The sequence below is a fragment of the Abramis brama genome (genome assembly GCF_963993115.1).
Source record: "Abramis brama genome assembly, chromosome: 2".
Classification (NCBI taxonomy): Eukaryota; Metazoa; Chordata; class Actinopteri; order Cypriniformes; family Leuciscidae; genus Abramis; species Abramis brama.
The window spans coordinates 24952128-25004610 of NC_139964.1; the positions used below are offsets into that span (position 1 = coordinate 24952128).

The 52483-nt window shown below is 38.6% G+C and overlaps 2 protein-coding genes across 5 annotated transcripts in view; one reads left to right on the forward strand and one right to left on the reverse strand.

The window, feature by feature from the left end:
• Positions 1 to 274: 274 nt before the first annotated feature.
• LOC311077899 (uncharacterized protein) lies at positions 275 to 32392 on the reverse strand. 2 transcript variants are annotated; one of them, XM_084106546.1, is made up of 13 exons: positions 32354 to 32392; positions 31817 to 31884; positions 31636 to 31674; positions 29991 to 30047; positions 25872 to 26234; positions 25752 to 25787; positions 22376 to 22750; positions 22235 to 22291; positions 20190 to 20573; positions 20058 to 20105; positions 1689 to 1799; positions 1507 to 1574; positions 275 to 1398 (listed from the first exon to the last, which is right to left on the reverse strand). In XM_084106546.1, the coding sequence occupies exons 2-12, from the start codon at positions 31833 to 31835 to the stop codon at positions 1549 to 1551; spliced, it is 1515 nt and encodes a 504-aa protein (XP_083962672.1). In that variant the 5' UTR covers positions 31836 to 31884; positions 32354 to 32392; the 3' UTR covers positions 275 to 1398; positions 1507 to 1548. The 2 variants fall into 2 exon arrangements, with proteins under 2 accessions (XP_083962672.1, XP_083962673.1); XM_084106547.1 differs by having other exon boundaries at positions 1695 to 1799; positions 32354 to 32391.
• Positions 32393 to 52163: 19771 nt separating this feature from the next.
• The window catches only part of LOC311078237 (uncharacterized protein), a 25778-nt gene continuing 25458 nt past the window's right edge, over positions 52164 to 52483 (forward strand). The window contains exon 1 of one of the 3 annotated variants that reach the window (XM_084106978.1): positions 52164 to 52245. The gene's annotated coding sequence lies outside the window, so the exon portion shown is untranslated. The remainder of the gene's footprint in view (positions 52246 to 52483) is intronic. The other 2 variants (XM_084106976.1, XM_084106977.1) reach the window with 2 other exon arrangements.

Here is a 52483-nt window from a genome sequence, read left to right on the forward strand (position 1 = left end):
CAAAGCCTGAGTTGACAGAGAAAGTTGATGAGCTGCATCATGGTACCAATAAAGCCTGACTGCATCGGTTTGGTTTTGTCAATTCAAAACTAATCCTGTAACCCCGAGTTTGTTCAGCTACCTTCATGGTACAGGCCCCCGGTTTTACCTGGTATTGACTACACAACAAGAAGTTGCTTTATTGCCAAGACATGAGGGAAAAGAGAGAGAGAGAGTGGGGAGACGAGGCTCAGCTCGGGAAGAAGAGATAAGAATGAGCCAGATGGATTAGATTCAGATTAGCAAGCTTTACTGTTTTATTACAGATTAGGATTCTCAAATTCAGTCTTAGTGGAAATACATCCTTACAATTTCAGTGGCACACTGGCAATGTTTGCATATTGATAGAGGTTGAACTGATGTCTAGTAGTGACATTGTCCAAGATATAAGAAAAAGTATTTTAAAATAGCCATGCAAAATATGATTATACAAACTATAGCTAAACAAAAAGCTAGGAAAATTAATATAAAAGGAGATAAACAAAATCCAACCTGGCACCCCTTGTGGTCATATGAGGAAGTTACAGATAGTTGTCACTTTTGATCTTATACATATCAGGTTTTCACTGGTTGTTTAATATCCTTGCTTAAAGGGGTCATGAATTAAGAAATCTAATTTTCCATAATCTTTTGACATAAAATAGGTTATTAAAAACATCCTGTACATTTTTATTGAAACCAAGCTCAGAAAACAAACCGTTTTGGAATTTGTGACATTATGATGTAATAGTGTGATGAAAGACCGCCTCTGCAGAGGAAAATCAACTCCTACTTCTACATCATTGCCTCTTTAGCCCCGCCCACTGATTCACACATGTCATGCAGTAAATACGAGAGTTAACACAGGATTACTCCGGCAACAAAACCAGAGACGCCTCTGAGGTTTACAAGACATCTTTGCATTGCCATCCTTGTGATCCTACAATTAAGTAAGCGTAAATTAACTTTATTTTTAATATTTGTAGTATTTACACATTTAGTGGGGATTTTGAAAAATATTTTAATATGCAAAACTGTTACCCAATCATAGCAGTGGGCGTTTACTTCCAAGTCTTGACTGTGGCGTGCCTATAAAAAAGTGCTTCAAAGAGAAGGTCAAAAACAGAATAAAAAATAGATTATACTTCTATTAGGATGTTTTGTGGTGTTAAAATCTTGATAACATTACGAGTGAACTTCAGAGAACATTAAAAATACACCCTTTAATATTCATGACCCCTTTAATAATAGGATCAGAGATTTTCACAGTGACTGGTCCATGTTGAGCTGTACATTCCCATAGATTGCATGTACTTGGCTCTTTGGGACTTCAGGTCTGTTGATAGGTTTCACTTTAGTGCTCTTGTCGTACACATTCTCCTGCATCAAGAAAACAAAAGTGCACTAGTAATATGTCTGCTGGGTCATTGCATACAGAATAATAAGTTGGGTTTTTAAGTTATTTTTTAAGGTCAGAAAGCGACTTACAGAATCTCTGGCATCACTCTTCTGTTCATCTCTGCCTTTGTTTTACTTGTTGACAGGCGTCATACTGCCTATGGAAATATCAAAAAAGAAAAAAGAGAAAAGAATGGTTTTAAAAATACATTGGTCAAATCTTTCTATTGTTTTAATTATGCTGATAGTAGACATGGCTTGTTTATTTATACTTGTACTTGCTGATGTCTTGCGAACAGCGATCAATCCAACTACAAGTATGATCACCACTATGACCAGACCACCGACAGCATATAGTATGTATACTGTAGTGTTCGAGAATGCTGAGGAAGAGATAGAAAGATATTTTTGTATCATTAAAGTCATTCAATTAGTCATTATCTGCATTATTTCCTCCAATTAAAGGAGCATTGACTTGTTGATGTACCTAAAAGATCACCAGGAATTAAAAGGATCAAAGAGTATTATTATTTTACAATAAATGAATGTAAGCACTGTAAGAAATTACATTGTTTAATTGATTTGTAATTGGATTTACCATAATGGTGATTGTTTATTCATATTCATATTTGTGATCTAGTCAGAAGAGTGACAAATGAAAACATTTGTTAAAATAATGACAAGCTAAAATATGAAATAAGCTAATGGGATGATTATAAGTTTGTCTTATTTCAAATTCATAATTGTTTGGAGATGGATGTTTTAACAGATACTAACATTCATCTTTGAAAGATGAGACATGACTAAAACAAATCTTTGCAAGAAGCTGCCGTCAGCAAGATTTTTTTAATCATATTCACTGAAACCGACACTATGCTCCGACAGAACAACATAAATCAGCCGGTTTTAGAAAAAAACCCTGCGCTTCTACCTCCACCTAGAGCCTGTTATTTGTTTTGCAAAAATCCACCGCTCCCAGTTCTTCAAGTCCAATCAGCGCAGGGCTGTGTGCGATCTGACTGTCAATCACAGTTCGTGCACACGCCACAGATCCCCCCTCCCCTCTCGCGCACGTTGCAATATCACATGCACACGCCTGAAGTTCGCAGGTGTGTTGGATTGTACGAAGCTTGATGGCGGAGAGAAAATCTACTAACAAGCTTCCAATTCCTCGGAAAACAACCAAGGAAAAGAAAATGATGCTCTGATGCTGAAGAGACGGGTGCGTTCACAGAAAATCTGGTGCACACGCACTGACGAACACAAACCCAATGGGAGGGTGCTCAGTGGCAGTGGGGGAGGGGCATGAGAGTTGTAAACATTCAAAATTTGGGCTAAGTCCCCTCAATCTGCCAGACTTGCCGACTGCAGCTTTAAGATTTTTTTCTTCCATCAGCTAATGATGCACAGACATCAATACTCTACATACAAAACACAAAAATGGTGACAAACACTCAACAAATAATAATAATAATAAAGACAAATTCTGAACATTAAAAAAATAATCAAACAACACAAACACAAAGAGAATGTATCCAGGTGATGTTGGTTTGATATTAATAATAATAACAACATAATCATAATAATGCATGCAGTTTTTGCTGTATGTTATTTATTTTATATTTTGAATTATAATAGTCCTGTGATTAGACATTATGAGATCCAGCACTGTTATGATCATTTATGGAGGATTTTGAATGCATAATAAGACACAAACATTTGAACTACTATATCATTTAGACACAAAGAGAGACCAAGAATCAGCGTATGAATCTCAACAATGGTGACGATCATGCTGCAATGCATGCTGGGTATCTAGTCTCTGTGTGCAATTTGACCTCACATTGGGTCTCATTCATGAAACACGAGCAGAACGAATTTTTGTGTAAATCGTGTGTAAAGTGGTTCTGGCGTAAATTTTCGGATTCATTAAAATGTTCGTATTTCCCAAATGTTAGTAGGTACGAAAGAAATCTACACCTGCTCCCAGCCACGCGTAAATAGTACGTTTAACATCCGAACGTTTTGCTCATTAATAAACTGCATTTTAATTCAACGTAATCGGGTACATATTTACACAGCATTTTGAAAAAGTATTATATATAGTAATTACATACGGTTTTTCTTTTTACTTGTATTACGAGAGCCAGTAATAGCATCTGCAAAAGGAACACAAGTCCACAAGTTTTTTTTATTTTTTTTATATTCAAGCTGTTTTTTTTTTTTGTTTTTTTTTTTACAAGTCCGCAAGTTACAAGTGTTGCAGTCAAGCTTCATGTCGAACCATTTTCTTTTCACTTCTGGGACTGTTCGATTAAAAGATGAAACTCCATTAACTGCATCTGTAATATGCTGCCAAGCATTTTTACCTAAAGCATGTAGCCTATTACCTAAAAAAATCCTTTTTTTTTAGGACCTGATACGCCACTATGTACGCTTGAAAATAAAATGTGGCGTTTTGAATGAACTTCTGATAATAAAACTTCAATTTCTGCATCTGAGAAATTTCTCTTCTTCATTCGCTTTTTTTTTTTTTTTCTTCCAAAATTATACATTTAATAATACAATAGCATTCGCTTTTGAGAAGACATGTTGAAATCCTTCGTTTCGTGTCATAATATGATGCCCATATATAGCTGTCAGTCGGTTTTAATTGGCGGGATTTATGGTAATTGAGAATGAGCGTGCACGCGCGTCCCATTTACGAGTGATTGGAATTCATTAACCCACACACACATTTCACTATCAAATCTGACGTTTACGAAGTATTTGTGAATCAGGAGAAGAATTTTCGGGAATGTCTCTTTACGCGCAAATCACTCACATATTTACTCGTATATTTACGAATGTTTCATGAATGAGACCCATTGTGACCATAGTATGAGCACACAGTGAGAGCGCCTCAGATTTTAGTGACCTCAGATTGTGACCACATCATGAGTATCCTGTGAGCTCATGGTGAGATCACTGAGAGATCTAATTGTTGACTGGGTTTCATATTGAATTACTTTTCAAGAGAAAAGAAATCGCAGACAACTCTGTCTGGTCTGCAAACTACGTTTCACAACCAAACATGCGAGAAGTGATAAGAAAATACTGCAAGATCACAAGTGCGTGAGACCGAAATTATTATAAAAAATGATAGCCCACAGTAAGCTTATGATCCAAATTGTGTGTGCGCTGATTTGTAGCGAAAAGGAGAAAAAGAAAAAAAAACATATGTAGGAGGAATGTAGTTTTCAGTCAAAACACATTCACACAGCAGCATTTTGAGTCATCAATTCTCTCAGTTCGCGTCTTTGATAATTCACATGGCGTGATTGTCACTCGCGTGAAAGAGCACCGATTTGGCTATGATTTCGGGAATTTGTCAGCAATTTCACAAAACAGTGTTCAATTATCATTGTCATTTTGCTGTGTATCATTTTCATTAATCTTTTGTTTAATCTGGTGTAGTCGGATGCAGAAATGGTACATTCAGTCTTAGAATTAATTTACCAGGTTAGCTATATGATCGTTTACCTACAATAATTAAGAAAATATTTAAGGATGGCGCATGTAAGAGATCGCCAGGTAGGCTGTGCTTTACATACATGTTCATTTTATATTTTAGTTGTTGTTGTTATTCTCATACTGTACTCTGAACTGTACCACAAACGTGTTGTATTTGTCTTGTACTTTTTGCACTGTAGCCCTTGTCTATAATGGAACTAAATATACATATATAAATGTATAAAAAGGTAGGCTGGGCATAGCGGTGACAGGCCAAAGTCCTAAAGTCTTCAGACGGGTACAATGGCAGTTTTAAACTTATTTTTGTAAAGAAAATGTAACGTTTCAAAACTGCAGGGAGTTTCACAGCAGCCTTAGCATGTTAACATCATGAGCCAAATAATATTAACACCAATTACCAGTGTTCACTTAAAAATTCTCATGTATCTAAAAAAAGAGGAATATAAGTATTTGTATTAGGGCTGCACGATTTGGGGAAAATGTCATATTGCGCTTATTTAGGTCAATAATGCGATTGTGATATAATAAACAAATGGTTTCATGATTCAACTTGTTTACTTCTCAAGGAAAATGCACACACAGATTTTGTATTTCTCAACTCCGTGTTTGCAAATTAAAATAATATTTTTTTACTAAATTTAATAATGAGATCTTTGCATTACTGCAAACTTGTTATTGTCTCAATAGTACAATAGTATAAAATAAATAGAACAATAAATAAGAACATTTGTATGCTCATGAAAATAAGATAATTTGAACATTCTGTCCAGACAAACAGGGACATTTAAGCAGGATGTGTATTGTGATTGTCAAAACATTTGGTAACTAAACAGAATTTTGTTAAGTTTAGTGACAGTATGTACAATGACTGGTAGACTACTAGTTTTATTATTGCTTGATCTTGTGATTTGATTCCGATATTGATTCAATATGGATTCATTTGGATAAATATTAGGTACCAAATATTGATACATGTTGATTTTTCTCAACAAAAAAACACAAAACAAAAAAAAAACTCATGTAATGCTGTAAAAATAGAGAGCAGCTGGTATTATTATTAAAGGTTAAAAATAACAGCTCAAATTAAATATAATTTGTTTTTTACTAGGCTATAATAATAACGTTACAATATTTTAATGATATTAACAATATAATAAATATTTAATATAGTGCACATATTTAGCAAAATACTCTCTATATATAATTTGCCTAGCCAACTAATGTGCTGTCAAATAGCTTTCCTGAGGTAAAGGTAACGTTATGTGACATAGCCTATTGCTCTCCAGCTGTTTTATTGACCTCTTTCTGCGGTTGAAAAACACTGATTGATCGATATTATGTATGAAGCATAAACATTTTGGTAAGTTGTACTGTATCTTTCAACACACCTATTGTTCATTCATGTTTATTTACTATTAAAGCTCCAATATGTAACAATTTTGTAATAAAATTTCCGAAAATAACTTGCACAGTGTGATATATTTCCTCCAGTTGTGTACTTACAATATCTCAAAAGTCTCCAAAGATTTTTTATTTCAGAGAAATTCCGATTTTAAATAACTGTCCGTCCTGGAAAAGAAATGTCGCCTCTCAGTGACGCAATGTCCGCACTATCCTTTTTTTTCCGGTGTGGACCTTGTGATATTCCACCACACCGGAATATCACATGGTCAAATGCGGAAGTGGTGGTTATAGCGTTATAGCCATAGACTGTATGGTTATAGCTGTTATGGATCACGATTACTCTTTGGCAAGTATTGAAGTGCCAACAAAACGAAAGCATCCATATTCAGACACACGCAGACTGTGTGACAAACGGAGGAATAAAACCCGGATAAATAACGGCCAGGCGAGTGTATTGATAGACAGGTAAGCAAATCGATTTTTTTTTATTGTACAAGTAACGTAATAGTTACAGTAAAGATGATTCTCTTACGAGAGGTTCTCTCGTATTGCGTAAGCTTGCTTACGCTGCGGGAAAGTCTTCTTTTCTCGAGATACTGAAGCCAAAAATTATCCTTAATTTCATATTTTGTCAACGCAGTGTAGCTGCGGGCAGCTGAGCTAGAGCGGCATACTGCACGCTCATTGGCTGCCGCGCGGCAACTGCTTAAGCCTACCAGTGAGCCTGGCGTGACATCACGCCCAATGAGGGCGCGCGCGCCCTCGCGCGTCACAGCCCGCCAGAATGGGCGGCGTCAGAGCGTATATAAGGAAGGCTCGTAGGCTATATTCTCTGATTTCTGTCTTTTCAGCGAAGCACTCGGACGAATCTTCGCCGCCTTCAGCCTGCCGTGCCAGCTCAGCTATCCGGCGATATCCTTTTCAAAGCTCTTTCTGTGTGTTTTGCTTCCGCAGCACTATCTAAAAGAGCGGAGGCGTTGTTGCAAATGCCTCGCACCACGTGCGGCTCATGCCGCTCTACACTCAGCGACAGAGACCGCCATCTTCTGCGCTCTCTGCCTGGGCCGGGACCACGCAGCCGTCGCGCTTTCCACGGGCGGCTGCACCTTCTGTGAAGAGCTGCCGATGTCGACCCTGCGGGCTCGACTCGCCCTCTTCACAGAGCCTGCTCCAACCGTCGTTGGGCCGCGAAAGAAGAAACGCCGCTCTCAACGACCACCGGAGCCCGAGACTCGAGCCAGGGCCTCGCCGGAGCCTCTCCCGCGAGCCTCGCTCTCTCCTTCTCCGCCCCCGCTTCCCGACGCGCAGCCGACGGCTCTCGCCCTCGATGCCGTCGCCTCAGGGGATGATGCGGATGACAACGCGCTACTGGACACGTGCTCGTTAATGGCATCGGACAGCGAGGGATGGTCCGGTTCTGTCCGCTCCGCCTCTTCCACCAGAGCGTCCAGCAGGACTCACGCCAGTGTGGACGCCGAGCTTCTCCGCCTCCTCACTTTGGCAGTCGAGCACCTGGGCCTCGAATGGTCTCCGCCAGCGGTGTCCCCGCCCAACAGGCTCGACGGATGCTTCCTGCCCGCCAGTCGACAAGCTCCAGCGTCCAGACCAGCGCCTTTTCTACCGGAGCTTCACGAGGAGCTTGCTAAATCGTGGAATGCTCCAGTTTCGGCCAGACTCCGCTCTCCGGCCTCATCAGCTCTTTCCCGCGTGGATGGAGCCACGGAGAAGGGGTATGACCGGATCCCACCGGTCGAACAGGCGGTTGCAGCGCATCTTTGCCCCCCATCCGCTAGATGGCGTTCAAAGACTGCCCTCCCGTCTAAGGCCTGCAGGACTACTTCGGCGTTTGTCAGCCGTGCTTTCTCCGCCGCTGGGCAAGCCGCCTCAGCCCTGCACACAATGGCGGTCCTTCAAGTTCTCCAAGCCGAATAAGTCTGCCTTGACCGACCTGCGCAGTGCGACGGATCTCTCCCTTCGCACGACGAAGACAGCGGCCCAAGCTATCGGACGTTCCATGGCTTCGCTGACCGTCATAGAGCGCCACCTCTGGCTAACGCTAGCCGACATGGGGGAACAAGAGCGGTCCGTGTTTCTCAACGCCCCGCTCTCACCCACCGGTCTCTTCGGCCCTGCGGTGGGTGGCCTCGTGGACCGCTTCTCTGAAGTACAGAAGGCGTCACAGGCCATGAACCTCTTTCTGCCCCGCCGCTCGAGCTCCGCTGTAGGCCGCTCTAACACTCAGCCTCCTGCACGCAGCTCCACGCAGCGCCCGTCTCGACCTCCAGCTTCGCAGCAGCGCCAGCGCGGCCGACCCAGGTCCCGCTCCACCAGCCAGCACAGGCCGCTACCCCCGCGGGGTCCCCGGCCTAGAGTTTCGCTGAAACCCGAGCCTGCGAAGTCCTCCTAGCACTCGTCGAGAGGAAAAGACGGTTGAGTCCCGCCGCGGCCGGACCGCCGTCAAAGCTAACTTGTATACCTCTGCCAGTCCCCTTGATAAAGGCTACTGCAGTAGTGTCCACCGCAGCCAACGAGCCAGTTTCTCAACTCTCTCGCCTGCACACAAACGCCGTTTTTACGGCGACCCAGATAAATCAAATAAAGAGTGTAAAATCTGGTCATTCGGCTCACGCCGTCAGTGTTATGAGTGTAGTAAACATGCCCACGTCCCAGTGTTCATTGCTACACACAAGCACAATCTCCCCTGTGTACCCCACAGAGCGCACTCACATAAAGCGCGCTACGGCCGCTCGAGTGTTAGTTGTAGGTCACGTGCCCACGCCCCAGTGCTCACACCTACACAGTGCTCGCTCTGTCTCACACATTCGGGGTCCAGAGCAATCCGTCACCGGCTGTGTGTTAATAAAGAGCCCTGTGCCCGCTACACAGCACGCACACTCTCATGTGAACACTCACGAGCCCGCCCCGCTTCTGCGCCGCGAGCCGTCACACACAACGCTCTCTCACAGCGTCACTCAGCTGGCCGCTGCTATAAGCGAGCCCCCGTCTCCCCTCACTGCCACTGCGCGACTCGCGCACATACCACCACAGGCTCCTTGTCCCGCGCTGTGCAGCGGGCGGGAACCGGAGGCGATTCGACCCCTAGCTATGAGTGCGAATGCATGGAAAGCTATTCCGGGAGTGTCGAAGTGGGTACTAAACACAGTGATAAAGGGCTATTCGCTTCAATTCGTTCGCCGCCCCCCGCGCTTTCGCGCCCGGGTCGAGACTCAGGTGAAGGCGGATGCAGCTCATCTGCTTCACGCAGAAATAGCGAATTTGCTGCACAAAGGGGCGATAGAACGAGTTCACCCACCGGTTACCGAGGCAGGCTTATACAGCCGTTTTTTCCTCGTACCCAAGAAAGGCGGAGCACTCAGACCTATATTAGATCTGAGATATTTGAACAAAGCGCTCATGAAACGACCGTTCAAAATGCTCGCGCAGATTCGCCCGGGGGACTGGTTCATCTCTCTCGATCTGAAAGACGCGTATTTTCAGATTCAGATTATACCCCGTCACAGGCCATTCTTGAGATTCGCCTTCGACGGTCAGGTATATCAGTACACCGTCCTGCCGTTCGGCCTGTCCCTGGCACCCCGTACATTTACGAAGTGCATGGATGCGGCCCTCGCACCCCTGAGATCGAAGGGAATGCGAATTCTGAACTATCTGGACGATTGGCTCATTATAGCGCACTCAACAGAGGAACTAGTTTCTCACAAGACAGCGCTTCTCGGTCATTTGGAAAGCCTGGGTCTTTCCGTGAACTGGGACAAGAGCTCTCTAACCCCCAGCCAGTCTATCACTTTTCTGGGTATAGATCTGGATTCGGCGGCGATGACGGCCAGATTGTCAACACAGCGCGCACGCTGTGTTCGACACCTCGCCGCTTCCATTCAAGTGGGGAAAGTTTTTCCCCTGAAAACCTTTCAGAGGCTTTTGGGCCATATGGCGTCAGCCGCAGCAGTCCTGCAGCTGGGTTTACTTCGAATGCGCCCGCTTCAATGCTGGCTAAAGTCGGAAGTGCCCCGCAATGCATGGTTTTCGGGCCGCGCACCAGTCAGAGTGACTCAGCGCTGTGTCTCAGCCCTGCAGCCCTGGCTGGCGGCCGAATGGTATCAGCGGGGAGTGACGATGGGGGTCATCGCACACCGCAAAGTGGTCTCGACAGACGCGTCCAACATGGGTTGGGGAGCGACTCACGAGGGCAGTCCGATTTGCGGCCCATGGTCGAATACGGAGAAAAGCCTTCACATAAACTGTCTAGAGATGCTGGTGGTCGAGAAAGTGCTGAAGCATTTTCTACCGCTTCTACGGGGACACCATGTGCTAGTTCGCTCGGACAACATGTCAGTGGTGTCTTACGTGAACCGCCAGGGCGGAATCAGATCCAGAACCCTGCGCGCTCTCACAGAGCGCCTCCTATCCTGGGCTCAGGGACCGCTGCGCTCCCTAAGGGCAGCTCATGTACCCGGTCGTCTGAACGACGGCCCGGACAGACTGTCCAGGGACAACGTTCCCCCAGGGGAATGGTCTCTACACCGCCAGACGTCCAATCGCTTTGGCGTCGTTTCGGCGAAGCGGAGATCGACCTCTTCGCCGCGAGCGAGAACGCTCAGTGCCAGAGGTTTTTCTCAAAACACGAGGACGCATTGCTCACAGATGGCCCAGCGTTCCGCTGTATGCGTTCCCACCGATCTCGATGCTGCCTCAAGTGCTAGCGAGGATCAGGGAGGCGGACTGCGCAGTGCTCCTCATAGCTCCGCGCTGGGAAAACCTACCGTGGTTCCCCGAGCTAATGAGGCTGGCAGACACAGCCCCATGGCCGATTCCGGTGAGGAGAGATCTTCTCTCTCAAGCCCGAGGATCGATTCTGCATCCCCATCCAGAGCACTGGTCTCTGCATGCGTGGGAAATCAACGGATATTCGTTGATCTGCCAGAAGGGGTAATTAACACGATCACGCAGTCCAGAGCCCCCTCGACGAGGCGGCTCTATGCGTCTAAATGGTCGGTGTTTAGCAAATGGTGTGTGGAAAAGGGTTCTAATGCTCAGTCCTGTGGAGTTCCACAGGTATTAAACTTTCTCCAAGAGATGTTGGACGCGGGCAGGTCCCCCTCCACGCTCAAAGTGTACGTCGTGGCTATAGCAGCGTTCGCCGATTCGGCGCGCGGCCGCTCGCTGGGCAGGAACGAACTCATTACCCGCTTTCTGCGCGGGGCCAGGAGGATGAACCCTCCTCGGCCCCCTCAGTCCCTATTTGGGACCTGTCTCTGGTCCTAGAGTCCCTAAAAGTGCATCCCTTCGAGCCTTTGGACTCTGTGGAGTTGAAATACTTGACGCTTAAAACCGTTTTTCTGCTAGCTCTGGCTTCAGTCAAACGAGTGGGTGATTTGCATGCGCTGTCTGTCAGCGCGTCGTGCCTCGAGTTTGGACCTAACGACTCGTTAGCCATTCTCAAACCGAAGCACGGTTATGTCCCCAAAGTGTTAGGTACTCCCTTTAGGGCTCAAGTCATTACCCTATCGGCCCTGCCGTCATCCGGCAGCGAGGAGGGTGTTAACCGCCTTTGCCCGGTCAGGGCGTTAAGGTGTTATGTCATGCGCTCTGCAGCCTTCAGGCTCTCAGAGCAGCTTTTCGTCTCGTTTGGAGGGCGCGCTAAGGGTCACGCCGCCTCGAAACAGACGCTATCCAGATGGATAGTGGATGCTATTGCAGCAGCATATGCGTCAAAAGACCTGCAATGCCCGTTGGGCATACGGGCTCATTCCACCAGAGGCATGGCCTCATCGTGGGCATGGTCCAGCGGGATTTCCATTCATGACATTTGTATGGCGGCGGGCTGGGCGTCCCCCTCTACATTTGTTAGGTTTTATAACCTGGAAGTTCCCGCCCTGCAGGCTAAACTTCTGTCAGTCTAGTCGTGTTCATGTCCTGCTCATGTGCGCAGGCTGTATTATCGATTAGCTTGTCTGTTGAGCTGCACGCTCAGGGTATCAGTATGCATAGACCGGCCGTACCGTTCTTGTGTTCCCTGGGTGTGCTTATGAACATGTGTTGGCCCGCACCGCTGGCCACCTGTCATTTCACCTCTATGCTTTTCATAAAGAGTCATATGTGATCGTTAGGCGCGCACGGCGTGGACAAGGGGTTCCCGCAGCGTAAGCAAGCTTACGCAATACGAGAGAACCTCTGGTAAGAGAACGATACTTGGTTACTCACGTAACCTCGGTTCTCTCTAGAGAGGGAACGAGTATTGCGTTCCCTGCCGTGCTTAAAGCCTATAGCTTGTGTCGCTTCATTCGACAGAAAACAGAGAATATAGCCTACGAGCCTTCCTTATATACGCTCTGACGCCGCCCATTCTGGCGGGCTGTGACGCGCGAGGGCGCGCCGTCACGCCAGGCTCACTGGTAGGCTTAAGCAGTTGCCGCGCGGCAGCCAATGAGCGTGCAGTATGCCGCTCTAGCTCAGCTGCCCGCAGCTACACTGCGTTGACAAAATATGAAATTAAGGATAATTTTTGGCTTCAGTATCTCGAGAAAAGAAGACTTTCCCGCAGCGTAAGCAAGCTTACGCAATACTCGTTCCCTCTCTAGAGAGAACCGAGGTTACGTGAGTAACCAAGTATCATTTTAATAGATGTGAATTAATGACAAATAGCTGTAAGTTGTAACAGGATAATATAGCATAACATTTCACGTTCCTTGCAGTTCATTAATTATGATGACATAAAATAATACGATCAGACATAGGCTACAGGTAATACAAAAACGAATAAATTACCTCATCCGTGATCATGATTCAATAATTCCATTTAGATACATCGCTAGATGGTGAAAACCAGTGAAAACGCATTAAAAACGACATCTCCCATCGTCACCTCCTTCATAGCGTCATCAAGCTTCGCCTTTGTTATTGTTGGAAACTGCGCCCTCTTGTGTTCAAATTTGTTTAAATATTGGAGCTTTAACTAGTAGTAAAGAGGCTAAGAGATGGTCGGTTCACAACCCCGATCTGTCACGTCACATTTATAAGCGCCAAAATGTTATTGTTTGAATTTTGTAATAAAATTGACAGAATCTGAGAGCTGACGATTTGTTTCATATCAAAAGTAACCTGCTCTGTCTTGTCTGTTGGTGTCAGTGTTTTCTTTGCTTCGCAATTTTTCTCTGCATAAGAAAATGGATGTGTGGCATGAGAGCGTGTGTGAAAAGTGTGAATTGCGTGAGTCTCGCACTGAATAAGTGAGAGTTGGCAGCCCTGCTCTTTCTGCTCAGTGTCGGTTATCTTATAGCCAAAATATCGCCATATAACAGAGGTAGAGGTTTTCTGGCCACCAGATCAGTGTCTGTCTGCTCGGCATCCATCTTCACCTGTTCTCCACGCTGCACACCGGAAAAAGTGTGCCACACGTGCCACTGCCTAAACTGAAACTGACTGGTCTTTTTATTAGCGGTGTAGAAAATGGGCAAACAGCTCTCAGAGAGAATGGGTTGTCACGTCCACACACATTTATTTATTTCATAAAATTGCAGCATATAATCGCATAGGCTTTACATCGCGATTGCGCTATGATTATGATTAATCGTGCAGCACTAATTTGTATATATCCAGAGTTCAGATAGCTTTACTGCTTGAAAGTCCCTTTAAAGTTTCAAATTAAATTGTTGTCTTCCCCTGTGTGAGTGAACATCCACCATGAGTCGCATTGGAGTGACGTCTACTCCCCTCGTCGATTGATTGGCTAGAGGAGGAGCTGGCAATCTAGAACTAGTGGACCAATGCTTAAGCCCACCCTAATTTACATGAAACTCCACCTGCAACAATTTGAAAAGCAAGCGCAGAACATGGAAAAAGAGCGAAGAGAAAAACGCCACAAGCGTACAAAAGAGTAAAATATGAGTAGAAAATGTAAAAGATCACAAAGTACTAAAGTATTACAACCAAGAAAAACATAATTTTTAAGAAAACATGAACATAATTTTAAGTTTTGTACAATTTAATGTTTTTATGTTTAAAGTTTTTATTCATGCTTATTATTTCTTGATTCACCCTTATTATATTTTGATCCATGAGCACGTTGTTTGCTATTCTGATAATTTTGCATTATTTTTTTCAGTTTGTGTAATAGCACAGAGTCCTGACCTTGCACTGTAAAAAAGAATACATTGATTTTATTAATATCTAATTAATAAAAATGAGGCAACAGATTACAAGCAATATTATTAATTAAATTTAACAAATTAGAATTGAGTAATAATTAATCAGATGAATTCCTTAAAAGTTAACCATTTAAAATGAGTAAAATGTACAAAATATCTTTTATTGCCAACATTGAAGACACCTGGTGTTAACAAGCAGAATCACTGAAGGAGAAAACCATAATTAAAGTCACCATTGTGGAGATCAGTGTGTGTTTTAGTTGGGCTCTTGAACCTTAACTCATTTACTTTAAGTTTTGTTCGGCTGCTGTACATGAGTTATAACAGCCAGATGAACAAAAAGGAAAGGTGATCTGATGGTGTTGGTTGTGTTTTAACATAATCATTATTTCACAATCATTAGACCTGAATCACTGAACCTCATATAGAGTCCAATTTATGAGTTAAGTTAACTTTATTAATTACAGCAGTATAATATTTTTAGCCTTTTCAATGAAATCCAAATGATCAAATCAATAATAAAAAATAAATATTTTATTATTTTTTTTTATTTTTATTTTTTAGGCACAAACACACATCAAGATTTTGCGTATGAATCTCAGCAATGGTGACGAACAGATCACCTCTGAACATAAGCTCATTATTTATTCATGCAGCAATGCATGATGGGAGCCATGAATGAGTTTTGATTGGTGGAACCCAGAATGCACTGCAACATGCTTTATAAATGTCACCATTGTTGAGATTCACAGGCTGATTATTGATGTCTGTGTGTCTCCTTTTTATGTAAGAGAAACTTTTTAGAAATGATTTGCCTTACATTGTAAAAGTTAAAAAAATATTATGCCGTACAAGGCCAGTGCTGCTATAATTAATAAAGTAAACCTAATTCATAAATTGGACTCTATGAGTTCAGTGATTCAGGTCAAATGATTGTGAAATAATGATTATGTTAAAACACAACCAACACCATTACATCACCTTTTCTCTTTGTTCATCTGGCTGTTATGACTCATGTACAGCAGCCAAATGAAACTTAAAGTTAATCATTTAAGGTCAAGAGCCAAACTAAAACACACACTGATCTCCACAATGGTGACTTTAATTATGGTTTTCTCCTTCAGTGATTCTGCTTGTTAACACCAGGTGTCTTCAATGTTGGCAATAAAAGATATTTTGTAAATTTTACTCATTTTAAATGGTTAACTTTTAAGGAATTCATTTGATTAAATATTACTCAATTCTAATTTGTTAAATTTAATTAATAATATTGCTTGTAATCTGTTGCCTCATTTGTATTAATTAGATATCAATAAAATCAATGTATTCTTTTTTACAGTGTGTGAGGTCAGGCACTGATGTTGGACAAGAAGGCCTGGCTCACAGTCTCCACTCTAATTCATCCCAAAGCTGTTCTATCGGGTTGAAGTCAGGACTCTGTGCAGGCCAGTCAAGTTCCTCCACACCAAACTCGCTTATCTATGTCTTTATGGACCTGTGCGCAGTCATGTTGGAACAGGAAGGGTTCATCCCCAAAATGTTCCCACAAAGTTGGGAGCATGAAATTGTCAAAAATGTCTTGGTATGCTGAAGCATTAAGAGTTCCTTTCACTGGAACTAAAGGGCCGAGCCCAACACCTGAAAAACAACCCCACACCATTATCCCCCCTCCACCAAACTTGGCACAATGCAGTCAGGCAAATACCATTCTCTAATAAATGATCCTGAAATATTTAGTAGTGATGAAATTTCACGAATGGACTTACTGCACAGGTGGCAAACTATCACGGTACCACGCTTGAATTCACTGAGCTCCTGAGAACGACCCATTCAGTCTGCATGCCTAGGTGCTTGATTTTATACAATTGGGGCCATGGACATGATTGGAACACCTGAATTTAATGATTTGGAGGGGTGTCTCAATACTTTTGGCAATTAAGTGTATATTATATATTATAAATTAATTATATATATTATAAATATATTATGAAAACACCAGTCATTGTCTCAATATAAATATATACAGTATATATATATATATATATATATATATATATATATATATATATATATATATATAATTTCCTAATGCATAACCTAATTGATATTCACAAAATGTTATTCCCTAAAGCAAGACGTGGTCACAATAAAAAAAAAAAAAGATTTTACATTTCCTGCATTTGCAAGTTGTCACATATTTGTAAATCACCCTGAATTTGTGTGTAAATATTTTACCAAGTCAACACGTTGATCTCACAGTGATTTCTCCATATGACCACAATGTGAGTTCACAATGAGCTTAAAGTGTAACCTCACAGCGCACTCACTGTGTGCTCATTATGGCCACAATGTGACTCACCCCAGCTAAAAAAAAAATATTGGACATGGACTCCAACATCACTCAGACGTCAAATTTTGGTTTAAAATAAAAATCGGGTTGACGTGTAAACATTGGATGTCAGACTCCAACTTCATTAAACAACTCCACAAACAGCATTACCAGCTTCACTTATTACTAACCAGACTTTATTTCTGTCATTTGTGTACAAAAGTCCTATTAACTGAGGTTTAGATGTTGATGATTTATTAAAAATTTATAGTTTGGTTTGATGTCTCCATTATGGTGATCGGTGTTTGCTTTAGTTCGGCAGTTTGACCCTTGATGTTTTAATGTTAGTTTTTCTCTGGCTGCTGTAACTGTTTGTCATGACAATAACAGTAAGACATTTTTTTAATCAGATGATGTCAGCTACTTGATGACAATAATGATATAATCATCATGTAGTGCTGATATGATCATCATCATGTAATTTCTTATAGACAATTATGTTTTTTATTAATTACATATAATTGTTTATAGTAATGTTTCTACAGCTTGACATCCAATTGTTTTATGATACGAAAATCTGTAATAATAATATAATATAATATAATATAATATAATATAATATAATATAATATAATATAATAATAATAATGTATAAATCATATTCTTGATGTTATTGAGATTCACGTGCTGATTCTTGATGTGTGTGTGTGTGTATATATATATATATGTGCCCAGAATACATTGTGGCATGAAGCACGTCACCGTTATTGAGATTCACAGGCTGATTCTTGAGGTTTGTGTTAGCCTTAATGCAGGGTTTTAAAACTTATTGTACACTGATCTTGATTGTAATAATATAAATAGCCAACATACTTGACCACATTTTCTCTTGCTATAATAAACAACTACAGCAGCCAGAGAAAGACTAACATTAAAATGTCAAGGCCAAAGAGGCAATGGTGACCAAACCAAACTATTATCTTAAAAAAAACTTCAACATCTAAACCTCTTAAACATAATTTCTAAACATCGAAACTTCCCGCTATAACTGTCTAAGAATGTTAGGGGATAATGTTCTATCAATGTCATCACTAAACATGTTTGAAATGTGTATAGTGTTAGAGTGTTATCCTACCTTTTAGGAGAACATTCTGGTAACAAAAATAAAATTAGCTACAGAAAACATTACAAGAACATAAGATAATGCTCTCAAAACATTCATAGAACAATAACATTTCTAGTTGGGATGAGCTCATATTGTGGTCATAGTTTGAGCACAAAGTGAGAGCGCTGTGAGGTTACGCTTTTAGATCACTTTGAACTCAGATTGCTGACGTTTTGACCACATGGTGACATCACTGTGAGATCATAGTGTTGACTGGGTAAACAACTCCAAAACAAACAGCATTACCTTCTTCAATTATTACTAACCAGTTTGATTTTATTTCTGTTAGACGACTACAAAAGTTCTTACTTTGAATTAACAGAGGTTTAGATGGTGATGTTTTATTGTTTCATTGGAAGTCACTATTATGGTGATCGGTGTTCACTTTAGTTGAGCTCTTGCCCCCTGACTTTATAACATTAGTTTTTCTCTGGCTGCTCTAACTGTGTTTATAAAGCACATGTGTTACAGCAAGAAAGCCAAGAGGAAATATGTTCTGGTGATGCTGGCTACATATGTTAATATTGCCCAGTCAACACGTTGATCTCACAGTGATCTCTCCATATGACCATAATGTGAGTTCACAGTGAGCTAAAAGTGTAACCACACAGCGCACTGACTGTGTGCTCATATTATGGCCACAATGTGACTCACCCCAGCTAGAAATGTTATTGGACATGGACTCCAACATCGCTCAGACGTCAGATATTGGTTGAAAATGAAAATTGGGTTGACGTATAAACACGTCAGGCTCCAACGTCATTAAAAAACTCCACAAACAGCATTACCAGATGCACAAAAAAGCGCTATGACATAACTTAGACATCAACAATCAGCATATGAATCTCAACAATAGTGACAATAAAATATTCAGATTAAATATTCAGATTAACGGATCAACTATAAACATACAAAAACAGGCTACTTAAAATCACAACAAAAGCACAAATTAAAGCAAGTAAAGAAAATAGATCATTCAGCTGCATAATTTATTCATGCTGCAATGCATGCTGGGAGTCATCAATGTGTTCAGGCCACTAAATCAACAGTTTCCCAAAATATGATCAGGTGATTTTCCCAAAATCACCTGATCATATTTTCATATTTTCTCACACACAGTTACCAGAAAAAAGTTAATGTTATGAAGTCAGGTCAAGTGCCCAAATAAAGCAAACACTGATCATCAAATCAAAAAGACATAATATGATTTGACAGAAGTCAAACTGGTTTGTAATAAGATGGCAAAGCTGTTTTTGGAGTTGATTTTTTTTGCCATGTTAATTTCAGCCTTTATGGCCTCTGATTGAAAGAAGTCACAGACAATGTGCAAATATAAATAAGACATACAACTGTATGTATATATATATATATATGGCATAGAATCCTGCTCTACATAAAGCAAGATTGAATTGTTAGTGTTTCAATGTTGATTCAAATGTAAATGAAATTATTTAAAGTTGAACAAATCTCGATTTTATGTTGATCTTGATCTATTTTTAACATTATTAATAACATTATTTCAGGGTGTAAGCCTGATGAAAAATCAATGTTAAGTTTCAACATTGATTCAATGTTGATCTGCTATCAGGGATATAGTTCTTTATAATGAAAAACACAACAAGGACTGTTTTTGACTAAGTGTTGCATATTCAGAACTACTGTACAGTGAATGACAGTCAGGAAAAAACCTGAAAACAATCTCCAGTTTCATACATTTCTACCAAAACAAAAAAAAAAAAAAAACTTTCCTTTTCCTTTAAATCCTCGCTTATCGGGCTGATGCTACTCTGAACAATGCCTGACCTTCGTATTTTGAGCACTTCTTGCGTTATTTTTGCCTCTTCACTATGACTCGCTTAACTTAGTCCTAATTTGTAAGTCGCTTTGGACAAAAGCGTCTGCTAAATGACTAAATGACTAAAATGATTTCCATGAATTTTGAGGCAAATATTCATGGTCATATTCATATTCAATTCATGTTCAAATTTACCATAACATATCTGTAGCCTACATACATTAGAAAACATTCAGAAAATAAGCCAATAGAGACAGTGTGTAACATTACCAGGTGAGATGGTCACAGCTGTAGGGCTGGTGTTAATGCTGCCAGTGTCTGAAAGTTTGGATGAATAGTGATTAATGAACAGAGACACAAATATCATGAGTGTGTAGAAAGAGCTCATGTGAATATAATTACCTGCACAGTATGCTGAATTGCAGAGAGTTGGACTAACCAGCTCATAGACATAATAATTGCCTGGACAGGCTTTGACTTTAATGGGAAAAGACCCGTAATAGCAGCAGTAACTCCCAGTGTTACCGCAGACATCTCGAGTGACGACTCCCTCTGTTACTGTTGGGTGTCCACCACGCATCCACAGTGCAAGAACAGTGCCACAGCTGGACTGAGCAACACATGTGTCTGGGATATGAGCGCTAGTGTTGTTAATGAAGAGACGATACCAGCCGCTCCAGGAGACAGACGTGTCACACTTTCTGACTGAAGCATCTGTATTATTGATGGATCTCCATGGATTGTCCAGCACAGTGTAGGTGTAGCAGGGGTCAACAGGGAGATTAGCTGTTATAAAAATATATTAAGAAATTAACAAGTGTCTGAAAAACATTTGTTATTATAAAATGTAACCATAAATCCAGCTTTTGGTACAGCTTCTAACCAGTTTGATTTTATTTCTGTCAGATGACTACAAAAGTTCTTACTGAGAATTAACAGAGGTTTATATGTTGACGTTGTATTGTTTCATTTGAAGACACCATTATTGTGATCGATGTTCACTTTAGTTGAGCTCATGCCCGCTGACTTTATAACATTAGTTTTTCTCTGGCTGCTCTAACTGTGTGTTTATAACGCACATTTGTTGATCAGGAAACCACAACCAAGAAAAAGTATGATCAGGTGATGCTGGCTATATTCTAATGATGACCTAATTATGATAATAGTTATGAAATAAGCATGACTCGGACAATTTAATTCCATATGGAAAGTGTAATATTATTAATACATATTACAGTAATCAGTTATGAGTGATGCACAAAAAAGCATTACAACATAACTTAGACATCAACAATCAGCAAATGAATCCCAACAATAGTGACCATAAAATATTCAGATAAACAGATCAACTCTAAATATCCCAAAAAAGGCTACTTAAAATCACAACAAAAGCGCAAATAAAGAAAATAGTAAGACCATTCAGCTGCATAATTTATTCATGTCTCAGTGCATGCTGGGAGTCATCAATGTGTTTTGTTCTCTGCTGGCTCCCAGATTGCAAACACAAGAAGTACTGTTTTTGACTTAAGCCCCTTTTACACAGAGATTCCAGAAAATACACGAATAAAGTGACCTGGGTTCGTTTGATTTTGGCTCATTCACACTGCCAGTTATTTTCCGGAATCAGAGAGTGCGTTCACACACAACCTGTAAAAATCCCGTAAAGACACGTGACATCGATGTGACTTGTAATCTCAGCAGGGTCTTAATGGGATAGTTCACTACTCACCCTCAAGTTGTTCCAAACCTGTATGAGTTTCTTTGTTCTGCTGAACACAAAGGAAGATATTTGGAATAATGTTTGTAATCAAACAGATCTCGGTCCCCATTGACTTCCATGGTATATTTTTTTCCTACTATGGAAGTCAATGGGGACCGAGATCTGTTTGATTACAAACATTCTTCCAAATATCTTCCTTTGTGTTCAGTAGAACAAAGAAACTCATACAGGTTTGGAACAACTTGAGGGTGAGTAAATGATGATAGAATTTTCATTTTTAGGTGAACTATCCCTTTAAGTTTGCTTATGAGCTGCGATTTCATTATTACGGCTTTTGTTCACACAGCGCGCGTTCCGGGACTGAACACGGCAATGTTACTAGGTCCCCAACACGGCATCGATCCCGGCATAAATCCCGGGTCGAGTTTGCGTTCACACAGAAGGCACTCTGGCAATTCGCCGGCAATGTCCCGGGTTCAAAGCGCTGTGTGAGAGGGGCTTAAGTGTGGCATATTCAGAACTACTGTACAGTGAATGACAGCCAGACACCCTGAGAACAATCTACAGGTTTCATACATTTCTACCAAAACATTTCCATGACTTTTGAGGCAAATATTCATGTTAAAATCCATGTTCAAATTTACCATATATATTAGAAAATTCAGAAAATTCAGAAATTCAAAACATTCAGAAAATAAGCAAATAGAGACACAGTGTGTAACATTACCAGGTGAGATGGCCACTGGTGTGACAGTTGTAGGGCTGGTGTTAATGCTGCTAGTGTCTGAAAGTTTGGATGAATAGTGATTAATGAACAGAGACACAAATATCATGAGTGTGTAGAAAGAGCTCATGTGAATATAATTACCTGCACAGTATGCTGAATAACAGACAGTTGGTCTAACCAGCTCATATACATAATAATTGCCTGGACAGGCTTTGACTCTAATGGGAAAAGACCCGTAATAGCAGCAGTAACTCCCAGTGCTACCGCAGACATCTCGAGTGACGACTCCATCTGTTACTGTTGGGTGTCCACCACGTATCCACAGTGAGATATCAGTGCCACAGCTGTACTGAGCAACACATGTGTCTGGGATATGAGCGCTCACACCATTAATGAAGAGACGATACCAGCCGTTCCAGGAGACAAAGTAGTCACAGTTGTAGTATGAATGTAAGCCATATCCATTACTGATGGATCTCCATGGATTGTCCAGCGCATTGTAGTTGTAGCAGGGGTCTGCAGAGAGATTAGCTATATTAAAGGGTAACTAAACCCTAAACCAACTTTTTTTAGTCAATGATCTGTAAGAATGGGGCTTTATTAGTGCTGTTCATTGATTCAAAGTAACTTTTTTGACATTTAGGAATAAAGTGTTTTTTACAATATATGGTGTAAAAACGTCTGAGTGCTGCCCTCTTCAGGTTGAACGGTGGCTACTGCAGTTGAATTTTCCTATTGGATGTTTGCGGTACTGCGAGACATAAGCAAGTTCCAGCTCACCACGCCCTTGGCAGTATAAAAACCCTTGTTTCGTCAAAACCACTGTAGCGAGTCAGGAGTTGGAATTACGAGTATTTTAGCATATATTTAGCATAGCATTTATATAGTTATTTCGATTATTTTGTGTAGCCTAGCATAGTTGTTAGTGTAGTATTGTTAGAAGCATAGTTAGTTAGTAGCATAGTATTGCATCAGTTAGGATAGCTTCAAGTTTGCGTAGATTTATCTGTATTTAGTACAGTGGTCAGGATGGGATGTAGGTGTAATGTTCCTGGTTGCAACAGCACTGCTGGATTGCATAGCTTTCCAGCAGACTTGTAAATTAGGCACCGGTGGTTGCATGCACTGCTGGATTTTTTCACATAGCGGCAACATATGAATATGCCTACAGAGAGCGCGCACTATTGACATCAACTCGATAAAACTCATCTGATGCATGTAATTTACGTCGTCTTGCGACCCTGTGAGGAGTGAAGGTGGGGGAGAAAAGTCCTCGATTTCAAATGCTACAGCTCTGTTGCGTCACTCCAATCACTCTCCATTTTAGAGTCTGACAGCAGCTGTCAATTAATCCTAATAACTGTGTGTATATAAAGCACATTTGTTAAAACAAGAAAAACCAAGATAAAGTATGATCAGATGATGCTGGCTATATATATATTGTCCCATTTTTTAAGGGCGCAAGAATAGCATAACTTAGACATCAACAATCAGCAAATGAATCTCAACAATAGTGACAATAAAATATTCAGATAAACAGATCAACTCTAAATATCCCAAAACAGGCTACTTAAAATCACAACAAACAGATATTCTACTAACTATAAGTAACTTTTCAACAACATGTCAACTAACTCTCATTAGAGTATTAGTAGACTGCAGTAGACCGTAGTAGACTGTCAGTAGACTGATAGGTTATGGTTAGGTGTTAGGGTTTGGGTTAGGAGAATGAGTTGACATATAGTTGCCAAGTTACCTAGCCTGATTACATCAGACTTCATACTTCCGCTCAATTCAGTTCGCTTCTGTACTCAGTCTGAGATAGCGACCGTTTCCCCCGTTTTCCTTCCTCCGCTCGATGGTTTTGTTTTGCATCGTACATGTGTTACAGTGGAAGTTAGATGCGGCCGAGCATGCGCATAACACAAGCCATAACTAAATGTTATGTGATTGGCTTACGGGTAACCAATGATTTTAAACTTCAGACAAGTGCCCTGTGATTCAACAGCATGAGATCCAGCAGTGTTATGGTAACTAGTTATTATAAAGAAATTTATAGTATATAAATGTATATTCTATATCTGGCAAAGTTACGACGCAACAGGAAATATTTGCTTTTAAAGAAATAGATTTTAAGGACTACAGCAAACGGCTGGTAGGGACTATACGACATTCCTCCAGGGTTAGTGATGTCACCAACCCTATAATTTACATAAACCCCGCCCCCTGGAACACGATTTATAGATTATCGAGACAGAATATGCTAATCAATGACTAGAAGATAACTACACATAAGCTACATAAATTCATCAATTAACCATTCAGAAATGTCCTGTTGCTTCTACATGTTGTCACTTCGAGTCTCTCCATCATTGTCTGACTCTGGTTTAAACATAAAAGGCTTAAAGTGTTTGAAATTTTCAGTGACTGTCTGTGTGAGTGCAAGCTGGTGAAGCTCCACCCTCTTTTGCTCACCTTCAAAAAGTGACAAATTTAACATTCTATGTAAAAATATCTGTGGGATATTTTGAGCTAAAACTTCACATACACACTCTGGGGACATCAGAGACTTATTTTACATCTTGTGAAAAGGGTATTATATATTGTTTCAATGTTGATTCAATGTAAATGAAATGATTTAATTTAAGTTGAACAAATATAGATTTTCGGTTGATCTTGATCTATTCTTCATCATTGAAATTACATTATTTCAGGGTGTAAGTCTGATGAAAAAAATCAGTGTTAAGTTTCAACCTTGATTCAATGTTGATCTGCTATCAGGGATATAGTTCTTTATAATGAAAAACACAACAAGGACTGTTTTTGACTAAGTGTGGCGTATTCAGAACTACTGTACAGTGAATGACAGCCAGACACACCTGAGAACAATCTACAGGTTTCATTCATTTCTACCAAAACATTTCCATGACTTTTGAGGCAAATATTCAAGTTAAAATCCATGTTCAAATTTACCATTGTCACGGAGCGCTCCGTGCTGCCTCCCTCTGGAATCATCAGATCACTATCTCCCGAATTCTAGAAACTGCACTTCCCATCATTCCAGTCACCTTATCATCTGTGATTACCATCACCTGGACATCTTCAGACTCACCTATATCTGGACTGTTCTTCCCATTGTTTAGTTGCGAAGTCTTGTTTTGCCAGTGTTATTCCTGCAGACAGTTCCGAGCATTATCTCTAAGATTCCCGTTTCCCTGGTTTGGATTTTAGCCTGTTTTCCTGGACATTTACGAACGTTTCTCTGCCTGCCCTGACCTCTGCTCTCTTCTGACTACGAGTTTGGATTGCCCTTCGGTTTGTCTGCTTGTGTTGCATGTCAGCTCTATAGTGTCTTCTGGTGTGTTACAATAAAGCTTTGCACATGGATCCAACTGCCTCAGCCTCTCGTTCACAACAGCCTTCGGCACCTGAGACCCGAGCACAACAACCATATAGCCTACATGCATTAGAAAACATTCAGAAAATAAGCCAATAGAAACACAGTATGTTACATTACCAGGTGAGATAGGGCTGGTGTTAACGCTGCCAGTGTCTGAAAGTTTGGATGAATAGTGATTAATGAACAGAAACACAAATATCATGAGTGTGTAGAAAGAGCTCATGTGAATATAATTACCTGCACAGTATGCTGAATAACAGATAGTTGGTCTAACCAGCTCATATACATAATAATTGCCTGGACAGGCTTTGACTCTAATGGGAAAAGACCCGTAAAAGCAGCAGTAACTCCCAGCGTTAGCGCAGACATCTCTAGTGACGATACCATCAGTTACTGTTGGGTGTCCATCACGTATCCACAGTGGGTAAAACGTGCCACAGCTGTACTGAGCAACACACGTGTCTGGGATATGAGCACTCACGCCACTAATGTAGAGACGATACCAGCCGCTCCAGGAGACATACGTGTCACAGTTGTAGTTATATCCACTTTTGATGGATCTCCATGGATTGTCCAGCACATTGTAGGTGTAGCAGGGGTCTGCAGAGAGATTAGCGGTTATGAAAATATATGAAGAAATTAACAAGTTTCTGAAAAACATATTTTATTATAAAATCAAGATTAATTTGTTATTGTTTCAATGTTGATTCTATGTAAAAGAAATTATTTAATTTAAGTGGAGAATTTTTCAATTTTATGTTGATCATGATCTATTATTCATCATTGAAATAACATTATTTCAGGGTGCAAAGCTGATGAAAAATCAATGTTAAGTTTCAAACTTGATTCAATGTTGTTTCAATGTTGATCTGCTATCAGGGATATAGTTCTTTAAAATGATCTCTCTTTTTCTGTGGGTCTATGGAATTGTCAGACAGCAGTCAACAAAGCTGACTTTATTCCAGCCTTTGCAACTCAATGCTGCATCAACATGCAGTCAGACATCTTTAAAGTTTGTGATGGTTTGCTTGCTGTCAAGGACAAAATGGAGTATTTGGAGAATCCAGGCATAATAACCTCGTTTTAGAGGGAATACAGGAGGCACCAGGAGAAACCTGGGCTGAGACGGAGGAGAAAGAGAAGAAAGTACTGGCTGAAAAGTTACAGTTGCAGCGAGAGGTTGAAGTGGAGAGCGCCCACCGTACAGGGAAACCTGGAGGAGATAGAACAAGGCCAATTGTTGTGAAATTTCTGAGGCACAGGGACAGATCTGCCATACTACAATGTACCAAGTCACTGAAAGGAAAAACCTTTATCAAATAGGATTTTACAGATACTGTCAGGAGAAAAAGCAAGGAACTGATGCCGGATATGAGAGCTGCGAGAGAAAGGGGGGACATTGCTTATCTATGACAGGAGAAGCTGATCATTCATGCCCGGTCCAGTACACCAAAATAGTTAATCAACTACAACAGAGGATTGTTGATCATGATAAACTAGAGTTGAACATCTTTCAATACACTGAACATCATTCACAGGACCTGGAAAATGATACTGATCCTGTAAACAACTTTTTCCTCAACACCAACAGCAACTGTTTTTATTACACTAATGAACAGTTTAATAGTTCAGTTAAGACTTAAAATCAACTATCAATAATCCACCTTAAAGGACAAGTTCGGTATTTTACACTTAAAGCCCTGTTTGCAGATCGTTTCTGATGAAATAGAACGGTTAAGATTAAAATTTGGACACATGCTGCTGTCCCGAGAATTTTAAGTTTATTTCGCTTCTCCCCCCCCCCCACCTACACAATGGCAGCCTATGTGCACTGGAACAATCCTTCATAAAACGCATTAAACTTTCGATTACAAAGACGTGAAACTAACCGAGTAGTCAGGGGTGTTCACTGATATGCTCACACAAAAATCGCTGCAAAATATGCTTTCCAACAGGTTTTATAGTAGTTTTTGTCGAACTCCATTGACTTGTATTGAGTGAGCTGTGTGAGGTACGGTATTACTCCGGCTTCTTCTTCTGCTTCTTCTGTGTATTCAATTAAATGCCAGTGGTTTGCTTGCAATTGGCAAAGGTGCATTATCGCCACCAACTTGGCTGGATTGTCTATTATTCAAGCTCTCAACGGAAGAATCTACGGGTGTGAAACATTTGGAAAAATAGATCCACAGTTTTACAACGAATGGTAAAACACCTGTTGGAAAGCATATTTTGCAGCGATTTGTGTGTGAGCATATCAGTGAACACCCCTGACCATTCGGTGAGTTTCACGTCTTTGTAAACGAAAGTTTAATGCGTTTTATGAAGGATTGTTCCAGTGCACATAGGCTGCCATTGTGTAGGTGGGGGGGAGAAGCGAAATAAACTTAAAAATTCTCGGGACAGCAGCATCTGTCCAAATTTTAATCTTAATCGTTCTATTTCATCAGAAAGGATCTGTGAACAGGGCTTTAAGTGTAAAATACCGAACTTGTCCTTTAATAGCAGAAGCCTATAGGCTAACTTTCACAACATTAAATATTATCACTTTAAACAGCCTTTCAATGTAATTGTTATATCTGAAACTCGGATAAATAGTGAAACGGACTTAGATTTAGAAATGAAAGGATATGAAATGTTTTGTATTGACAGAGAAAACAAGAAGGAGGGTGGTGTGGTTTTGTACATGGACAAGAAATTTAATTACAGGGTGGTGGAAAAACTTTCTACAATGGTGGATGATTTACTGAATTATGAAAAAAAAAATGTTTTATTGTAAGTTGCATCTATAGATCACCAGGTTCTTATATTGATTTTTTTAAGGATTGGATGGAGGAAAAATTTACAAAAACAAATCAGAAAGTCATGTTTATCTGTGATGACTTCAACATTGATTTGCTGAATCCAAATAAGCACAATATGACGGAGGATTTTATTAATACAGTGTATACTCTGGGCTTTTCCCCAAAAATTGCCAGACACAGTATGATTACTTCCCACTGTGCAACACTAATTGATCATATTTTTTACAAATGATATAGATAACAATACAGTGAGTGGACTAATAAATTATATTAGTGACCACCTACCAGTTTTTACAGTTTACAACAGCAATTACACATCTAAAAAAGGCAATAAACTTCTATTCAGACGGGTCAGAACAGAAGAGTCTATGGTTGCATTTAAAGATGATTTACTTTCACAAGACTGGGAAATAATATATAAGGGAAAAGATATTGATAAAGTATATGTTGAATTCCTAAGAATATTTAAATTATTATATGATAAGAATTGTCCGATAATAAAATATTGCTTCGCCTGTGCTTCCCCCTAATATAGTCCTAAGTCAGTATCTGCCTAGGAAATCGCCTAGTGTTAATCTGCATCACTATTTGTACTCGTTGTCAATACGCAGGCCACAAGAAGTAATTACGTGTTTTTTTTATTGTTTTTTTTATCACTTTTATTCAGGACATGCTAGCTGGCAACAAAGGATTCCATTCATTGTGCTAAGCTAAGCTAGCGCCGACCCAGTCAAACTAAAACAATGCATGCACTGAGACAAAAATGCATTTACCCACTTATCTAAATGTTGGAAAGAAGGTGACTAAGCCCTATTTCAAAAAACGGTGGAGACTAAGCCCTATTTCAAAAAACGGTGGAGTGTTCCTTTAAACACTGGGGATTTTGCTGGATGAGAAATTGAAAGAACCATTAAAAGCACAGAAAATGGGTTCCTAATCTTTCCTATTGTTGATTTTTAAAGAGGGATTTTGTGATTTTGTTCAAGAATAATTATGCCAGCAGTCGAATTAAAAGGGAGTAGAAACAAAATCCCCAAACCAGTTCGAGGTGTCGTTGAAATTCAGTTAGTTGGCCTACATTTCGATTGACGCAACACTTCCTTATGATACATCCCAAGATTCCAACAATCTTCCTGATGTACTCGCAAGGATTGAATCTCAACCTATGATGATTAAATTAAGGCAAACACAAATGATTCCATTCAAACGCTCTGCAACTTCGTTCTGCCATTTCCACCGGCCTTCACCTCCTTTCCTCCACGCATGTTCTTTTTTTTCTTCTAATTTTATTTCTTTTTTAGTGTATTTACATTAAGGTGGAAAAAAAGATAAACTAGATAAGTTAATTTAACTATCTTGAGAAATCAGGTTATACTGACGGTTATGCTTCAGTAAAACCTTTTTTTTTTTTTTCAGGTTGTTTGAATTCACAATCAGTAATGTTAATTTATTTAATTTCAATAAAACCAGTTATTGTAGATGTTACCACATGAAGTACATTTTCTAAGTTGAAATGACAAAAAAATAATAATAATAATAATTCAGTGTACATTACCTATTGCAGCCGTCGCCGGTGAGACAGTTGAAAAGGCCAAGTACAGTCTTAAGACATCTAAAAAATAATTATGAATACAAATTCATCAACATGTTAAAGAGGACACAATGAAATAGCAGTCAAATAAACATATACAAATATAAGCTTGAAGATGAAAATTCTGTCATCATGACTTTTTCACAGAAAACATCTTTTCCACATAATGAAACTCTTATGCCTTTTCTGTTCAAACTAACAAAAAAGCACCATTGCAGCTCTATCTATCTATCTATCCATCCATCCATCCATCCATCCATCCATCCATCCATCCATCCATCCATCCATCCATCCATCCATCCATCCATCCATCCATCCATCCATCTCTCTCTCTCTCTCTCTCTCTCTCTCTCTCTCTCTATATATATATATATATATATATACAGTATATATATATATATATATATATATATATATATATACAGTATATACTTACAGTATGATGTGTGTGTCATATTCCAAATCTTCTGAAGTCAAACAGCAGCTTTACTTGAGGAGCAGAATGAAATGAAAGAAGTGTTTTGTGTGTGTGTGTGTGTGTGTGTGTGTGTGTGTGTGCGTGCGTGCGTGCGTGCGTGTGTGTGTGTGTGTGTGTGTGTGTGAACCAGCTTATCAATGTCTTCAGGATTACTAGAAAGCTACAGACAGGAGAGTTTATCAGGGTTGGAGCTAAACTCTGCAGGACAGTGGCCCTCCAGGACAGAGTTTGCCCATCCCTGTCCTAGAGTTTCTTCTAATGAGCTGATGAGTTGAATCAGGTGTGTTTGATTAGGGAGACAAAGAAAACCTGCAGTGTTGGGGATCCTTCAGGAGCAGGGTTGGGAAACACTGTGTTACATTAACAACTTTACTCCAGCTCCCAAACAGACCGAGACACATCACAGTAAACTCCCCTGTGTTAAATTAACACCAGCAGTGTGCTTCTGTTGCTGCTGGTCAAGCAAATGTTTGTGGTATGTTTCTGTTTGATATAATTGTAAATATTATATATCTATTAAAATACTGATATTCTGGTCAGTAACTCCTCCCCGAACTTCCTGCTGCCCTGTATCTCGCTCTCCCATTGGCTGTCGGTCATCGCCGATGTAGTTTTCAGTCAGTACACATTCATACAGCAGGACTTGAGTCGCCGACAGGTCCAGATGTTTAGCATGACAAATATCTCACAGGGATTGCCGATTCTTTCAGATCACCTTTTTGATAATTCACACTGTGTGATTTGCCTATGATTTCGGCATTTGTCAGTGATCTCACAAACCGAGTTGATAGCTAGGACAAGTTTAATCTTTAAGATCAGTCAAATTCACCAAAATGAACCAGGTGATTTAAAAGAATCTAATATTAAAAATGTCATAAATCAATCAGCCTAATTCATTCCTCTAGCTAAAGACCTGATCCTGCTGTAAATAATCAACCCGTTAATTTTTTCCGATGTTTCTTTGAAAACTCTGCTGGGGGTTTCCCTTATGAACACTGAGCGATGGTAATTCAACTGTGTGAATTTACAGGAATTTACTGAGTGAAGTGACGTGAAGGATAAACCAGATCTGATTCACTGCTCATTACATCAGTATACAGACAAAAAGCATAAAAGAGTGTTCAGACTTACACAGAATAGCAGAGATGAGAGGATGAGTTTTTATAAAACCTGAAATATGAAGAAAAAGTCAATAAAAACACTGAAATCGTATTGGATTGATTCTGAGAAAACTACATTCATCATACGTTCACAGTGCATAAGGTTTTTGGGGCGATGAGAGGCAACCTTTAAACACAAGAAGAATACTCACCTTTATGAAAGAAAGCCATTGTCAGTTTATTTGTGTTTATCCACAAACCAGTTCAGAGGACAAGTTTCCTTTACAGTTAGATAAACATATTAGCCATTGCATTTACGTTAAAAAAAACAACAACTTTGTTTTCTCTGTTTCAAACATACAAGTAAAACATTCCACAGCATTTATGATTTTGTTTAAGGGTTCAATTTGAGACTTTTAATTGTCAAAGCATAATGCAATAAAGGATGAAATGATACTCTTGTGTTTCCCTAGAAATTATATGAATCATCTTAGAATCACAAGCTGTTTCCCAAAAACATCAGACCTGCAAATTGTTGTAGATGTACAAGTTCTCTGGAGTTATTAATAAAGTTTCATCCTTAAAAATGTTAGTAAGAGTCCTAACCTGGTCAAAGCCCAAATTACTCAAATATAACTACACACAAACCAAGTATAACTACACAACTGTAACACACACACAAACATCAATACATGTTTTTGACATAAAGAGAGTGATAAGGATCATTATGAGCAGAAATAAGATCTTACCTGATATAATCTGATATACAGTGATCAACACGACTGACGGAAGAAAAAGTTTGTGTGTTGAGATGATATAGAGAAGTTATCTGTCAATCAATCTAATGAGGAAATATAAACAAGTCTGTTTTTCTTCCTCAAATTCAAATACAACTTTCCACACAACAATGCTAAACAACAAAATCCCCAATGTTAAACCAACACTGTTCAGAGCACATATGGTCCTATTCTACAGAGGGTTAAAGTAGCACTGAAGTAGTGATAAAGTTAATTAGATAATTGAGTGATTAATTAAAGGTCCTATGGCATGGGTTATTTTTTTTTTTTTATAATGTTTCTTGGGGTGCCCTTATAATATTAGTATGTTTTTTAGATCAAAAGTTGTTATAATTATTTAGAAATAAAAGGCCTTTTTCCAACCCTGATTTTAGTCTCTGATTTGAACGCTCTGTTTTAAGGGGCGTGTCTGTGTGAGACTTCAGTGTAAACGAACACTACTGTGATTGGCTGACATGCTTGCATATGAAATAGCTAGTATTACATGTGGAACTCTCTCAAATACTTTTACTATTACAGCTATTATACGTTTTTACTAACACAACTATCGAGATTAACGAATCGTGAGAAGTTTTTAAAGTATTTAGATCTATTTCCATCACATAAAAGGTTGCAGTGATGAGCACTGAGCAGATGACAGTCTGTTGATCGCGTAAATGAAGATCTTAACAGCGTCATTGATTTTATAACGAGTGTCCAGATAAACTCATGCTGTGTGATTGACAGCTTGGGCGATTGGAAAGGGATTGTTCTTTGATCGCTTTCTGTATATATTTTAATCACAGTTTAAATAAGATTATTTTCATCCTACTAAGAGAAATTATGTGAAATTTATATTTTAGTCATTGGCTTGATTTACTGATGAACTTGAACAATTACACATCAGACATTCACATAACCAACTGGTTCTTCAGAGGCTCGGATAAAGGGACTAAAAAATACTTTTGTGTTCATTTTTGTACATCCAGACACTGAGCAACTGCAACGCTCTGCTCGTTTGCAAGCCATGATGTCTTCCAAAGAAAAAACAATATTGCGCTCGCGCAGCTCATTTTCTCATGGATGGGCCAAATTCTCTTTGCGGGCAAAGCAGAGAAAGGGGAGGTAACCTTTGTGACGACAGACGGGGAAGATTCCAGATTCGCCAATCTGAGCTTTCATTTTCTCAAAGGTGGAGAAGGATACCCAGGGCTTAGTTTCTTCATTCAGATCTATTTGCGATCCATTTCATTCTAAACAAACAACGCAGTTTATATGGTTCGTCCTTGTTTCATTATTCATTAAGATAATAATTAATAAATGCGCGCATAATTATCAGTGAACTTGATAAATGTTGCAGATATGTTTTGCTATGCATGCACAAACAAATGCCTTTCAACTTATGTGTGCAAAATTCTGAATAAAAAGAATGTGCAGCAATTTGTACAAATAGAGAGTCTAGGTCTACTATACGTGTTGTAGCCATTAAATAAGCTCATTTAGTTTAATATTTGTTAAAATATTATAATGTTATTTTTTAATTTATGTTGATTATGAAAAGTGAACCGCACGAGTAGGATAGGATGCGCAATATCGAGAGACATGGAGCGGGTCAGACATGATTTTGACCACTTAATTAAGTTTGGTTTTGTAGAAAGACATTTTTGAAGTGAATTTCGTTTTGTATAAATTGTATCTTAATTTTAATAATTTTTTTATCAACCAATTGCCCGTATTTAATAAATAAGCAGCAAATATAGCAGACGATTGGCCTATATCATGCAGGCGCCCGCACGGTCACTTGCATTGCTCGTGAACGGGAGCGCATCTCATCCTAATTTAACGAAACTCAGCGTAGGCCTCACAGACATGAAATATATCTTAAGAAAGCTTGAAATGTCCTTTTAACAATTTAAAACGAAAAGAAATAGGCTACTCTCTGATTATGTAATCTATGATGTGCATTTCTCTCTATAGGCGCGTTCATAAGGAGATGGCGATCGTCAACTTCATCTTTACAGCTGTTGTTGCTGTTAATAAACTAAAAATAATAGGCCTATAATTGTATTAAACAATAAATTAAATGAAATTGTAATTGTATTAAAAAAGCAACAAAACAAGTTTTTTTTTTTGTTTTTTTTTTACGCATTAAATTCAGGTAGGCTACTGAGTCACTGTCCTCAGTGCCCAGAAAAGCGCTGAAACGGAGATGAAGGGGAACCCATTTTTTTTTTTTTTTTTTTTTTTTTGGCTTATTTTAACTGGCCCATCCAGTTTTCTGGAGGCCCACCTACAATCAAAATCCTGGCGCCGTTAGTGCTTCGCAGCGGTCTGATATCAAGAAATAACAGACCGCATTCCACATTGGAATTCAACCAAGCCATGTAATAATGTTTAATAACTTTCAAACGGTAGAGCCTGTTCCTTCATAACATAGCCAAAGGTCGGTGTATTTTTGCTTTATACATTTTAGGCTTATTCTCAAATTCAGATTGTGTTAGGGGGGCGGGATTATAAGGCAATTTTAATCTGACAATTTGACCGGAGAGATTTAATTTTGTCGGACATTTCATTTTTTTTCCGGCCAATGTCCGGTAATTACCGGACAACGGAAACCCTGGTTTACACCTATCACAATTTCTAGCCACTGGGGGTCAATAGGCAGGCTAGGGGAACTCATATTAATGTTAAAAAACTCATAAAGTGAAATTTTCATGCCATGGGACCTTTAAGTGATGATTGAGCATTAGTGATGAACACCTGCTGTTAACAAGCAGAATAACCAAAGGGAAGAGTCACCATTTTAAGTCACAATTATGGTGATCCGTGTTTGCTTTACACAGCAAAAAGTCCAGTGTTAAATTAACTCTCCTGGGAGTTTATATGGCTCCAGAGTCAGTGTTAAAATATGAGTGTTAAATTAACACTCAAGAGTGTTAACGTTAATGAGCTCATTAAGTGATTCATTGAGTGATAATTGATCAATATTGAAGACACCTGATGTTAGCAAGCAGAATCACTGAAGGAGAAAATCTAATTTTTTAAGACACCATTATGGTGATGAGTGTTTGTTTTAGTTGGGCTCTTGACCCATAAAGCTTTAACTTTAAATTTTGTTTGGCTGTTGTATCAGAGTTATAACTCTCAGATGAACAAAGAGAAAATGTGATCAGGTGGTGTTGGTTATGATTTGATAATCATAATTTGACCTGAATATCAACTCTCATTTAGAGAGTCATATTTACCTTGTTGATTACAGCAGCCTGTGATTCTACAACAAATGATTTTTAGCATTATCAATATAATCCAAAATATTTCTTAAAAATTGTTCTGATGAAAATACTTAGAAAATTACTTTATTTGGACACACTGACATCAATAATCAGCCTGTGAATCTCAACAATGGTGACAATAATAAAGCATGTTGCAGTGCATTCTGGGTGCCACCAATCAAAACTCATTCATGGCTCCCATCATGCATTGCGGTATGAATACATTATGATCTGAATTGTCTTTGTAATTTCCTTTTCCTAATTGAATATTCTGTTTGTCACCATTGTTGAGATTCATACACTGATTCTTGATGTCTGTGTGTGTCTATAAGAAAGATTTTTTTTATCAGAACAACTTTTAAGAAATCCTTTAGATTATTTAGAAAATTCCAGATCTTATGCTGTAGATTCACAGTGATGCTGTAATCAACAATATACATTTAAGTCAGAGATTAGACTCTATATGAGATCAGTGATTCAGGTGAAATTATGATTATGTCAAAACATAACCAACAAAAAACTGATCAACTTTCGCTTTGTTCATCTGGCAGTTATAATTCAGATACAACAGCCAAAGATAATGCAATGTTTACAGTTTATGGGTCAAGAGCCCAACTAAAGCCAACACTGATCTCCATAACGGTGTCTTAAAAAATTAGATTTTCTCCTTTGGTGATTCTGCTTGTTAACATCAGGTGTCTGCAATAATGCTCAATCATCACTCAATTAATCACTTAATGAACTCATTAACTTTAACACTCTTGAGTGTTAATTTAACACTCATATTTTAACACTAACTCTGGAGCCATATAAACTCCCAGGAGAGTTAATTTAACACTGGACTTTTTGCTTTGACTTTTCGCTGTGCTGTTAAATTAACTCTCCTGGGAGTTTATATGGCTCCAGAGTCAGTGTTAAAATATGAGTGTTAAATCAACGCCTGGTTCACACCGGACGCCGAAGCGACGCGGAACGGAAAATCACGTGCAGTCCGGCTCCTGCCTGTTCACACCAGACGCGTGTTCTCCACGGCGGTCGACAAGCGCTTCTGCTCAGTTGTTGTTTATTCAGAGCTATTTTTTACATCATGGGTAAGTAAATAACCTCATAAAATGAATACACCATGTTTCTGTGACCAAGAAGTTTGTACACTTCTTTTATTAATCCGTTGTCGAGACACACGCAGCCAGAGAGAGAGAATATGGTAGACAGTAGTAGTGTAGATATACCGTTGAAATATACATCCTCTCTTCAAATTTATTAAATCTATTTTGTTGTGTTTTTTCTTTGTTTGTTTTCATCTTTCTAGTCTGTTTAGATACACAAATATGATCGCATTTGTCACTCGCGGTATTTTAATTTGAAAATTGCTTATATTTTGACAATTGACCGGATGTCTCGTGTTTCTTGGTGTGACTTCCTGCAGGAATGGACGCGGATCATTGCGGTCGCGCAAAAAATAGACCAGACGCCGAAACTGGCACTTCACGGCGCGGGCCGGTCTGGTGTGAACGACAGCATAGGTTAACATGGGCGCCGAAAGGAAGCGGCCTCCGTTCTGCGCCGCTTCTGCGTCGCTTCGGCGTCCGGTGTGAATCAGGCGTTAACACTCAAGAGTGTTAAAGTTAATGAGATAATTAAGTGATTAATTGAGTGATGATTGAGCATTATTGAAGACACCTGATGTTAACAAGCAGAATCACCAAAGGAGAAAATCTAATTTTTTAAGACACCGTTATGGAGATCAGTGATGGCTTTAGTTGGGCTCTTGACTCATAAACTGTAAACATTACATTATCTTTGGCTGTTGTATCTGAGTTATAACTGCCAGATGAACAAAGAGAAGGTGATCAGGTTTTGTTGGTTATGTTTTTACGTAATCATAATTTCACCTGAATCACTGATGTCATTTAGAGTCTAATCTCTAGCTTAAATGTATGTTGTTGATTACAGCATCACTGTGATTCTACAGCATAAGATCTTTTTTTTTTTTCTAAAAGGATTTCTTAAAAGTTGTTCTGATAAAACAAAATCTTTCTTTTAGGCAAATACAGACATCAAAAATCAGTGTATGAATCTCAACTATGGTGACAAACAGAATATTCAATTAGGAAAAGGAAATTAGTAAGACAATTCAGATCATAATTTATTCATACCGCAATGCATGATGGGAACCATGAATGAGTTTTGATTGGTGGCACCCAGGATGCACCGCAACATGCTTTATTATTGTCACCATTGTTGAGATTCACAGGCCGATTATTGATGTCAGTGTTTCTAAATAAAGTAATTTTCTAAGTATTTTTATCAGAACAGTTTTTGAGAAATATTTTGGATTATTTTGATAATGATAAAAATCATTTGCTGTAAAATCAAAGGCTGCTGTAATCAACAAGGTAAATCTGACTCTCTAAATGAGAGTTAATATTCAGGTCAAAGTATGATTATCAAATCATAATCAACACTACCTGATCACCTTTTCTCTTTGTTCATCTGAGAGTTATAATTCAGATACAACAGCCAAACAAAATCTAAAGTTAATGCTTTAAGGGTCAAGAGCCCAACTAAAACAAACACTGATCTCCATAACGGTGTCTTAAAAAATTAGATTTTCTCCTTCAGTGATTCTGCTTGCTAACATCAGGTGTCTTCAATAATGGTCAATTATCACTCAATGAATCACTTAATGAGCTCATTACCTTTAACACTCTTGAGTGTTAATTTAACACTCATATTTTAACACTGACTCTGGAGGCATATAAACTCCCAGGAGAGTTAATTTAACACTGGACTTTTTGCTGTGTCTGGACAACTGCATACGCTGTAAGAAAGCAGATTTGATGTCCATAGAATGGACATGCCACTTATTTTGACAGATTACTGCTAATAATAACCTCAGAGAGTCGGAAGCACATGGGGAGTCTTTCTGCAGCTTGTGAATATTAAGCTCTTCAAAACCTCTGGCAACGAGTCATGCTTTGGTCACAATACCACTGGGAGTTTCTTTGAGACAACCATTTACGTGAGGAGGCATATATTTGTATTGTACAGAGACATAAACTTAGCCTAGAAATCTAGACGCACCCTAGCGGCAGCAAAATGTATTTCGCAGCCAGGTGGGTCTAGCAACTCTCAATAGACCTTCTAGCTGCAAAAACCTAAATTGGGTCAGGCCAATCACGTCGTGTATAGAGTAGGCGGGGGCGGGCTTAACATATGACGACAGAGTTGCGACGGCTGCCACTTGAAAACAAAGAATGACGGCTGCTGATGGAGAACAACGGTCTTTCGAATCGGCTTTGGCCGCGACTCTGGAGGACTTGGAGTTAAGTTTTTTTCTTTGAGAAAAGAGCAAAGAACGGCACTTAAGTCATTCTTAAAAAAAGGAAGATGTGTTCGTCGTTTTGCCGGCCAGATATGGCAAAAGTTGAATCTATTAACTAAGCTCCGCTGTTGGGAAAACGCTCTGGTTGGTTTAAGCGCTGTCCTATTGCGTGCAGAGGGAATTTGAAAGACAGCCGTTTATCCCGCCCCTCGGATTAAACCGCGTCTATGGTGAGTTTCCAGACCTAACATCTTGATGTAGGTCTGGCTTGCCAGGCTAACATAAACTGCCATCAAGGTGACATCTCATAAGGCCTCATTCTGCACAGGCAACAACTGAGTGGTTTTTAGACACTCTGCACCATAGAAGGGAAGTGCTTCACTGCCTGCCTGCCCTTATTGAAAATATATAATGACCCATCATGTAGGAGAATCAGACAACAATGTCTACAGACTGTTGAGCAGATGTCTTGTATCAGGTGAGATTGGGCAAATATTCCACTTGCAAAACTTCGATAATTAGTATCCTCAATTCCCAAATGATTAAAAAGTGTAATTAAAAGGAAAGGTGATGTGATACTCGTCTGAAAGAAGAATGACATGTACACCTATGGCTTCAGAGTGAGTAAATCATGGGTTTATTCAAATTTTTGGGTGAACTATCCCATTAAGATGTGATTTCTGTGAACTCTTTTAGTGTTTAACAGAGTCCTGTTAGTCACTCAGTTCCCTATTGATCCTATCTGTATATTTCTTTTAGAAGCCTTAGGGTATGAGTGCCTTGTTTTTTTGTATGCCATGTATGTTTTGTTTCTCTTTTTTATTTGTTGTTAAGTTCCTTTTCTCGTGGGGAAGTTAGTTTCTGTTGGTTTATTGTTTTAGGCACGAGCTCAGCCCTGAAGGTTTTGCTTCCAAACTGTTTGGTTGTTGTTTCTAATTTCTCTCTTTAAAAAAAAAAGAAAAAAAAGTTGTGCTTTGGAACAGCCTCTCCCTATTAGCAGACCAACACTCAATCTATATTTAATCAAGGTTGAAACTTAACATTGATTTTTCATCAGGTTTGCACACTGAAATATTGTTATTTCAATGATGAAAAATAAATCAAGATCAACTTAAAATCGATATTTGTTCAACTTAAATTAAATTATTATTGTACATTGAATAAACAATTCAAATCAATCTTGCTTTATGTACAACAGGATCTTAATTAAATCTTAAATAAATAGAATAAATCTTACTTTATTTATATGCCGGTGAATCACGCCCACACTCTTTTCTCTCTTTCAAGAAATTGTTTTGTTAAAACTAGTTGAGTTTAATGTGCTGATTCTTGATGTCTGTGTGTCTAAATAATGCATAAGCAAAAGCTGTTTTTTGAGTTTTAAGTTGAACAACAATCGATTTTATGTTGATCTTGATCTATTCTTCGGTGAAATAACATTATTTCAGGGTGCAAACCTGATGAAAAATAATGTTGAAACAATACTCATGCAGTGAGTATATGCAGTTTTGGATGAAGCCAAGAACTACAACTGACTTCCAGCCAAAGCCTTCAATGAAATCAAATAAAGGTAAAATAAGACAATATATCTCGCAGAGGAGAATTAAACAACTCAATTAAACTGCATTACCAGCTTCACTAATTACTAACCAGATTGACTTTATTTCTATCAGACATCTATAGAAGTTAAAATTGAGAATTAACTGAGGTTAAGATATCGATGATTAATTGGTCAAAATATTGTCACTATTATGATAATTGAGTTGGGCTCTCGACCCTTCACTTTCTATGTTAGATTTTTACATCCAAAGTCTCCAATAAACATTATATAATAATAATAATATATAATTAATTGTATAATACTCTTTGTATATGACTTGTGTAATACTCAAAATAGTTTGTGTGTTGTAACGTACGTGTGTGTGTGTGTGTGTGTGTGTGTGTGTGTGTGTGTGTGTGTGTGTGTGTGTGTGTGTGTGTGTGTGTGTGTGTGTGTGTGTGTGTGTGTGTGTGTGTGTGTGTGTGTGTGTGTGTGTGTGTGTGTGTGTTTGCATGTATCCACACATGCACAGGTTCAAGCTCACATGCACATATGTGTACATAGACATAATGAACATGCTCCTGAAAACTTTTCAGTCTCTCTCATTCACTTTAAATGGCCCATTAAAACAATGGCCCTCAATGGCCCAGTGGAACACCACAAGTGTAGACTAGTGTAATCAACTTTGCCAATTTTCGTCAGATTTTATTTAATATTTCCAAAATTATTTAAAAAAATTATGTTTTTTTTTACTAAAAAAATTAGATGCCTACTCAGATAAATGAGGCCTACGATTAAACAGATGCAAATACACTCTCAGAAAAAAAGGTACAAAAGCAGGCGCTGTGGCGGTACATTTTCAAAAGGTACACTTTTGTACCTAAAGAGTACATATTAGTCCCTCAAAGGTACATATTAGCAGAGGTGGGTAATCCAGGGGCCAAAGAGTAAAAGTCCTGCCATATGTTTATTCCACCCATGAACTCAGTCAGCTGATTTCACTAATTAGTTCTCTCTCCTGTCTGAATTAGCAAATCCAGGTGATTGGAACAAAATACTGAGGAGGATTTGCTAATTCAGCAGGAGAGAGAACTAATTAGTGAAATCAGCTGATTGAGTTCATGGGTGGAATAAACATATGGCAGGACTTTTACTTTCTGACCCCTGGACTATACAACTCTGTTTTTGGGTGGGTCGCTTGTAATTGAACATTGAGTAGGTAATACAGGACCTTGAACACCCATTTGACATCTTTACTGTTTGTCATGACAAACAAACAAATATGTGCAAACCTTTATGTGTGCACGCAATTATCTCTCGTGCGCACGCAAAAGTCTGTATATATATTTTTTTTCAAAGGTCCTTTTAGGGCTCTGTACAGACAAATCAGTAAAATTATATGATACTAGGGCTGGGCGATATATCGAACGATATTGTTATGCGCATCTCATCAGTAAAGCCGGTTCCTTGATTAGTAGTAAATCGCCATCACCTGCTTTCAGATGGAGCGGCATTTACTACAAAGAGCCGTAGTTAACGGACAAGCTGAGCCATATCGCATTAATATCGCGGACGTATCGCCAGCGATAATTAATGCGATATGGCTCAGCTTGTCAGTTAACTACGGCTCTTTGTACGCAGCAAAAACTCCAGTGTTAAATTAACACTCCTGGGAGTGTATATGAACACTCAAGAGTGTTGACGTTAATGAGATAATTAAGTGATTAATTTAGTGATGATTGAACATTATTGAAGACACCTGATGTTAACAAGCAGAATCATTGAAGGAGAAAATCACAAATTGTAAGCCACCGTTATGGCGATCATTGTTTGCTTTAGTTGGGCTCTTGACCCTTATATTATTAACTTTAGATCTTTTTTGGCTGCTGTATCTGAGTTATAACTGCCAGATGAACAAAGAAAAAAAGTGATCTGATGGTGTTGGTTATATTATGACATTCTTCATTTGAACTTGATCACTGAATTCATTAAGATCCTTCTTTCTGACTTTGATTTATGTTGTTGGTTACAGCATAACTGTGATTCTGCATACATGCCCAGAATTTTTGATAATAATATAAAGGATTTCTTAAAAGTTGTTTAAAAAAAAAAAAAAACTTTTAGGCACACACAGACATCAAGATTCAGTCAATGCATCTCAACAATGGTGACAAGCAGAATATTCAATTAGGACAAGTAAATTACATAGACAATTCAGATCATAATTTATTCATACCGCAATGCATGATGGGAGCCATTAATGAGTTGTGATTGATGGCAGCCAAACAAGATCTAAAGTCAATAATATAAGGGTCAAGAGCCCAACTAAAGCAAACAATAATCGCCATAACGGTGGCTTACAATTTGTGATTTTCTCCTTCAGTGATTCAGTGATTAACATCAGGTGTCTTCAATAATGTTCAATCATCACTAAATTAATCACTTAATTATCTCATTAACGTCAACACTCTTGAGTGTTCATATACACTCCCAGGAGTGTTAATTTAACACTGGAGTTTTTGCTGCGTACAAAGAGCCGTAGTTAACTGACAAGCTGAGCCATATCGCATTAATTATCGCTGGCGATACGTCCGCGATATTAATGCGATATGGCTCAGCTTGTCCGTTAACTACGGCTCTTTGTAGTAAATGCCGCTCCATCTGAAAGCAGGTGATGGCGATTTACTACTAATCAAGGAACCGGCTTTACTGATGAGATGCGCATAACAATATCGTTCGATATATCGCCCAGCCCTAGTATCATATAATTTTACTGATTTGTCTGTACAGAGCCCTAAAAGGACCTTTGAAAAAAAATATATATACAGACTTTTGCGTGCGCACGAGAGATAATTGCGTGCACACATAAAGGTTTGCACATATTTGTTTGTTTGTCATGACAAACAGTAAAGATGTCAAATGGGTGTTCAAGGTCCTGTATTACCTACTCAATGTTCAATTACAAGCGACCCACCCAAAAACAGAGTTGTATAGTCCAGGGGTCAGAAAGTAAAAGTCCTGCCATATGTTTATTCCACCCATGAACTCAATCAGCTGATTTCACTAATTAGTTCTCTCTCCTGCTGAATTAGCAAATCCTCCTCAGTATTTTGTTCCAATCACCTGGATTTGCTAATTCAGACAGGAGAGAGAACTAATTAGTGAAATCAGCTGACTGAGTTCATGGGTGGAATAAACATATGGCAGGACTTTTACTCTTTGGCCCCTGGATTACCCACCTCTGCTAATATGTACCTTTGAGGGACTAATATGTACTCTTTAGGTACAAAAGTGTACCTTTTGAAAATGTACCGCCACAGCGCCTGCTTTTGTACCTTTTTTTCTGAGAGTGTATTTGCATCTGTTTAATCGTAGGCCTCATTTATCTGAGTAGGCATCTAATTTTTTTAGTAAAAAAAAACATAATTTTTTTAAATAATTTTGGAAATATTAAATAAAATCTGACGAAAATTGGCAAAGTTGATTACACTAGTCTACACTTGTGGTGTTCCACTGGGCCATTGAGGGCCATTGTTTTAATGGGCCATTTAAAGTGAATGAGAGAGACTGAAAAGTTTTCAGGAGCATGTTCATTATGTCTATGTACACATATGTGCATGTGAGCTTGAACCTGTGCATGTGTGGATACATGCAAACACACACACACACACACACACACACACACACACACACACACACACACACACACACACACACACACACACACACACACACACACACACACACACACACACACACACACACACACACACACACACACACACACACGTACGTTACAACACACAAACTATTTTGAGTATTACACAAGTCATATACAAAGAGTATTATACAATTAATTATATATTATTATTATTATATAATGTTTATTGGAGACTTTGGATGTAAAAATCTAACATAGAAAGTGAAGGGTCGAGAGCCCAACTCAATTATCATAATAGTGACAATATTTTGACCAATTAATCATCGATATCTTAACCTCAGTTAATTCTCAATTTTAACTTCTATAGATGTCTGATAGAAATAAAGTCAATCTGGTTAGTAATTAGTGAAGCTGGTAATGCAGTTTAATTGAGTTGTTTAATTCTCCTCTGCGAGATATATTGTCTTATTTTACCTTTATTTGATTTCATTGAAGGCTTTGGCTGGAAGTCAGTTGTAGTTCTTGGCTTCATCCAAAACTGCATATACTCACTGCATGAGTATTGTTTCAACATTATTTTTCATCAGGTTTGCACCCTGAAATAATGTTATTTCACCGAAGAATAGATCAAGATCAACATAAAATCGATTGTTGTTCAACTTAAAACTCAAAAAACAGCTTTTGCTTATGCATTATTTAGACACACAGACATCAAGAATCAGCACATTAAACTCAACTAGTTTTAACAAAACAATTTCTTGAAAGAGAGAAAAGAGTGTGGGCGTGATTCACCGGCATATAAATAAAGTAAGATTTATTCTATTTATTTAAGATTTAATTAAGATCCTGTTGTACATAAAGCAAGATTGATTTGAATTGTTTATTCAATGTACAATAATAATTTAATTTAAGTTGAACAAATATCGATTTTAAGTTGATCTTGATTTATTTTTCATCATTGAAATAACAATATTTCAGTGTGCAAACCTGATGAAAAATCAATGTTAAGTTTCAACCTTGATTAAATATAGATTGAGTGTTGGTCTGCTAATAGGGAGAGGCTGTTCCAAAGCACAACTTTTTTTTCTTTTTTTTTTAAAGAGAGAAATTAGAAACAACAACCAAACAGTTTGGAAGCAAAACCTTCAGGGCTGAGCTCGTGCCTAAAACAATAAACCAACAGAAACTAACTTCCCCACGAGAAAAGGAACTTAACAACAAATAAAAAAGAGAAACAAAACATACATGGCATACAAAAAAACAAGGCACTCATACCCTAAGGCTTCTAAAAGAAATATACAGATAGGATCAATAGGGAACTGAGTGACTAACAGCACTCTGTTAAACACTAAAAGAGTTCACAGAAATCACATCTTAATGGGATAGTTCACCCAAAAATTTGAATAAACCCATGATTTACTCACTCTGAAGCCATAGGTGTACATGTCATTCTTCTTTCAGACGAGTATCACATCACCTTTCCTTTTAATTACACTTTTTAATCATTTGGGAATTGAGGATACTAATTATCGAAGTTTTGCAAGTGGAATATTTGCCCAATCTCACCTGATACAAGACATCTGCTCAACAGTCTGTAGACATTGTTGTCTGATTCTCCTACATGATGGGTCATTATATATTTTCAATAAGGGCAGGCAGGCAGTGAAGCACTTCCCTTCTATGGTGCAGAGTGTCTAAAAACCACTCAGTTGTTGCCTGTGCAGAATGAGGCCTTATGAGATGTCACCTTGATGGCAGTTTATGTTAGCCTGGCAAGCCAGACCTACATCAAGATGTTAGGTCTGGAAACTCACCATAGACGCGGTTTAATCCGAGGGGCGGGATAAACGGCTGTCTTTCAAATTCCCTCTGCACGCAATAGGACAGCGCTTAAACCAACCAGAGCGTTTTCCCAACAGCGGAGCTTAGTTAATAGATTCAACTTTTGCCATATCTGGCCGGCAAAACGACGAACACATCTTCCTTTTTTTAAGAATGACTTAAGTGCCGTTCTTTGCTCTTTTCTCAAAGAAAAAAACTTAACTCCAAGTCCTCCAGAGTCGCGGCCAAAGCCGATTCGAAAGACCGTTGTTCTCCATCAGCAGCCGTCATTCTTTGTTTTCAAGTGGCAGCCGTCGCAACTCTGTCGTCATATGTTAAGCCCGCCCCCGCCTACTCTATACACGACGTGATTGGCCTGACCCAATTTAGGTTTTTGCAGCTAGAAGGTCTATTGAGAGTTGCTAGACCCACCTGGCTGCGAAATACATTTTGCTGCCGCTAGGGTGCGTCTAGATTTCTAGGCTAAGTTTATGTCTCTGTACAATACAAATATATGCCTCCTCACGTAAATGGTTGTCTCAAAGAAACTCCCAGTGGTATTGTGACCAAAGCATGACTCGTTGCCAGAGGTTTTGAAGAGCTTAATATTCACAAGCTGCAGAAAGACTCCCCATGTGCTTCCGACTCTCTGAGGTTATTATTAGCAGTAATCTGTCAAAATAAGTGGCATGTCCATTCTATGGACATCAAATCTGCTTTCTTACAGCGTATGCAGTTGTCCAGACACAGCAAAAAGTCCAGTGTTAAATTAACTCTCCTGGGAGTTTATATGCCTCCAGAGTCAGTGTTAAAATATGAGTGTTAAATTAACACTCAAGAGTGTTAAAGGTAATGAGCTCATTAAGTGATTCATTGAGTGATAATTGACCATTATTGAAGACACCTGATGTTAGCAAGCAGAATCACTGAAGGAGAAAATCTAATTTTTTAAGACACCGTTATGGTGATCAGTGTTTGTTTTAGTTGGGCTCTTGACCCTTAAAGCATTAACTTTAGATTTTGTTTGGCTGTTGTATCTGAGTTATAACTCTCAGATGAACAAAGAGAAAAGGTGATCAGGTAGTGTTGATTATGAAGTCAGAGATTAGACTCTAAATGAGATCAGTGATTCAGGTGAAATTATGATTATGTCAAAACATAACTAACAAAACCTGATCAACTATCTCTTTGTTCATCTGGCAGTTATAATTCAGATACAACAGCCAAAGATAATGTAATGTTTACAGTTTATGGGTCAATAGCCCAACTAAAGCCAACACTGATCTCCATAACGGTGTCTTAAAAAATTAGATTTTCTCCTTTGGTGATTCTGCTTGCTAACATCAGGTGTCTTCAATAATGCTCAATCATCACTCAATTAATCACTTAATTATCTCATTAACTTTAACACTCTTGAGTGTTAATGCCTGATTCACACCGGACGCCGAAGCGACGCAGAAGCGGCGCGGAACGGAGGCCGCTTCCTTTCGGCGCCCATGTTAACGGTGTCGTTCACACCAGACCGGCCCGCGCCGTGAAGTGCCAGTTTCGGCGTCTGGTCTATTTTTTGCGCGACCGTGAGTGATCCGCGTCCATTCCTGCAGGAAGTCACACCAAGAAACACGAGACATCCGGTCAATTGTCAAAATATAAGCAATTTTCAAAATAAAATACCGCGAGTGACAAATGCGATCATATTTGTGTATCTAAACAGACTAGAAAGATGAAAACAAACAAAGAAAAAACACAACAAAATAGATTTAATAAATTTGAAGAGAGGATGTATATTTCAACGGTATATCTACACTACTACTGTCTACCATATTCTCTCTCTCTGGCTGCGTGTGTCTCGACAACGGATTAATAAAAGAAGTGTACAAACTTCTTGGTTACAGAAACATGGTGTATTCATTTTATGAGGTTATTTACTTACCCATGATGTAAAAAATAGCTCTGAATAAACAACAACTGAGCAGAAGCGCTTGTCGACCGCCGCGGAGAATACGCGTCTGGTGTGAACAGGCAGGCGCCGGACCGCGCGTGATTTTCCGTTCCGCGTCGCTTCGGCGTCCGGTGTGAACCAGGCGTTAATTTAACACTCATATTTTAACACTGACTCTGGAGCCATATAAACTCCCAGGAGAGTTAATTTAACAGCACAGCGAAAAAAGTCAAAGCAAAAAGTCCAGTGTTAAATTAACTCTCCTGGGAGTTTATATGGCTCCAGAGTCAGTGTTAAAATATGAGTGTTAAATTAACACTCAAGAGTGTTAAAGTTAATGAGTTCATTAAGTGATTAATTGAGTGATGATTGAGCATTATTGAAGACACCTGATGTTAACAAGCAGAATCACTGAAGGAGAAAATCGAATTTTTTAAGACACCGTTATGGAGATCAGTGTTGGCTTTAGTTGGGCTCTTGACCCATAAACTGTAAACATTACATTATCTTTGGCTGTTGTATCTGAATTATAACTGCCAGATGAACAAAGAGAAAGTTGATCAGGTTTTTGTTGGTTATGTTTTGACATAATCATAATTTCACCTGAATCACTGATCTTGTATAGAGTCTAATCTCTGACTTAAATGTATATTGTTGATTACAGCATCACTGTGATTCTACAGCATAAAATCTTTTTTTCTAACTAGTCTAAAGGATTTCTTAAAAGTTGTTCTGATAAAAAAAATCTTTCTTTTAGGCACATACAGACATCAAGAATCAGTGTATGAATCTCAACAATGGTGACAAACAGAATATTCAATTAGGGAAAGGAAATCACAAAGACAATTCAGATCATAATGTATTCATACCGCAATGCATGATGGGAGCCATGAATGAGTTTTGATTGGTGGCACCCAGAATGCACTGCAACATGCTTTATTATTGTCACCATTGTTGAGATTCACAGGCTGATTATTGATGTCAGTGTGTCCAAATAAAGTAATTGTCTAAGTATTTTTATCAGAACAATTTTTAAGAAATATTTTGGATTATATTGATAATGATAAAAATCATTTGTTGTAGAATCACAGGCTGCTGTACACTGTAAAAAAGAATACATTGATTTTATTGATATCTAATCAATCAAATTGAGGCAACAGATTACAAGCAATATTATTAATTAAATTTAACAAATTAGAATTGAGTAATAATTAATCAAATTAATTCCTTAAAAGTTAACCATTTAAAATGAGTAAAATTTACAAAATATCTTTTATTGCCAACATTGAAGACATCTGGTGTTAACAAGCAGAATCACTGAAGGATAAAACCATAATTCGTCTTATATAGCAGCTGTCTTATATATTCATTTGAATAATACACTGCAATATAAACATTCATCCCTTATGTGGCCGCGCTACAAAGTCACCATTGTGGAGATCAGTGTGTGTTTTACTTGGGCGCTTGACCCTTAAATTATTAACTTTATGTTTTGTTTGGCTGCTGTACCTGAGTCATAACAGCCAGATGAACAAATAGAAAAGGTGATCTGATGGTGTTGGTTGTGTTTTAACATAGTCATTATTTCACAATCATTTGACCTGAATCACTGAACTCATATAGAGTCCAATTTTTGAGGTAGTTTAATTTTGTTAATTATAGCAGGACTGGCCTTGTAAGGCATAATATTTTTAACTTTTACAATATAATTCAAATAATTTCTAAAAAGTTTCTCTTACATAAAAAAGAGACACACAGACATCAATAATCAGCCTGTGAATCTCAACAATGGTGACAATTATAAAGCATGTTGCAGTGCATTCTGGGTTCCACCAATCAAAACTCATTCATGGCTCCCATCATGCATTGCTGCATGAATTAATAATGAGCTTATGATCAGAGGCGATCTGTTTGTCACCATTGCTGAGATTCATACGCCAAATCTTGATGTGTGTTTGTGCCTAAAAAAAACAGTAAATATTTTTTTATGTTTTTATTGATTTGATCATTTGGATTTCATTGAAAAGGCTAAAAATATTATGCTGCTATAATTAATAAAGTTAACCTAACTCTTTGTTCATCTGGCTGTTATAACTCATGTACAGCAGCCAAACGAAACTTAAAGTTAATAATTTAAGGTCAAGAGCCCAACTAAAACACACACTGATCTCCACAATGGTGACTTTAATTATGGTTTTCTCCTTCAGTGATTCTGCTTGTTAACACCAGGTGTCTTCAATGTTGGCAATAAAAGATATTTTGTAAATTCTACTCATTTTAAATGGTTAACTTTTAAGGAATTAATTTGATTAATTATTACTCAATTCTAATTTGTTAAATTTAATTAATAATATTGCTTGTAATCTGTTGCCTCAATTTGATTGATTAGATATCAATAAAATCAATGTATTCTTTTTTACAGTGTAATCAACAAGGTAAATATGACTCTCTAAACGAGAGTTGATATTCAGGTCAAATTATGATTATCAAATCATAACCAACACCACCTGCTCACCTTTTCTCTTTGTTCATCTGAGAGTTATAACTCTGATACAACAGCCAAACAAAATTTAAAGTTAAAGCTTTATGGGTCAAGAGCCCAACTAAAACAAACACTCATCACCATAATGGTGTCTTAAAAAATTAGATTTTCTCCTTCAGTGATTCTGCTTGTTAACATCAGGTGTCTTCAATATTGGTAAATTATCACTCAATGAATCACTTAATGAGCTCATTAACTTTAACACTCTTGAGTGTTAATTTAACACTCATATTTTAACACTGACTCTGGAGCCATATAAACTCCCAGGAGAGTTAATTTAACACTGGACTTTTTGCTGTGTAAAGCAAACACGGATCACCATAATTGTGACTTAAAATGGTGACTCTTCCCTTTGGTTATTCTGCTTGTTAACAGCAGGTGTTCATCACTAATGCTCAATAATCACTTAAAGGTCCCATGGCATGAAAATTTCACTTTATGAGTTTTTTAACATTAATATGAGTTCCCCTAGCCTGCCTATGGACCCCCAGTGGCTAGAAATTGTGATAGGTGTAAACTAAGCCCTGGGTATCCTTCTCCACCTTTGAGAAAATGAAAGCTCAGATTGGCGAATCTGGAATCTTCCCCGTCTGTCGTCACAAAGGTTACCTCCCCTTTCTCTGCTTTGCCTGCAAAGAGAATTTGGCCCGTCCATGAGAAAATGAGCTGCGCGAGCGCAATATTGTTTTTTTCTTTGGGAGACATCATGGCTTGCAAACGAGCAGAGCGTGGCAGTTGCTCAGTGTCTGGATGTACAAAAATGAACACAAAAGTATGTTTTAGTCCCTTTATCCGAGCCTCTGAAGAACCAGTTGGTTATGTGAATGTCTGATGTGTAATTGTTCAAGTTCATCAGTAAATCAAGCCAATGACTAAAATATAAATTTCACATAATTTCTCTTAGTAGGATGAAAATAATCTTATTTAAACTGTGATTAAAATATATACAGAAAGCGATCAAAGAACAATCCCTTTCCAATCGCCCAAGCTGTCAATCACACAGCATGAGTTTATCTGGACACTCGTTATAAAATCAATGACGCTGTTAAGATCTTCATTTACGCGATCAACAGACTGTCATCTGCTCAGTGCTCATCACTGCAACCTTTTATGTGATGGAAATAGATCTAAATACTTTAAAAACTTCTCACGATTCGTTAATCTCGATAGTTGTGTTAGTAAAAACGTATAATAGCTGTAATAGTAAAAGTATTTGAGAGAGTTCCACATGTAATACTAGCTATTTCATATGCAAGCATGTCAGCCAATCACAGTAGTGTTCGTTTACACTGAAGTCTCACACAGACACGCCCCTTAAAACAGAGCGTTCAAATCAGAGACTAAAATCAGGGTTGGAAAAAGGCCTTTTATTTCTAAATAATTATAACAACTTTTGATCTAAAAAACATACTAATATTATAAGGGCACCCCAAGAAACATTATAAAAAAAAAAAAATAACCCATGCCATAGGACCTTTAATTAATCACTCAATTATCTAATTAACTTTATCACTACTTCAGTGCTACTTTAACCCTCTGTAGAATAGGACCATATGTGCTCTGAACAGTGTTGGTTTAACATTGGGGATTTTGTTGTTTAGCATTGTTGTGTGGAAAGTTGTATTTGAATTTGAGGAAGAAAAACAGACTTGTTTATATTTCCTCATTAGATTGATTGACAGATAACTTCTCTATATCATCTCAACACACAAACTTTTTCTTCCGTCAGTCGTGTTGATCACTGTATATCAGATTATATCAGGTAAGATCTTATTTCTGCTCATAATGATCCTTATCACTCTCTTTATGTCAAAAACATGTATTGATGTTTGTGTGTGTGTTACAGTTGTGTAGTTATACTTGGTTTGTGTGTAGTTATATTTGAGTAATTTGGGCTTTGACCAGGTTAGGACTCTTACTAACATTTTTAAGGATGAAACTTTATTAATAACTCCAGAGCACTTGTACATCTACAACAATTTGCAGGTCTGATGTTTTTG

Coding starts and splice junctions, on each gene's coding strand:
- LOC311077899 (XM_084106546.1), bottom strand. Junction 22,751..25,751: donor CACCAGCCCTATCTCACCTG/GTAATGTAACAT, acceptor ATCTCTCTGCAG/ACCCCTGCTACAACTACAAT. Junction 22,292..22,375: donor TTATTCAGCATACTGTGCAG/GTAATTATATTC, acceptor CCAAACTTTCAG/ACACTAGCAGCATTAACACC.